This window comes from Labrus bergylta, chromosome 12, assembly GCF_963930695.1.
Source record: "Labrus bergylta chromosome 12, fLabBer1.1, whole genome shotgun sequence".
NCBI lineage: Eukaryota > Metazoa > Chordata > Actinopteri > Labriformes > Labridae > Labrus > Labrus bergylta.
This window is the reverse complement of record NC_089206.1, coordinates 2878769-2950857: the sequence shown is the minus strand read 5'-3', so window position 1 is coordinate 2950857 and position 72089 is coordinate 2878769. Positions and strand designations below refer to the sequence as shown.

The window sequence follows — 72089 nt, the reverse complement described above, 5'->3', positions numbered from 1 at the left end:
GTCTCTGTTGCCTAGCAACGGGAGATATTTCTAACCGCTCGGCGTGGATAAAATGCAGAAAGCTAACGGTATGCTTACAGCTTTTAAAGTCAACAATAACTAACTACAGTTAACAAAAAGTAACTACAAAGTTAAAGTTTGATACACAACATGAATATCTAGCTGAACAGAAATGCCATTGACCCGAAATCAACATTAAGATTTTCAGAAACAAATAAATCATACTTACTGTGGACCGCAGCGTGAGGAAGATTATAAAGTGAACTGGACCTGAGATAACAGCCAGTTGTATCCACAGTATCAACACCGTCAGGGTGTTCTGTCTGTTTTTACAGTCTGTGGTCTGAAGAGAAATTTGACTGTAGGGTTTGACAGCATCTTGTGGTCTTCTGAGGACGAAACACTTTGTGTTCAATCAAGTGTTTCTTCACTTCTCAGTTCCTCTTTGTTCAGCACAGCAGCGTCCGAGTCCTTAAATTGTCAAATACTTCAAACAGGGTAATCAATCAGAAGTAAGGCCCATTGGTAGGATTTGAAACGGTTTCCTAAAAATTATTTTTAGATGATACGTTTGATGTCGTTCTCATGATTACTCTAAAATAGTGATAGGCCTCAATAAAACATATGTTTGGTAGTGATAATTATTGAAACTGATGAGGCATTAAGCTACTTGTTAAAATGTTGTTTTAAATAGGTTACATTATTTACTATGTTAATACACATCTGTATAAGTATCTTTAAAATAATAATAAATAAAAACACCTTAAACTAAAATGAAACAGATGTGATTTCTGCTGGTCTGCTTCTATCCTCTAAATCTTGAATGTATGGATGCTGTATGGTTTTGGGATTTGTCTTTGATGTTGATGATTGTTGATGATTGTTGATGAAAGATGATTGTTATGGATGTGTTTTACAGTGCTACGTTTTGTATGTTTGACCTCTCCTGTCATCATAGTGCAAATCTATATATTTGGGCTTTGCCCTCCCCATGTTTCAAAAAATGATCACCTGAAGACCTCTGGACATGGATGTGGTGTTAGAGCAAGTGTGTGGGCATGTCTTCTTCTCTCTCTATCGCCCTGCACCTAGGCTACGTGATGTGCCTAGAACAAGCCCTTCACCACTACAATTTGGTGCAACATATTTTCCTCAGATATTAAAACTATTTCATTTTTTTAAATTTGTTCGGTACATGTTAAAACACACAACAGAAAAAAAAAACCGATTGTTTATCCCAATTAAACAATCGTTTTATCCCAATTCATCCCATTCCATGTACGGAAAGGAGCAGCGAGAAGAATACATCTTACAAAATTATAGCCTTTTCTTAAAATCCCCTCCAATCACAGACTATTCTATTTTTTCTTACCACTGGTTACATCATTTAAAGTTTTACGTCAGATCACATGTTGTGTCTTTTTGTTTATAATCCATACAGTTGTGAAAAAGGATCTAAAGGTTGGCACACATGATCTTCCTAAAGGATATGTAACTGGTCCCTACCAAGCTGAAGGTGATGTGAAAAATGAAAATGGACAGGAGGATACGTTGGTGCAGGAATGTTCCAGGTGAGAAGAGGCGATGCAGAGTTAAGAGGGCACAATGTCGGAATTGGAGCCGAAGTGTCCGAGGATAATGTCAGAGCCATGGCCAAAGCAGAAGTGATCAGTGTCTCAGCCTCTTCTGGTGATGGTGCTGCCACAGCTACACTCGGCCTGTCAGCAGACACTGGAGTTGGAATAGGAAAGTCGGGTGTAGAAGCAAAGTTCTTTGGAACTGGCTTCTCCATTGGGCGTAAAACAGGCTTTTCTCTGTTTGGTTCTGGGTTTGAATTGGATTTTTCAAAATGGTAGCTCTTAGCTAAACCCAGCTCACTGTGATTGTTCCATTTGTCTTACAAGTAAATCTGTTGAATCTATTCAAGAGGATTTTCTTCCAAATGTAAACAGCTGAGATTTCTTTTCTTGATTATGTATCCTCCTACTTTTGATGGAGTCTTGATCGGTCACTTTGTAGTTTGTAACATCACAACTTCTCCATCATCCCAAACAAACACGCTGAGAACCGGCTCCTCCATCGCTCGTAAAACAGGTTTCCTCTGTTTGGTTCTGTGTTTGAAATGGATTTTGAAAAAAGTTGACTTTGTGACAAATACAGCTTTTTGTGATCTTTCCTTTTGTTTCAACAAAAAAATATGAGTCATGTATTCAAAGATTCATTCTTAATACAACTGTATCTCAGTTATTAAATACATTTAAACCTTTGATGCATTCAGATCCTTCTTTTGATATCTTAAATCTTATATCTTGGTGTTCTTTTTTAAGTTTTCTCTCTGTCATAGTTTATCTCTTTCTGCCATGTGGTGGCTGTGGTTCAACTTTCAAAGAAATAAATCAAGAAAAACCAAAGTGGATCATGAAACCCATCTGATGTTTATTATAATCAGGTTTAGTTACAAAACAACCAAAGTGGAGTGCAGACAGTCCTGCAATGCTCTGAATGATATACAGTCTCATTTGTACACAATCTCAGTCACATTCTTACACAAACTTTGTCAAATGTTTGTTGATCTATTACAGTGTTTATTTACTGTAAACAGCCTTAACAACCAGACACACACACACACACACACACACACACACACACACACACACACACACACACACACACACACACACGCAGCATCTGTCTCAGGGCTGCATGCGAATGGCTCCGTCCAGTCTGATGACCTCTCCGTTAATCATGGGGTTTTCAGCCAGTGACGTCACCAGGTGAGCAAACTCAGCGGGGTCTCCCAGGCGCGAGGGGAAGGGCACCTGTCGGGCGAGAAAGGAGCGGACCTTCTCTGGAAGACCGGCCAGGAGGGGGGTGGAGAACAGACCTGGAGGGAGAGAGAGACAGTCATTTAAACACAGAGCAGGCCACAGGTGATCACAGCTGGAGCCGAGGACAGTTTTGTTCCAGATGTGTCGTTTTAACTTCCTGTGACCGATCATTGAAAAGCCTGAAAATTAACTACTGTTCATCCACAGTGAGGAAACTGTAAAGAATGACAAAGCATCATGAACTAAAAGCCTTCATCCTTCATCTGCAGCTAGTGTTAAATAACAACAGTGACACCAAGTGGTGAGATTGTCAATTACAGCACAAGACATTTAAATAGCACTCTCTTAAAGATGGACGGATGAAACGATCTCAGCTGATGGAAAAACAAAAGCAGGAGTTTAACTCAAAGTCATCATACATTTCTAAGAGACGTGATCGATCACGCAGAGAACACACTCCAGACGCCAAACAGCCGGTGAAACCCTCCGCCCCTCCTCATCCTCCGAGCTATCCCGTCTTTCAAAACGAAACCATGACAACTGTATTTAACGGAGGACTTTACACCTCTTAGGGGCCAGAGACAATCCTCCTGTAAAAATCTGGACTTTCAGCACGTAGACTAACCAGGTGCTATGGTGACGACCCTGATGCCCATGGGTGCCAGATCTCGAGCGATGGGAAGAGTCATTCCAACGATGCCGCCTTTAGAAGCTGAATACGCCGCCTGGCCGACCTGGAGAGCAAACAAAGAAAAAGAATAGTTGATGAACAGCATGAAAACACATTTCTTTTGATGTGTGTGTGTTTTTATTTTATGACCTGTCCGTCAAAAGCTGCCACGCTGGCCGTGTTGATGATGCAAATCTGTGCAGCTCAAGGTGTCTGCCTCAATTGATTGGTGGGTTTTATTTTATTATCTTTATTTCTATCGGTGCAACGGAATCAAGTGCAACTCCAAATGAGCACTGATGACAAAATGATCGAGCTGAAAGGGACTTAAGTTAGCATCAAAGTTTTCTGTTGTTATTTTTTTCTTGCTTTATTTGCCAGTGACAGGTGCAGTATACATGGAGAACTGAACAACTACTTTCCAATGCACTGCACCACAGCATTTATAGCTCATGCTAATTTCCAATGCCTGTCCCTGAAGAGGCTTTCAATATAAAACACATAACATGCATGATATATCTAAACACCCCCTCCCCTCCCACTAACACAACCCCTACACATGACTACATGGCTGGTTATTTTTCAGGAATTCTTTCATTGACATTCAGTGACATGTGTCCAAAACAACAGGAGTTTTAACATTGTGCACTACAAGATCCTCTTATTACACAAAACATAAACACATGATCTTACTGAATAAAACAAAACATTCAGCTGAGGGTCTTCCTCTTCAAAAGATCAAAGTTTGTGGTTTAAAGGCAGAATGTGCAAACATTTTACACATAAATATAGCAGAAAGTATATCCTGTATAAATGTCTTTCTGAGTCATGACTGTCTACAATGAGTGAGAAGCTCGAGTCCCGCTGTCTGTGTTGTTGTCTGAGCCGTGTTTACATGGACGGGACGGCCGGCTCCTCCCCTTGTGTATAAAAGTTGTTTGTGTGAGGGACTAGAGAGAAGAAGAAGAACATACTGTACTCTCTGCTTATTTGAATGTTACCTAAGCGTTTTAAGATCACAGTCATTCAGTATTAGTTTAGTCTATTGTGTGGAAATGGCTACTTTCGCTCTTGGAACTTTTTGCGCTGTTTTTCTGTTACTTTGGACATTCTTTGTAACGGAGAGCAACGCACAGCTGAGTGAGGGCATTGTTTACACACGCGATCAGCTGATGGCGCTCTCCAAGGTGCTACTGCCCGGAGCTGTAATTCCAGAGGAGCTGAGGAGGCGACGCCGGGGTTGCAGAGCTGGAGCTAAGAGGAGAGCTAAGAAGAGAAAACATAAGCCTTCTGTACCAGCGGTGATTATGGGGAACGTGAGGTCTTTGGGCAATAAGACGGACGAACTCGACGCGCTTGTCCGGCACCAGTGGGAATACCGCCAGTGCAGTATTATGTGCTTCACGGAAACATGGCTGCACTCGGACATCCCGGACCACAGCGTGGCGGTACCCGGCTTCAGGACTTTTCGGGCTGACAGGGACGTTATTAAGAGCGGTAAGAAGAAAGGTGGAGGGATGGCACTGTATGTGAGTGAGAGATGGTGTAATCCTGGCCATGTTAGTGTGAAGGAACGTCTCTGCAGCCCGGACATTGAACTGTTAGCTGTTGGAATGCGCCCATATTACCTGCCCAGGGAATTCACGTGCGCCATTGTTATAGCTGTTTACATCCCACCGTCAGCTGATGCCGAGTCTGCGAGTGATGCACTTCACTCTACTGTTTCACAGCCTCAAACTAAGCATCCAAATGCTTTTGTAGCCATTACCGGGGACTTTAATCATGTAAAAATGGACAAAACACTTTTCATCAATATGTTAACTGTCCAACTAGAGAAAATAAAACACTGGACCTTCTGTATGTTAACATTAAGGAAGCATACAGTACCACTGCCCTTCCCCCCCTGGGCAGATCAGACCACAACCTGGTCCTACTGACACCAGAGTATATCCCCCTGGTCCAAAGGCAGCCTGTGACCACAAGGACTGTTAGGAGGTGGACACAGGAGAGCAATGAGGCACTGCAGGACTGCTTTGAGTCCACAGACTGGGATGTACTCTGCGAGCCACATGGAGAGGACATTAACAGCATGACTGACTGCATCACAGAATACATTAAATTCTGTGTAAACACTGCTTCACCGGCCCGGACTGTACGCTGTTTTCCTAACAACAAACCCTGGATCACCAGTGACCTGAAAGCCCTTCTCAACAAAAAGAAACAAGCCTTCAGGTCTGGAAACAGGGAGGAGCTGAAAAGGATACAGCACGATCTGAGGGAAAAGCTGAGGGAGTGTAAGGACTCATACAGGAGAAAGCTTCCATCAGAACAACATGAGGGATGTGTGGACTGGAATGAGGGAAATCACTGGTTTCAAGGGGAGATAAAAACAACATTCTGGCAGCCTGGAGAATGAGCTAAACCTGTTCTTCAACCGGTTTAGTTCACAGCCTTCATCTGCCTCTCCCACCTCAAACAACACCCCTGTCCTTCACACCTTCCAGCCTCCCTTTGTATTTTCTTCCTTTCCCCCCCAACCCCCCATAGTGAACTCTTTGGCCTCTGGCCCACACCACAGGAGTGCACTTCCCGCTCAGAGGTGAATTGCTCCATTCCCCCCCCCGACTCTAACAACTGGCCAGGTTAAGAGACAGCTGGAGAAACTACACATTAGCAAGGCTCCAGGCCCAGACGGCATCAGCCCAAGGGTTCAGACAGCTGTCTGAGATTCTGCAACACCTCTTCAACCTGAGTCTGAGCCAGGAGAGGATACCGGTGCTGTGGAAAACGACCTGCTTGGTCCCGGTCCCAAAGAAGACGACACCATCTGATCTCAAGGACTATCAACCAGTGGCTCTCACATCTCATGTGATGAAAGTGTTGGAGAGGCTCGTCTTGACCCACCTCAGGCCGCAGGTGAAACCATCCCTTGACCCTCTACAATTTGCCTACCAGCCACACCTGGGAGTGGACGATGCCATCATCTACCTGCTGCAGCGTGCTTACTCACATCTGGAGGAAAAAGGCTACACTGTGAGAATCATCTTTTTTGATTTCTCCAGTGCATTCAACACCATCCAGCCACAACTGCTGGAAGAGAAGCTGCAGTTGATGGGTGTGGACTCGTCCATCATCTCCTGGATTACTGACTACCTGACAGAAAGACCACAGTTTGTCTGACTTGGCAGTGTTCAGTCTGGAATGGTGGAGAGCGGTACAGGAGTTCCACAGGGGACTGTGCTGTCTCCTTTCCTTTTCACCTTGTACACCTCTGTTGGGCCACGCAGGCTTAGGACAGTCAAACAATGGACTTGGGCCTGCACCTCTGTAAAAGCCTCATTTGAGTTATTCACTGAGATCACAAAGAGGCCTAAAAGGACTCTTAATCCCAGAATCCCCTGCGGTACTTCACACCTACGCGTGAAGTAAAGGGGGGACCGGAACCTCTCTCTCCTCATTGGAGGGGACCTCAGGTAGACCCCCATGGAGCAGGCCAGGCTACAAAACTCCAAGACTTCCATTGCTCGATCTCTTTCACGCGCTGACTTCTGGTGCTCGGAGATCCAAGCTTATCTCCTGTTTCCTGCAACAATCTTCCTTTGTTTTAAGTTTTTGGCGCGCAGGTAATGCGGCCGGCAGTGTTCTAAATTCCGAGCTCGGATTGTCCAGTGAACGCATCTCAGTTTCTCGGAGAGCGTCAGACTATAACAGATTATCAGAAAGATAACGGTCTTATTCCGTCCTGCAACGAAGGACATCAAAAGGACATCTTTCCACTCGACGGAGAACCAACGAAGCCGCTCTCGCCATAAGGGACCCTCGCCGCCATCAGACACCTCTGCACCAGGACGGACAGAAGATCTGCTCCATCGCCGGACTCTTTTCCTTTCACCAATCGCGGACAAAGCGATTCACAAGTGAGGCTTAATTAGGTCTGGGCAGAATTAGCTTTAGAGAGTGTTTTTAACAATTGTTGATCGAAGCAGAAACTGTAATTTTTATCTTTGTTGGACCTGCGTCCTGAGTTTTAACTGTTTAAAACTCTTGTTGTTGTTTCGGACCGCTGCGTCCTATATGTGTTTAGCGTAACAGCGTTATAACCGGGTATTACTCTTCTGATCAGAAAGGCCAGTGTAAGCCATATTAACCTGAATTCGGCTATTGGTTTGTTTCTGTGAATGAAGGGAATTACTCCGAGTTGTGGCGCGGGAGTCGGACTGTGATCCGGCCTCTTCAGGCACGCATTTCTCTTTTATTCTCTTTTATTTCCCCTTCTACGAACGCACATACACACATATTCCTGTGTAAACGTACATCTGGAGACCAACTCCACCACCGCGCCATAACGCACAGAGATCTATACACTCGCGGCTATCCAGACGCCTCAGAGACACAGATCATGTAGGGCCGAACTCAGTCTCTTTTAGACCTTAAGGCCACATTTAGGCCTTTGTGAGGTGTGTGCCATCGAAAGGGCGACCACGTGGGACGAAGTAATCTCCCCCCCCTTCTCTCTCCCTTTCATCCACACGCGCACGCACCCAGGTCTTTGTTAGGTTTGCGCCATCGTGAACGACCACGTGGGTACGAAGCCATCTCCCCCCCTTTCTTCTTCCCTCTCTCTCTCTCTCTCTCTCTCACACACTCACACACACACACACACACACACACACACACACACACACACACACACACACACACAACACACACACACCTACATTCACACCCCTTTCACAAGCCTTTGCTTGATAAGGTTTGTTGCTTAGATTAGTTTATAATAGTTATTTGTTTAATTAAGTTCATTGATTTTGGATTGATGTTGCTTTGTTTAAATAAATTCTGTTATAATTTAAGAGAGCAGTTGTTTGTGGTTACTGGTGTATTTGCATTGTGATATAAGCTGGGTGCGAAGGCTTTGTGTACGGATTTCACGCCTTCAATTTATTAAATATAGTTATTCACTATCAATAATATTAGTAATTAAACAACTAATTTGAGACTGATTTGAGTGATATTTTGGTTATATTTACCTGATTACAGGTTGGTGCCCCAAAACGAGATTAAACATAGTTTAATGATATTTTATTTATATTATTAATAATTAAGTATAATTATTAAAGAATATAACCAAAGTTGACTTGATACAACCCCAACAAATGGTGCCCCGTGTGAGGCCTTCAATAAACCAGCTTTATTGCACTGTTGATGCACAGCAATCCAAACTTAAATCCTAAAAAGGATCCTTCTGAAGAAAATGATATTTTCTTTAAATTTTTGTGGTTTAAGCAAAGCAGACATCAATCCCCTCTCCTATCTTCCAGGATAGACTGCAGTGATCAGTTGGGAAACTTAGACAAGATTTGCGCTTGTGTACCAAGACCCTAGGTGAGTCGGGAGCTGAGACTCCTTTTGGATCAGACGACACAGCACTGCAAGAAACTGCTGCCGGTCTGACGAACCTCTCCTTAGAGGAGAGTGTCAACCTATATAGCTAGTCAATTAGCATTAGTGATAAGAAGTTATAAGAGCTAGTTGATCTTGTCAACCACAGAGCCAGGCTCACCCCTAATAAAGACAGAATGTATGCAGAAGACATACATCAACTATGGACCAAAGCTCACTATGGATCAGATGATCCACACCTTCAAGAAATAGTTGCTAATCTTATCCACCTCCCTATAGAGGAGCTCGACAGCCTGAACTCCTACACCATCAGCACATGTGAAAAGAAACTAAAGGGCTTGGTTGAATATGCAAATCAACCAACTGGGAAGCCAACACGTACAGTTTCAGATGTTCTAGGCGAAATTCTCCTCCTTTATCAGCGCAAATCAAATGTGCAGAATGAGATACACCGGGAACAGCTAGCCCGGGTACTAGAAGAAGGACAGATCCTGTGGGATGACTTCGAAAGAATGCAGGATAAACTAAAGACCTTGCAGGAAAATTGCAAGGCCCTGCAGGAGGACAATAAAACACTGCATGAAAGCAGCAAACTGGCCGAACAGAAGAAACGAAGTGACACGGTACCCAGATTTCAGGATAGGCAGATAAGTACTGCAGCCCCCAGATCAGCTGAGGAAACCTCAGACGAAGGATGGGAGACTGAAACAAGCCCCTGGAGGAGGGAGATAGACATGTTGCAGAATCTGGAGGAGAGGGGAAGGCACCGCCGGGTCGACCCAGGCACAAAAGCGCCCACGTCCTCAGACCACCCGGTAAAGAGCTGGATGATTAAAGATGAAGGGCCCCCGCGTTCCGCAATACGCTTTGAGCGAAGAGAACCCTCACCCCGCAGGAGGAGAGGCTTTACTCCCCCTAGAGACAGGGAGGAGACACGGGCCCAATTGGGCACCGAACGCTACCTGTCCCACGATAGACGGCCACGTCTGAGCCGAACACAAACCCCGCCACGGTTACAACCCTACTACCGTGACAACCACAGGGCTTACGATTCGTCAGACGAATCGGACGACCCTTGCCAGCCTTCGGGTCAGGGCCTGCGAACCAGGCAGATAGAACCTCAGGCCAAAGATCTGAAGCGTTTTGACCCAGATAGCCCAGATTCAAGTATTAACGACTACCTTAGAGAAGTTGACCATTGTCTCCTTGACCTGCCTCATGCGTCCTCACATGAAAAACTGAAACGGATCTGGAAGACTACGGCTAGGAGTGTCCGTGATTTCATGGGGACACTCCCACCAAAGGTCCGATCCTTGCAGAAAGGAAACAAATCTGTGAGTCAGCACTTACAAACTGCCAAGCAGAAAGTGTTGGACATGTTTGAATTAATTCAGGGAGCACAGGTAAGCATGGAGCAAGACATATCGTCAGGATATGACTCTGATCCTGGACCAAGCCCCTTAAGAGATCAAACAACCCTGCTGAAAAAGCTCAGTAAAGAACCGAGCAGCCAGGATAACCCAAGGACTGAGGAAATAAGTCTAGTTTTCCCTGATTTTGACTGTGGAGGGGAAACGCCCCAGTTCTCTGACAACTGTGACACACTTTCACACCTTCACAGGTTTGAATCACCACATAGGAAGGGGGGTGACTTCTCAGCCCCCAGAGGCAGAGATAACACCAGGCCCCCTCCTGCTACCTGTAGGTTCCCATTGCAGGATTCATGGCTGAGGAATATCCAAACCTCAGATGACTGGGATGGCTCCCTTCTACCCAGAGATCAAAGACTGCGCATAAGGCTCATTGAATCTATGGCACAGGATGTAGAGCGGTTTGATCCAGATAACTCAGACCTCTGCATCGATGATTACCTCAGAGAGATTAACCTGTGTCTCAGTGAGGTACCTGATGCATCCACAAGAGGAAAACTCAGGCTGATCTGGAAGACAACTTCCAAGAGTGTCCGTAACTTCACGACTACCCTTCAGCCTGAGATCAGATACCAGTACTCTGCGCTCTGCAATGCTTTGCGCCAGGAATACTCCACCTACATTGACCCTGCATCTGCCCTTCTTAGTGCTTTCAGTGTCTTGCACCAGAAGCACGAGGCCCCCAAAGATTATTACTGGCGACTAAGATCTGCATATTTCCAGGGACGTGAGGCTCCAGGTTTGGAAGAGAACCCAACTTTCAAGTCCATCTTCATGCACAATCTGCATGGCTGCGTGCGTTCAGATGTCACCCTGCATAGTCGTACACATCAGCTTAGTATGAAAGAGATCAAGAGATTCGCACACGCTTACGTCACGTGTCACGTGAGGGCAACAAGTTGCCTCGTGCTAGGAATAAGAGACCATATCACCGGCAGAATAGAGAACAGAGCCAGGGGGGTGAAGGTGGGACTCAACCACAGAGTAGGTTCCAGCCTGGAGAACTGATCGCTACCAGATCCGAACGGAACTCTCGGGATGGCCGTAGTCTGAGACAGAAGGGTAGGTATAATCGGAGTTCCTACGAGCTCCCTAAGGACTCCCTCGCTTACAGAGAACCCGATTCTGACTCCACATAGGAGTGGGGGTGTAGCCTCCATTCTAGAAACACAACAATGTCACTCTACCGACATGAATGTTTCCTAGTCCCTGTTTTGTGTTTTGACATTGGTAGGGAGACACATAATGTACATGTACATTTACACACCTACATGCCACAAACACCTTCCCACAGGCTTACTCCTGCCCAGGCTAGGAGTTAGCCCACAAACCTACACCTTATACTCTTCTCTTTCTCCCCTCCTTTTGTCTGTTTGTTTCATTTGTTTTGTTAAAGAATGCACCTTGAGTAACAAAGCTTTGCTAATGCCTGGTTATGTTTTATGCCTAGCTTTAGACATAGTTAGACAGTCTGCCCAGACTTTGCCTCAGTGTCTGCCCAGACCGAATGCCTCTCAAAATGTATAGACTTTTGCTCACTAACTATTTGAACATTTGTCTCCTAACACATGGACTGTTGGCCCTATTTGCCCTAAAGACCACGACCCGCAATCCCATTCTTCAGGACAAAGGGGGGATGTTGGGCCACGCAGGCTTAGGACAGTCAAACAATGGAATTGGGCCTGCACCTCTGTAAAAGCCTCATTTGAGTTATTCACTGAGATCACAAAGAGGCCTAAAAGGACTCTTAATCCCAGAATCCCCTGCGGTACTTCACACCTACGCGTGAAGTAAAGGGGGGGACCGGAACCTCTCTCTCCTCATTGGAGGGGACCTGAGGTAGACCCCCATGGAGCAGGCCAGGCTACAAAACTCCAAGACTTCCATTGCTCGATCACACACACCCCTTTCACAAGCCTTTGCTTGATAAGGTTTGTTGCTTAGATTAGTTTATAATAGTTATTTGTTTAATTAAGTTCATTGATTTTGGATTGATGTTGCTTTGTTTAAATAAATTCTGTTATAATTTAAGAGAGCAGTTGTTTGTGGTTACTGGTGTATTTGCATTGTGATATAAGCTGGGTGCGAAGGCTTTGTGTACGGATTTCACGCCTTCAATTTATTAAATATAGTTATTCATTATCAATAATATTAGTAATTAAACAACTAATTTGAGACTGATTTGAGTGATATTTTGGTTATATTTACCTGATTACAGGTTGGTGCCCCAAAACGAGATTAAACATAGTTTAATGATATTTTATTTATATTATTAATAATTAAGTATAATTATTAAAGAATATAACCAAAGTTGACTTGATACAACCCCAACACCTCTGACTTTCAGTACAACTCCAGGTCATGCCACTTGCATGTTTAAAGACTGCTACAATTATACCAGTGCCTAAAAAATCCACAATCTCCTCGCTCAATGATTACCGCCCTGTAGCACTAACCCCCATCATGATGAAGTGCTTTGAGAGGCTGGTAAAGGACCACATTGTCTCCAGACTTCCCCCCACATTCGACCCGTACCAGCTTGCTTACCGCCCAAACCGCTCCACAGAGGATGCCATCTCCTCTGCACTCCACCTGGGCTTACAACATCTGGAAGAGAAGGACACACATGTGCGGATGTTGTTTCTGGACTTCAGCTCAGCATTCAATACAATCATCCCGCAGCATCTGGTGAGCAAACTGGCCCCCCTTGGTTTCAGCACCCCCCTATGTAACTGGCTGCTTAACTTCCTCACAAACAGACCCCAGTCTGTGCGGGTGGGCAACAACACCTCCAGTGTCATCTCCCTGAGTACCGGCTCCCCTCAGGGCTGCGTCCTGAGTCCGCTGCTGTTCACCCTGATGACCCATGACTGCTGCGCCAGGTCCACTACTAACCACATCGTGAAGTTTGCAGACGACACAACAGTAGTGGGCCTCATCCGTGACAACAACGACATGGACTACAGAGAGGAGGTGAAACATCTGGTTGACTGGTGCAGAACCAACAACCTGGCCCTGAACGTCGATAAAACCAAAGAGATCATCGTCGACTTCAGGAGGCGCCAGCCCAGCCACACACCACTCCTCATCAGCGGCACAGCAGTGGAGAGAGTTAGCAGCACAAAGTTCCTGGGGGTGCAGATAACAGACACTCTGACCTGGTCCCTTCACACCGGCGCTCTTGTGAAAAAAGCGCAGCAGCGCATGCACTTTCTGCGTCGGATGAAGAGAGCACACCTCCCTCCTCCTATTCTCACCACCTTCTACAGAGGCACTATAGAGAGCATCATAACAAACTGCATCTCTGTCTGGTCCGGAGCCTGCAGTGCCTCCGACTGGAAGTCCCTGCAGAGAGTGGTGAGGACGGCGGAAAAGATCATTAAGACTCCACTTCCTCCCATCCAGGAGATCGCAAAGATCCGCTGTCTGACCAGGGCTCAGAAAATCAGCAGAGACACCTCCCACCCCCACCAAGGACTGTTTTCGCTGCTGGACTCTGGAAAGAGGTTCCGCAGCCTCCAAAGCAGAACTTCCAGGTTCTGTAACAGCTTCTTCCCACAGGCCATAAGACTTTTGAACAGGAAAAAATAATCCCTCCATTCCCCCTCTAAACCCCCACACAGGACTACCTCATTGGACTGTAAAACACTATATAACGTGCAATATATTTATCTGTATAGTATTTTTACTCATAGTTTTTCTTTTTATATCTATTTATATCTGCACCTTATTTTTATATGTAAATACTTGCTGCTGTTTTTTATCCTGCACTACAACGAGCCAAATGCAACAAAATTTTGTTCTTATCTGCACTGTAAAGTACAAGTTTGAATGATAATAAAGAAAGTCTAAGTCTAAGTCTAAGTCTAAGATGTTTTCTGATGACTCTGCGGTGGTGGGGTGTATAAGTGATGGGCAAGAGGGGGAGTACAGAGAGCTGGTGGATAACTTTGTGGAGTGGACAGGAAAAAATCACTTGATTCTGAACGTGGATAAGACCAGGGAGATGGTGATTGACTTCAGAAGGAAGAGGACAGAGCCACCACCACTGTGCATCCTGGGAGAGGATGTGTCTGTGGTGGAGGAGTACAAGCTGGGTGTCAACATAGACAACAAACTGAACTGGAAGGCCAACACTCAGGCTGTGTACAAGAAGGGGATGAGCCGACTCTACTTTCTGAGGAAGCTGAGATCCTTCAACGTGTGCAGCAAGATGTTGGAGATCTTCTATCAGTCTGTTGTGGCCAGTGCACTGTTCTCTGCTGTGGTCTGCTGGGGGAGCAGCATTGGAGCTGGTGACACTAAGAGACTGGACAAACTCATTAAGAAGGCCTGCTTTGTGACAAGCTGCAAGCTGGACTCTTTTGTAGTGGTGACAGAGAGGAGGACTCTTAACAAACTGTTATCCATTATGGATAATCCTGATCACCCTTTGCACACCCTACTGGACAAACAGCGGAGCAGCTTCTCCAACAGACTGATACAACTCCGCTGTCACAAGGACAGACACAAGAAATCTTTCTTACCGAAGGCCATAACTCTGTACAACAGCTCACCTCATGCGAGCAGAGAACTGTCATCATGATAATATCTGTCTCTCCATACTGTCATCTGTTCTGCACATGTTAAATTTACAAATGATCCCTGCACTCATGTTCACTTCATTTGGCTGTTTACTCCCTCTTATATTGTATAGTTTCTGTTTATAATATGTCTACACTCATGCACTTTAACTTATGTCAATACTGTCCATTTACGACTCTGTTTTTGCACATTCACATTTAATCTTCCTATTTAAGACTAGTAATGCTTAGTTAAATCCTGGTTGTATATAGTCACATTCTTAGTTTTGATATTTTTAGTGCTTATTTACTTTGTATTTAATATTATATTATGTTTAGATTTGCTAACATTGTGTTTTTTTTACTCATATTGGCCCTCACTTATCAATCTGGTGTAGAGACCAGCGCAGATTTGGGTGTAGAAATCACCATACGACAGAGTCCACGTGGGACCTATGAAACGTGACCGGGTGTTGATAAGTGTGGCGGCTGGAAACGATCGTCATTTAAATACCACGCCCCTATTTATTCACGGTTCAGCTGTCCCCAGAGTTTACGGCATGGATATACTTAATACGGCAAAGAAGAGAAACGAGATATGACCTGAGTGACACCATAACAGAGAAAAGTAAAGAGGAATAACATTATGTTGTTTGGCAGTCTGAAATGTAGGATTAGCGAGCTTCAGAAGAAATGCGCCTGCATGGAAATCTCAACAGGGATGGTTTTAAATATTAAAAATATTTAATTAAAATATTAAAAACTCAGCTGGAGTTTTTAATATTTAATTTAACATCCGTGATATGTAACGTACATAATATAGGCTATAATATATTTTTTTTTTTATACTTTTAGTTTAAAAAACCTGGTCAGACCAAACGATCTCTACAATGTATCCTAGTGTTGCGGGTCTTAAAAGAAGCAGCTCCCGGAGCAGACCGGAGGACGCCAGCCGGACCCCACCTGAAATTATCCCAGATCGTGGAGCGAGTGGCTTCCTTCATCGGTTCAGCCTCAATATCAGGCACAAGTGGTGCAGGCGAACCTGCATCTGTGTCGGATAACGTCGGCTGCACTGGCAGCTCGCCATTAATGAGACTTTAAAAGAGAAGAGAAACCTGAAACGTCCTGCATCACATGAATAAAGTGTTTGATCAAACGCTGTGCAATGTGCACTTCTCATCCGATTAGCCTTCTTTCCAAACATAAGAATTTGACACTTACATAAAAGAAGGTCCTGACTCCGTCTTACAGCCCCCGGATTTCTTTATTGGTTATTAAGTCACATGTAGTCTGGCCTCAGGGCGTCTGCTGTGCGCAATTATGCATGTGGCACATCAGCGTATTTATTATTTGAATCTCCGGACATACCGATTAATTATGATCTAATGTTGATGTTCTGTATTCTTAAATATTTTATATTTCAGAGGCTAAAAGTTGTATTTAGTATCTCTGGAAGTTTTTATGTCCTTTTAAAGTAAATGTTTTTAGTTTTTAAGTTTTAATTTGTCTCAGTATTTTCTGCAGCGATATCTGCAGCATGAACATGTAACATGTAATTACCGAAAGCAGCCTCTCTAATCTTTAATCTTTAAAGTAAATCGATTAAACAAACAAATATTCATCAAATAAAACACACAATTAAAGAAATCACCTGACAGCTCGCGCTGCTCAACATTATTTAAAAAGCAATGTAGCCTACAGAGATCGTTTGAGGTGAAGCGTAATATAAAATACATTTGAGATATCTTATCTAACAGTAAATCTGTGAACCTCTAGCTATCCGTCTGAACAAGCACTGTTGTGTGATCTAATTATTCTCCGACACAGACAGATTCGTTGCACCGCAAGTCCACACTGAGTTGAAAATGTGTGTACACGAACTGAGACCTGGCGTGGGATTTAAGCGTACCCTCCGCTCACGTCCAGATTGATAAGTGCTGAACTTTGCGTGGAAATGACCGTACACCCATTTTTCTGCCGTACGTACGTTTGATAAGTGAGGGCCATTGTGTGTTGGATAACCTGCTGCTGTAACTCCACAATTTCCCAGTTTGGGATCAATAAAGTAATTCTATTCTATTCTATTCTATAACATGTAAGTAGTTTCTCAGTTTCACAGCTTGAAGAGGTGGACATCATTTATGTTGTGGAATATAAGTATATACTTCATACTGCAGTCCATGTTAGTTCACAGAAATAATAAAAACCCATCTCAGGGTCCTGGAGTCTTATCATTCAGAGAGAGAAATCATTTAATTTTGCCTGCAGACTTTTTTAATTAATTTACCAGTAACATTAAAACTGATAACTATCTGCACAAATAGAGGTGATGGAAAATGCAATAAGTTTGAATAAACAGTAAAACTGGTCGTCCCTCCATCATTAACATTAAACCAAACGTGAACATTTAACCCTCCATTTCAGAAACGTGTTTGTCACCTGCTGAACACTTTACTGCACATTACTGTAATTTGTTTGAGCAAAGTTCTCAATGAAAATCCTTGATGACAAAGTCTCTGTTAACCCAAAATTAGCCCCTCAATAACTGAACTGTAACGTATAACTTGTGCCTTCAGAAATATAAACATTTAACAAAATCATTTATGCTAAATATCTTGTAAAAACAAAAAAAAACTCAACTTAAATAACCAATAAGTAACTCTGACACCTGGTGTTCAAAATAGGTACTGCAGTCCATCTTACATATTGGACCTTTACTGTTTCCATAGCAATAGTAGCTCTGACTTGAAGCTATTTTTTTATGCAGCTCTGTTAATAAAAATCTTAACCTATCACAGCTTGCCAAAAGAAAAACAGATAATTGTTGAACTGTAACCTGAGAATAAATGCTGCGCTGATAGCATTGAAGCTAAAGCTAATTTAAAGTAACGGTAGAGTACAGAGGAGCCAAAGTGTTCTCTGAGCTAGCTTCTGCCCGGGGCACGGAGTAGATGACATCATCTTTTGCTCCACCAGAGGGGGCGCTGTTACGAGAGGCAGCTTGGCTGTTGGAGAAATCCACCTCAGAGTAGTTGAGTTTACTCGAGTCATCGACGATCTGGAGGGAAAACAAAGGTGAAAATTTATCAGCCAGATGTTTTTTTACTTTATAAAATTTCCTTTGAGACAGACAGGACAGTCGATAGAATCAGAAATCAGAGAGAGAGAGAGAGGGGGGGGGGGGGGGGGATGACATGTATGAACCCGGGCCGCCCGCTTTGAGGACTGTAGCCTCTGTACATGGGGCGTACAAACTAACCACTAAGTCACTGGCGCCTTGATAAGTCACAGTTGAAAGAACTGAATGTTTTTGATTAAATTATTAATATTATTCAGAGCTCTGAAAGAGGAAAGTTTTCTGACTTAAATTATGATTTAGTGACTAAAATCTGGTGCATTTTTTACCGTGTGCTTTTTGTATCCTAAGTTTTGTTTGTTTATTGACAGCACAATACACGACCAGGGTCCAACATGGGCCTCTGTTAGAATTGACATGCTTGTGGGGCCTCTAGTGGCCATTTGTGGAACTGCACTTTGTGACACTTCTGTGTTCATTTTATTGTTTAGAACTCATTGGAAATAGACTTATCTTTGACAAATACTCTCTTAATATATAGATCCATTTCAATCAAGTTTCATGTTAGATCAGAGATGTGCAACCACATCTTTATGACCTATAAGACTTCCTCCACAAAACAACGGAAGTTAGAGATATGAACATTAACTGGCCTGGTTCCTGTTTCTTTAATGGGCAGCAGATCCCTTCCTGGATATTATTTCTTTTTTCAAAAAACCACATGAAGGTGGTGCAGGTTTGACTAACATCTCCTTGTTGATCTGCCACAGAAATAACATTTCCTCTGCTGTGCCTTCAAGTTGTTAATCTGTGTATTTATTTTAGTACATTTAATCTAAAATCTTTCCATCTTTTTTCTTACTTTGTCGTGAGAAGCTGCTGCAGTTAGGAGGCTGTAGTCATCCGTGGTTTCAACCCCGTTCAGTTTGGCAAATTTAGCACAGGTGTTAACTGTTGAAACTTCCACAACAGGAGATCTGTGCCCCTCTCTGATCTCCTCATACACTCGGTTGTTCTGCACGAGGAGAATACAAAGACACTGTTTCAGTACGTTTTTCTCAAACAGTAATAAAAGTTAAAGTCCCTGATTATCTCAGACTCACCTCTTGGATTTCAGCATGCTCTGTTTGAACAGGGGGTCCTGAAAAACACCTCGTTAATAAGTCAACTCAAAATGTTACAGTTATAGTTATTAGTTATAAATGGAGTATAATGTAGATATTTTCTGTTAAAATCGTAAATTAAAGGTGTCGACCACTTCCTGTTCCGTGTGTATGTGTGTTTCCTGTAGCCTCACCTTTGGGTTCTCTGGCCCTCTTCCTGCAGAACATCAGCAGGATGGCTGATAATATGACGATGAGGATGAAAAGACTCAGACCCAAATACAACAGAAGACCTGGGGTTGTTTTGGCACAAAAACAAGTTTGTTTTACACTTCATGATTTGTGAAATATAACTATAAGGGTCAATTCTTTTGTGCACTGGCCCTAAAGCCTGGCTCAGACTACAGGATAATCGAGTCGATTCCCCCTTCCCGACCGTCGGGGGGGGGGGGGGGGGGGGGGGGGTGCCCGACTAGAACTGTTCTGCCCAGATTAGAGTGAGTGGTATTAAGATACAATCAACCATAGCTTCCCTGATCTGCTCAGAGAGCATCGTAACTGCTACAATTTATTTTAAACATGTTTGATATTTAGGATTTCAAATCCTGACGATTACGTAATGAAAGATTCTGGCGGAAGTCACGCGTCACTACAATAACCATGAGAGACGAGGGAGGAGTAGGAATGGCGACTGGCAGCAAGACACAACCTGAACAGGTACGACTGACACCTGGAATGTATCTGACAGTTCAAATCTTACCTCCAGCTTTCGCTGAAGAACAGACAATCCATATTTTCTGAATCTGACATTTCTTCACCAAAAACTCATTTATTATGTTTTTTCCGTCTCTGCTCAAAGCAGTCAAATCTCAAATTTAACCACCAGCTCCATTGTATACGTGAGGTCAAGTGAGGTGGTGGGTTCCACCACCAGGCATGATAACGATTATAAAATCCTGTAGTATGTGAGGTGCCATTATTTTCACATCTTTTTAAAGGTTTTTGAAAGACAAGGAGCCACAGGTCAAATCCGGACCGCCCACTCTGAGGACCACAGCCTCCGTAAATTGGGCGCATCAGCTAGCCACTAGGCTATAGGCGCCCCCATTATTTTCACATTTTGTAATGTTTGTATGCTGAAGATTATAAAGAAGAATATCTGTTAAGATTGTTTTTACGTGTGGGACCAGAACCAGAAGCTGATGAGTGCTGCTCAGATTTCTTTGTTGTCTGAGGCGAGTGTGGTGAAGTCGTGATGTTTCCTGAACTGGAGCTCACAGTCTGCGCTGTGGTCAGTGTGGAGGTCGTGTTTGGTTTAGAGGTCGTTGTAGCTGGAAAAAAACATTTGAAAAAAAGGTATAAAATGTTAAAACATCTATAAAGCTCGAAGCAGCAGTCGATCATCGTGTTTGGTGAAACCATTTTCAATTGTTTGATCTGAGCCGATCTTATAATTTACTGATGAGCTGGAGGTTTTTAAGGTTCATCTTTTGGGGGTTTTTTTTGCCTTCATTTAGAGACAGTGGATAGAGTCAGAAATCAGGGAGAGAGGGGCTGGTATTCTAGTGGTTAGTACGGAGGCTTTTGTCCTCCAAGCGAGCAGCCTGGGTTTGAATCCAGCCTGTGGCTCCTTTGGCTCCTTTCCTGCATGTCATCCACACTCTCTGTCTCTCTCTCTCTCTCTCTCTCTCTCTCTCTCTCTCTCTCTCTCTCTCTCTCTCTCTCTCTCTGTTTTCTGAGTCTATCCAACATCTCAAATAAAGGCATAACAAGCCCAAAAATAAAGCTTAGAGAGAGTTTGGAGTAACTACAGCCTCCCTACATGGGGCGTGCTCTCTATCCACTAGGCTACCAGCGCCCCGAGCTGTTAGTTTTAAAGGAGCAGAGATTGTTAAACTTATTATTGTGTAGCACACGTTGACTTTAAAATGTAGGCTACATTTTAACATAAACATGAAAATATCATTCAGAGTCACAATTAAACACATTTCTATAAATATATATTCTGTGACCTGGGTTAAAACTCCATTATTAGAAACACAGAAAAGATAATACACCTGAAAAGTAAAAACTAACATAAAATACCATCTTCAACTGTGTGCTGAAACTTCTCAAATGAGATCAAATATTACAAATTCTCTAAAAACAGTAAATAACTTTTTCTACTACAGATAAATGTGAAAGTTATTCTGTCCGTCTGTTGCAACAATATTCAAATTAACTTCAACGTGTCGACTAATCTGATCATTTACAGACAAACTGTTGGTTTAAATTAAGAATTTTTAGAGTTCACAATGAAGAAAAGATGCAGCTCTAAACTAAATGTTTACTTACTGAGATATTTCAAAGATGTAAAGAAGTCCATGAAGAGTAAAAACTCACCTTCTTTAACTCTGAGCTCAAACGTATCAGTTGAATCTATAGCCAAGTATCTCTCCAACCAACATTTGTACGATCCAGAGTCAGACTTTCTCAAATTCGTGATGCTCACATAAAAAGCGTTATTTAAACCTGATTCAATGCTGTATCTGCCACACTGAGCACTGACATCTGTGGTTTCACAAAGAATGTCTCCATCTTTACAGTCGTTTCTACAGATGACCTTCCTTCTTCCAGAAAATTTAAAGCTGCATTCAACTGAGAAGTTTTCTCCTTCAGTTCCTTCACGGACACCGATATCTTCATGAAAAGATAATCCATCCGTCAGTTCTATGGAAAAGAGATAAATAATCAGGAGCTATATTCTGTGTTCTTTTAGATCTTTCAGTCTGATTTGTTTCACAGTCGCATAAACAAACAAAACAATAACAGACATCCTACATCTCTATTTACTTTCCTACATTCATTCTCTAAAATTTGCATTTTGCATTTGCATGCCTGAAACTTCATTCAACTTTTTACAAGTTGGTGTCTGCTGAATTCTAAAATACATCCAACTTCTACATTCAGCATGCAGAAAAAGGTGAATTATGAGTGAATACTTGAACAACTTAACTTAAAATGGTAAACTGTGACATCTAGGTTTATTAGTTGTATCTGAGTTTTATCTGGTAAAGTCAGCTTCAAAGTACTCTGTTCAGTTTCCTCAATTCTATTTTAACACTGAACGTCTAGTTTAACCACAGAAACCAACACGTTTGAAAGAGTCCACCCACCACAGACTGCTTCTTATTCTGTCTCCTGTAACTAATAAAGTCAACTATGAAGAAGACAAATGCAGCAGTGAAAAGAGAGGAGTGTAGGAATAGAGAGTACTCACTGAGGAAGAAGAAGCAGATCAAAGTCTGATGGACTCTCATGTTCAACGCTCTGATGGTTTAAGATGCTCTTGTTCCGTCTTCACTGGACAACGAGGAACTTGTTCTCACTTTTCTAAATGACAGAGTCCCTCCTCCAAACACAAAACACACCCCACCCCTCTTCATACGCCCCACTACAGAGACTGTAACCTGCAGCTTTGTGGATGAGTTGATATGAAAACTTGAAGCTGCATCAATGTTTTATTTATTTGATGAGTTTCTGCTCAGTCATGTTTGTTGTACCTTCAAATACACTGAAACATGCAGCACGGGGACTTCTTTGGAGAAAGAACAGACTCACTTAGCTTCATCACTAAACAGCCAAGCCAATTACAAAACTTGTTTTATGTCTTTGTGGGTGTTCATGTGTTTGGGAGACCTGCTCTGGTCCAAACAAATCCAGAGCATTCAGGAGCAGAATCTAAAGTTAGAAGGAGGACATACTGGCTGCTGCATTGTTGTCAGAGAAGCCAGCACTTCAACATAGCATGTTTCCTTAATGTCTGATCATATAGTGAGGTCACTTTATCATCTCATTCAGTAGATATTTTACATACAGCTTAAAGGGATACTTCACCCATTTGCATTAATCTTTGTATCATTAGAAACCTGGTAGTATTTTTGAATGGTCGTGCATCCTGCCCTCATTCCCCCTTGAGATGGGAAATCTTTGTATTTCTGAGTCTGAAAAGGAGCTTCCAGTGACGCAAAATGACGATTTTTGAGTCACAATTATTACACTTAATTATACAATTATACACTTAATTATACAATTATACACTTAATTATACAATTATACACTTAATTATACAATTATACGCCGGGGCACAAAACCGGCCTGTCAGCAGCAACCGTCTCGCTGCTATATTGCTCGCCGCTGCCGGCCGCTGCCAGCTCAGCAGCAGAGACATGAGGCCTGCCTGTCGGCGGCGGTGAGGACGAGGAGCCGGGGCCGGCTCGAGCTGGGGCGGACTGGTAGTGTCGGTGCTCTCACTGTTTGCCTATGGACACAGACATGGAGTCTGTTTTCTGCCAGGAATTTCCAAGATCAATTCTGGAAGAAATCTCTGAATCAGTTGAGGAAATGGTCTTATGTGTTGAAGTAAATATGTCTGTAAATGTTTTTATTTCTATATTTCTACTGCTATATTGTATATTTTGGAGAAACTGTAACGATCAAATTTCCCTCTGGGATTAATAAAGTATTTCTGATTCTGAACCAGAGGACCTTAGTGGGAGTGGCCTGCGGTGCTGTGCATTCTGGGATTTGGTGTCTTTCATCCACATGAGCTAAAAAGACACTTTCTGCTTTTTCTCAGCCAAGAAGGCACCAACTTCATAATGTATTTCACATTTCTACATATATAACCCAAAGTCAATACAGATTCATGTTTCAACAGGTGAAGTATCTCTTTAAAGGTCACATATTCTCCTCCTCTTCAACCAGTTTCTTTTTTTTTTTTAGATTAATCTTTTTTATTGGGGATAAAAAAATAATATGAGCACAGCAGAAAGTTAAAAGAGTTAACTCGCTTTTAATAAACAACGTCTCTGTATTGAAAGAAAGTAATGATTAAATATGAAAGACTTAAAAAGAAAAATGTACATAGTCTGTTGACAAGTAAACAAAAGCAAACTAAGAAGAAATAACTTCATGTTGTTTTAATGTGTTGCATTGAGTTATACTTGAGAACTGAACATAATTATGAAAAGACCCCTGAAACATGAATTGCTGTTACTAAACCATACATGTTTGGTTGGCATGGATTCTTAATTACAATAGCTATAGTTTATCATTGTTATTTTGCTTCTTTACATACTGTACAAATGGCACACCTCAAACACCACATCTTACCTTCCCATTCCAAACTTACATTTTCACTCTACTGGACGGCAGCTTTCTTAGATTTCTGTGTCAAAATGATGTCATAACATCAAACTGAGGTCAGAGTCTGAATCCTCATGGTTGGCTTACACAAAAAAAGTGTCTTCTTACACGATTCTAGGTGCTCAGGTTCAAAAGTTAATTTTCCAACATGGCGCCGGCGGCCATCTTGGATTTGGCACCCTGGCTATATCTCAAATCAATCATCAACACAGTTTAGTCAGACAATGACCACAGAATTGAAATTCTGGCCCCAAATATTTATTATCTTTATTTCTATCGGGGCAACAGAATCAAGTGCAGCTCCAAATGAGCACTGATGACAAAATGATCAATCTGTACGGGACTTAAGTTAGCATCAACGTTTTCTGTTTCATTGAGATTCAGTGACATGTGTCCAAAACTTCAGGAATTGAACAGTGTGCACTTCAAGATCCTCTTATTACACAAAACATAAAAACATGATCTTACTGAATAAAACAAAATATTCAGCTGAGGGTCTTCTTCATCAAAAGGTCAAAGTTTGTGGTTTAAAGTCCAGATACACACTTTTTACAGACATGAGCACAACATCGCCTGTTTCCTGTTTTCATCACACAGGTTTCCGAGAACTTTAAAATAAACTTAAAGATGAGGAAACAACTTCTTCTTTTAGATTGTCAACCACATTTGCACGATCTTATCTCTGCTCTGCAATGAAGATGTTATCTTTCAACCAAAATGTGTTTAAAAAAATAGTTCTGCTCTGGACTCGCTGCAACATGAATTTTAAAGTGTAGATGTTTCCACAGGAGGAAGTCCACTCTGTCTGTCCTCCTCTCCGATCTCGTCATGCTCTTGATCGTCCTGCAGAAGAAGAAGAAAGAAGGGTTTAGTTTGTATTGATGTCTGATGTTTTTACCATCTTTAATGAAGTTCACTATCCAACAATCTTCTCAGACACTCACATGGTTGATATTTACGTAGTCTAGTTCCACATGGGATTCTGAAAAACATAATTCAGAAGATCAGGACCACTTGTTGCATTTTGTGGAGCCTCTTTCCTTCAGAGAGCTGAGTTGTGTTTTTCTCCATCAGACCAGGATGCTGGCTACTTTGTGAGTGTGGTGAGTTTTAGATGATGTTAACATCTCACCTTCAGGTGTTGTGGTCCTCCTCCTGCAGACTATCAGCACAGCTGCTGATGATACAATAAATATGAAGACCAGGATCAGACGCACAAGCAGCTTAAAGCCTGAGGGACATGATTGTTTTTTTAATTTCCTGCTTCATTTTAAAAGATATTCCAAGTCAAGTCCAACAATGAATGTAAGTTTGACATGTGTATGTACTTACATTAGCACAGTATGAGCATGTGCAGACTATAAACAACTACACAAGAAATCTGCAGGGAGAAGAAAAATACTTAAAGTCTGAGAATAACTTAAAAATGTCCACTAATCTGATCATTTACAGATAAGATGGTGGTATAAATTGAGAATTTTGATAGTTCACAATGAAGAAATGATGCAGCTCTAAACTATATTTTTACTTATCATTTTTTTAATGTACCTGAACCAGAAGCTGATGTGCCCTGTTCATATTTCTCAGTTGTCTCAGATGAGTGTGGTGAAGTCGTGATGTTTCCTGAACTGGAGCTCACAGTCTGTGAAAAATTCAAAAATTGAAAATGGTATTGATAAAAACTTTGCATAATTGTAACTAATAACTATCCGTGAACATCCTGTCCAAATTTGGTGAATTTCTGATTCTGATTCCCAGAGATACATGTGATAAGGCTAGAGCTGTCCCTTTTGGAGAAGCCCTAATTTGACCTATTTTCGTTCTTTGGTAAGATGCATAAAACATCCAAAAAAAGTTATTTTTCAGTAAAATATTTGTATACAACAATCCGTTTCATGAACTAGACATGTTCAAGTTATGAAAAGATATGGTTGTGTTTTGTTCTACCTCGGGTAGGGGTCTCTCACAGAGAACACGACAGCTACTTTGTGTCTTATATTGAGTCATGTTAGTCAGATACAGACATGAAACTCTGGATTTCTCCATAATGAAGGCTGTCAGCGTTGTGTACCCGCGTGCTTGTGCTCGTGCATGAAGTGTACCGTGCCGAAGCACACCTCTCCCAAGTGTGCCAAAGTGCCTGAGCACGATACGGAGCGTCACACTGGTCAAACGAACTGGACTTTAGCTTTGAAGCGTGCTTGGGCACGGTACGGATGGCCAGTGAGACCGCGCCCTAACGCAGAAATCCTTTGTCTCTTGTCCTTTTAAAAAATGTAATACTCATCATGGTAGTTGTTTTATCATAGCCTTGTTATAGGCCTATACAGGTATTTGTTTTTACAAATTCTATGGCAAGTTTTCTGTGTTACTTATACAGCCTACTTTAGAAAGCACAATTGTATCTGTCTGACAACTTGGAGTGGCGGCAGTGATGCGGAGGAATCTTTCTGAAAAGCGGCCGCACCCTCCATTGGTTGTATAGCGCGATTGAAGTCCACTTTGCTTTTCTTTTTTCATGGTTAACCGTGTACACGGAAAAAATGACGTCGTGTAACCTTTTACAATTTTTTGTAACTGTTCACACCCCTAATTCTAACACAACTCCAGCTCTACTTTACTACCACTGCAGCAAGAGAGAAAAAAAAAGGGGTTTGCTTTCACATTTTGTTTCCTGTAACTGGGGGGATTTCTGTAAATGCCCAGCTGATAAACATCATGCAAAGTTTGTCATAAGGATGCAGATAAAGATGGTTGACATGGTTACGGCCCTGGACTCCTGATAAACAAGATTGACTTTTACTACATTTTTCTAGAATCAAACTTCTGAAAGGGTCATTTTAAAGATGTGTGAGCACATGAAAATCTTGGACACGAATAAACGATTACAAAAAAGAAAACTAGAATAGATAAATAGACAGAATGAGATCAGAATAGAATCTACCACAAACACCTCCCTTCCTATTGACTGTTGTCACTGAGCTGTGGTTGATGTTAGTTTCATGTTTTCACTTTGGTTTTTACTCACTGCTTCTTACTATTTAAACCGATAAATGAAAGCAGTCCAGCAGTTGAGCTGAGAGCAAGCAGCGCAAGATATCTCCTGTGGATCAAGAAACTACATTCAGGTATGAAATTCAGCATGTGAGGTTTTAAACAGAAATGTAAAGATGTGTGGTAAAGGTGCAGGGTGTTTCAGTGCTATTAGAAATTCTTGTGAATTTCTCTGACATCCTAATGATTAATATAATATGTTTTAATTTTATGTGCCTACATTATATGATATTATCTGATACTTCTCTGTCAGTTTGACACAATAACCACTGCAAGACTATTATTCAACTTGAGTTCTACTTAATCTCATACCCCCTCTTTTTATTTCTGACTTTTTTAGATCTGAAGATGTCAGGTGAGTAAACATCACTCAAGTTCATACTCATACATTAAAAATCTACAAAAAGTTATTCTCTAACTTCAGTGACCCATGAGGTGAAACTTACAGCTGTGTGAAGTTTATGTTTACTTGTGTATAATAAAATTAAAATGTCACATTTATAATTTTATTGTTTTAACAATGAATGGAGGAATTGTGCATTTTATGGGCTTTAAAAGAATAAATACTTTCCCTAAATGAGCAAATAATAAAGTGTACCTTTTCTTTCTTGCAGGCTATGACAATGAGAGTAAGTATCCGAAATCAACTTTCATCTTTTCTTTCACATTGTGTGTTGAGTTGATAAAATCATGTTTGTTGACCTCTCGAAAAGCATGAAGTAATAAAAACTAATAAATCGAATATCTAGCTGAACAGAAATGCCATTGACCCGAAATCAACATTAAGATTTTCAGAAACATATTAATCATACTTACTGTGGACCGCAGTGTGAGGAAGATTATAAAGTGAACTTGACCTGAGATAACAGCCAGTTGTATCCACAGTATCAACACCGTCAGGTTGTACTGTCTGTTTTTACAGTCTGTGGTCTGAAGAGAAATTTGACCATAGGGTTTGACAGCATCTTGTGATCTTCTGAGGACGAAACACTTTGTGTTCAATCAAGTGTTTCTTCACTTCTCAGTTCCTCTTTGTTCAGCACAGCAGCGTCCGAGTCCTTAAATTGTCAAATACTTCAAACAGGGTAATCAATCAGAAGTAAGGCCCATTGGTAGGATTTGAAACGGTTTCCTAAAAATAATTTTTAGATGATACGTTTGATGTCGTTCTCATGATTACTCTAAAATAGTGATAGGCCTAAATAAAACATACGTATTATTGAAACTGATGAAGCATTAAGCTACTTGTTAAAATGTTGTTTTAAATAGGTTACATTATTTACTATGTTAATACACATCTGTATAAATATCTTTAAAATAATAATAAATAAAAACACCTTAAACTGAAATGAAACAGATGTGATTTCTGCTGGTCTGCTTCTATCCTCTAAATCTTGAATGTATGGATGCTGTATGGTTTTGGGATTTGTCTTTGATGTTGATGATTGTTGATGATTGTTGATGAAAGATGATTGTTATGGATGTGTTTTACAGTGCTACGTTTTGTATGTTTGACCTCTCCTGTCATCATAGTGCAAATCTATATATTTGGGCTTTGCCCTCCCCATGTTTCAAAAAATGATCACCTGAAGACCTCTGGACATGGATGTGGTGTTAGAGCAAGTGTGTGGGCATGTCTTCTTCTCTCTCTATCGCCCTGCACCTAGGCTACGTGATGTGCCTAGAACAAGCCCTTCACCACTACAATTTGGTGCAACATATTTTCCTCAGATATTAAAACTATTTCATTTTTTTAAATTTGTTCGGTACATGTTAAAACACACAACAGAAAAAAAAAAACGATTGTTTATCCCAATTAAACAATCGTTTTATCCCATTCCATGTACGGAAAGGAGCAGCGAGAAGAATACATCTTACAAAATTATAGCCTTTTCTTAAAATCCCCTCCACTCACAGACTATTCTATTTTTTCTTACCACTGGTTACATCATTTAAAGTTTTACGTCAGATCACATGTTGTGTCTTTTTGTTTATAATCCATACAGTTGTGAAAAAGGATCTAAAGGTTGGCACACATGATCTTCCTAAAGGATATGTAACTGGTCCCTACCAAGCTGAAGGCGATGTGACAAATGAAAATGGCGTCGTGACAGGAAAATACATTGGTGGAGGAATGTTCCAGGTGAGAGAAGGCGATACAGAGTTAAGAGGGCACAATGTCGGAATTGGAGCCGAAGTGTCCGAGGATAATGTCAGAGCCGTGGCCAAAGCAGAAGTGATCAGTGTCTCAGCCTCTTCTGGTGATGGTGCTGCCACAGCTACACTCGGCCTGTCAGCAGACACTGGAGTTGGAATAGGAAAGTCGGGTGTAGAAGCAAAGTTCTTGGGAACTGGCTTCTCCTTTGGGCGTAAAACAGGCTTTTCTCTGTTTGGTTCTGGGTTTGAAATGGATTTTTCAAAACAGTAGCTCTGAGCCAAACACAGCTCACTGTGATTGTTCCATTTGTCTTACAAGTAAATCTGTTGAATCTATTGAAGAGGATTTTCTTCCAAATGTAAACAGCTGAGATTTCTTTTCTTGATTATGTATCCTCCTACTTTTGATGGAGTCTTGATCGGTCACTTTGTAGTTTGTAACATCACAACTTCTCCATCATCCCAAACAAACACGCTGAGAACCGGCTCCTCCATCGCTCGTAAAACAGGTTTCCTCTGTTTGGTTCTGTGTTTGAAATGGATTTTGAAAAAAGTTGACTTTGTGACAAATACAGCTTTTTGTGATCTTTCCTTTTGTTTCAAGAAAAAAATATGAGTCATGTATTCAAAGATTCATTCTTAATACAACTGTATCTCAGTTATTAAATACATTTAAACCTTTGATGCATTCAGATCCTTCTTTTGATATCTTAAATCTTATATCTTGGTGTTCTTTTTTAAGTTTTCTCTCTGTCATAGTTTATCTCTTTCTGCCATGTGGTGGCTGTGGTTCAACTTTCAAAGAAATAAATCAAGAAAAACCAAAGTGGATCATGAAACCCATCTGAGGTTTATTATAATCAGGTTTAGTTACAAAACAACCAAAGTGGAGTGCAGACAGTCCTGCAATGCTGTGAATGATATACAGTCTCATTTGTACACAATCTCAGTCACATTCTTACACAAACTTTATCAAATGTTTGTTGATCTATTACAGTGTTTATTTACTGGAAACAGCCCACACACACACACACACAGTTTTGTTCCAGATGTGTCGTTTTAACTTCCTGTGACCGATCATTGAAAAGCCTGAAAATTAACTACTGTTCATCCACAGTGAGGAAACTGTAAAGAATGACAAAGCATCATGAACTAAAAGCCTTCATCCTTCATCTGCAGCTAGTGTTAAATAACAACAGTGACACCAAGTGGTGAGATTGTCAATTACAGCACAAGACATTTAAACAGCACTCTCTTAAAGATGGACGGATGAAACGATCTCAGCTGATGGAAAAACAAAAGCAGGAGTTTAACTCAAAGTCATCATACATTTCTAAGAGACGTGATCGATCAAGCAGAGAACACACTCCAGACGCCAAACAGCCGGTGAAACCCTCCGCCCCTCCTCATCCTCCGAGCTATCCCGCCTTTCAAAACGAAACCATGACAACTGTATTTAACGGAGGACTTTACACCTCTTAGGGGCCAGAGACAATCCGCCTGTAAAAATCTGGACTTTCAGCACGTAGACTAACCAGGTGCTATGGTGACGACCCTGATGCCCATGGGTGCCAGATCTCGAGCGATGGGGAGAGTCATTCCAACGATGCCGCCTTTAGAAGCTGAATACGCCGCCTGGCCGACCTGGAGAGCAAACAAAGAAAAAGAATAGTTGATGAACAGCATGAAAACACATTTCTTTTGATGTGTGTGTGTTTTTATTTTATGACCTGTCCGTCAAAAGCTGCCACGCTGGCCGTGTTGATGATGCAGCCCCTGTGTCCGTCCGCGTCAGGCTCGTTCTTTCCCATCTCCCCCACCGCCAGGCGGATCACGTTGAAGGTTCCTGCGATGTTCACCTGAAGGTAGGGAGCACACAGAGAGTCACACATCCGCGGGCGTCCCTTCATGCTGCACGTCTCTGCATCCGTGTGTCTGTCTTACATTGATAACGCGCTGGAAGTCCTCCAGGCTGTGAGGTAAGTCCTTCTTGAAGTTGTAGGTTTTAAAGGCGACAGCGATGCCGGCACAGTTCACCGCGAGGTCCAGCTTTCCAAACTTCTCTCTGGCCAGGGACACCGCCGACTGCACGTCTGCCTCTGATGTCACCTGGGGAAACGCCAACAGGACACTTAGGAAGTTGACTTGATTCTTGTGTCCCTGCTCTCGCCGGCCTCCATCCTCCTTCTTTCTTGTGCTAAAATGCAATTAGCGCTCAGGCAGGAGGAGGTGATATAACTGTCACACCTGACAGGACACATGTTTGATGTGCAGTTTTCCCTTTTGAGCTAAAGCATTTAAGATAAAAGTAAACGAGTAAAGCTGTCTGAACTGAGCAGGATGTATCTTCTTCTGTACATGGCAGTGACGGCAGGTTTTCTACAGACATCACATAAACCGCTAAGATGTTAGATCGATAGGACCAAGAATATGTGTATAAATAAAGGATACACTTTTGTGTGTTTTGCATGCAGGCGAAGAACCAGAGAAAGTTTAGTATTGAATACTGATTGAAGGTCACATGAAGAACTTGACGTGCTAAAGTCAGCAGTGATAGTGTTGGATGACGTGATGGATGCCGCCTACTAATCAAACGCCTGAAAAGGTGAGATGCATCATGTTTGAATGCAGATCGCGCAATTTTCCATCCCTCGACTTTATCTGGAGTTATTTCAGCGAGCCACCTTCGTTTTTTATTTTTTTGCAAAAAGTGGAGTAGAGCCGTGGAGTAGTGCCTCCCACCCACACTGGACCCATTCCAGTTTTCCTACCGCAGCAATAGGAGTACAGAGGATGCAGTCTCCACTGCGCTGCACTCTGTGCTCACTCATCTGGACAATAACAACACATACGCACGAATGCTGTTTGTTGATTTTAGCTCAGCATTCAACTCTGTCATCCCCTCCAAGTTAAACACTAAACTCAGAGACCTGGGCTTCAACACCTCCCTCCGTCACTGGATAATGGACTTTCTGACCAACAGACCCCAGCATGTTAGGTCAGGACTCACCTGCTCCACCACCATCACACTCAACACAGGCGTACCACAGGGCTGTGTGCTGAGCCCATTCCTCTACTCCCTCTTCACCCACGACTGCAGACATGTACATGGATCCAACACCATCATCAAGTTTGCGGACGATACAGCGGTGATTGGCCTCATCAGCAACAACGATGACACGGCCTACAGGGAGGAGGTACAGCATCTGGCCGCCTGGTGTGCTGACAACAACCTGCTCCTCAACACCAGCAAGACGAAGGAGATCATCGTGGACTTCAGGAGAGAAAGAGGAAGCACGCACAACCCCATTCACATCAACGGGATGGCTGTTGAACGTGTCTCCAGCTTCAAGTTCCTGGGGACCCACATCACAGAGGACCTCTCCTGGTCCACTAACACCTCCAGTCTGGTTAAGAAGGCTCATCAACGCCTCTTTTTCCTGAGGACACTGAAGAGACACCACCTGTCTTCAGCTGTACTGAGGAACTTCTACCGCTGTGTGATCGAGAGCATCCTGACCAGCAGTGTCTCAGTCTGGTACGGAAACTGCTCTGTCACAGACCGTAAGGCGCTACAGCGGGTGGTAAAAACCGCCCAGCGCATCACAAGGTGTCCACTTCCTGCCATTGAGGATGTCCAAAGAAAACGCTGTCTGCGGCGAGCTCACGGCATCCTTAAAGACTCCTCCCACCCTGCCCACAGACTGTTTACCCTCCTGCCCTCCGGTAGGCGCTTCAGAAGCCTCCGGACCAGAACCAGCAGACTGAGGAACAGCTTTTTCCCCAGAGCTGTTTCTCTACTGAACTCTACCCCCCGAACTCTGAACTCTGAACTCTGTCTCTCTCTCTCTGCACCCTGCTGACCCCCCCTTTCCCCTGCATATCACCTCACACCCATCATCCCCCCACCACTCCTCCTGGTCACACACACACATCTCTCATCCACCTGTATTATTGTATTATAGTCTGTTCATATTATGTACATATTCTTTATATTATCTGTAAACTAGTATAGCATGCTCACTGCACCTTAATCTGTATATTATAATCCTAAGAATACACTTATATTTATAGCATTTATTTATATTTATAGCATCCCATTAATCCAGCCATCCAGATATACCTAATAATTCACTTTTTTGTCTACATCTGTAAATTTTGTAATTACTGTACATAGCACAGACTCTTGCACTTTCTGCTTATTTGCACTTCTGGTGAGATGCCAAACCTCATTTCGTTACTCTGTACTTGTATATGTGTAATGACAATAAAGTTGAATCTCATCTCATCTCATCTCATAAGTGAATGCAGCAGGTGATATTTTCAGGAACATTTACTCCGAGCGGGAGAGCGGGGACGATGACGCTTGTGTCAAGTGACTCACGTCTGCAGGAGCGAAGGCACAGCGCTCCCCCAGTTTCTCAGCCAGAGCCGCTCCATCAGAGGAGGGCAGGTCCAGGATCACAGCCGACGCTCCGTTCTGCACCAGACGTTCAACGGTGGCACAACCCAGACCTGACGAACCGCCCGTCACCAGGCCTACCATACCCTACCCCACAGAAGGAGAGGGGGGGGGGCATAAAAGCCCCAAAATATACCTTAAAAAACAGAGAGAGAGAGAGAGAGAGAGAGAGAGAAGGGACTGACATGCAGGAAAGGAGCCACGGGTCGGATTCAAACCTGGACTGGCCTCTTGGATGACTACAGCCTCCCTACATGGGGCGCACGCAATAACCACTGAGCCGTTAGTTTTAATGGAACAGAGATTGTTAAACTTATTATTGTGTAGCACACGTTTACTTTAAAATATACATTTTAGCATAAACATGAAAATATCATTCAGAGTCACAATTATACACACAAGAGCTTTCTTCTTCCATAAATATTAAACATGCATTCAACTGAGATGTTTCCTCCTTCAGTTCCTTCATGGACACCGATATCTTCATGAAAAGGGTTTCCATCTGTCAGTTCTGTGGAAAAGAGATAAATAATCAGGAGCTATATTCTGTGTTTTTTTTAGATCTTTCAGTCTGATTTGTTTCACATTATCCAAAACAAAACAATAACAGACATCCTACATCTCTATATACTTTCCTACATTCATTCTCTAAAATTTGTATTTTGCATTTGCATGACTGAAACGTCATTCAACTTTTTACAAGTTGGTGTCTGCTGAATTCTAAAATACATCCAACTTCTACATTCAGCATGCAGAAAAAGGTGAATTATGAGTCAATACTTAACTTAAAATGGTAAACTGTGACATCTAGGTTTATTAGTTGTATCTTAGTTTTATCTGATAAAGTCAGTTTCAAAGTACTCTGTTCAGTTTCCTCAATTCTATTTTAACACTGAACGTCTAGTTTAACCACAGAAACCAACATGTTTGAAAGAGTCCACCCACCACAGACTGCTTCTTATTCTGTCTCCTGTAACTAATAAAGTCAACTATGAAGAAGACAAATGCAGCAGTGAAAAGAGAGGAGTGTAGGAATAGAGAGTACTCACTGAGGAAGAAGAAGCAGATCAAAGTCTGATGGACTCTCATGTTCAACGCTCTGATGGTTTAAGATGCTCTTGTTCCGTCTTCACTGGTCAATGATGGAGTCCCTCCTCCAAACACAAAACACACCCCTCCCCTCTTCATACGCCCCACTACAGAGACTGTAACCTAACTTCACAGTCACTTAAAGCTTCATCAATGGCATATGTCTTTGTTTAGTTTCTCCTCAGCCATCTTTGTTGTACCTTCAAATACACTGAAACATGCAGCACTGGTACAAGACAGCAAGGCAAAGACAGAAAACAGAGGGACGGACAGGAAGTCTTGAAGCTTAAATGGACCGCTCAATTTGGGAGGATGTGTGTGAGTGGAGATTGTAAGAATAACGCCTGTTGGTGTCAAATCTGTGCAGCTCAAGGTGTCTGCCTCAATTGATTGGTGGGTTTTATTTTATTATCTTTATTTCTATCGGTGCAACGGAATCAAGTGCAACTCCAAATGAGCACTGATGACAAAATGATCGAGCTGAAAGGGACTTAAGTTAGCATCAAAGTTTTCTGTTGTTATTTTTTTCTTGCTTTATTTGGCAGTGACAGGTGCAGTATACATGGAGAACTGAACAACTACTTTCCAATGCACTGCACCACAGCATTTATAGCTCATGCTAATTTCCAATGCCTGTCCCTGAAGAGGCTTTCAATATAAAACACATAACATGCATGATATATCTAAACACCCCCTCCCCTCCCACTAACACAACCCCTACACATGACTACATGGCTGGTTATTTTTCAAGAATTCTTTCATTGACATTCAGTGACATGTGTCCAAAACAACAGGAGTTTTAACATTGTGCACTACAAGATCCTCTTATTACACAAAACATAAACACATGATCTTACTGAATAAAACAAAACATTCAGCTGAGGGTCTTCCTCATCAAAAGATCAAAGTTTGTGGTTTAAAGGCAGAATGTGCAAACATTTTACACATAAATATAGCAGAAAGTATATCCTGTATAAATGTGTCTCTGAGTCATGACTGTCTACAATGAGGGAGAAGCTCGAGTCCCGCTGTCTGTGTTGTTGTCTGAGCCGTGTTTACATGGACGGGACGGCCGGCTCCTCCCCTTGTGTATAAAAGTTGTTTGTGTGAGGGACTAGAGAGAAGAAGAAGAACATACTGTACTCTCTGCTTATTTGAATGTTACCTAAGCGTTTTAAGATCACAGTCATTCAGTATTAGTTTAATCTATTGTGTGGAAATGGCTACTTTCGCTCTTGGAACTTTTTGCGCTGTTTTTCTGTTACTTTGGACATTCTTTGTAACGGAGAGCAACGCACAGCTGAGTGAGAGCATTGTTTACACACGCGATCAGCTGATGGCGCTCTCCAAGGTGCTACTGCCCGGAGCTGTAATTCCGGAGGAGCTGAGGAGGCGACGCCGGGGTTGCAGAGCTGGAGCTAAGAGGAGAGCTAAGAAGAGAAAACATAAGCCTTCTGTACCAGCGGTGATTATGGGGAACGTGAGGTCTTTGGGCAATAAGACGGACGAACTCGACGCGCTTGTCCGGCACCAGTGGGAATACCGCCAGTGCAGTATTATGTGCTTCACGGAAACATGGCTGCACTCGGACATCCCGGACCACAGCGTGGCGGTACCCGGCTTCAGGACTTTTCGGGCTGACAGGGACGTTATTAAGAGCGGTAAGAAGAAAGGTGGAGGGATGGCACTGTATGTGAGTGAGAGATGGTGTAATCCTGGCCATGTTAGTGTGAAGGAACGTCTCTGCAGCCCGGACATTGAACTGTTAGCTGTTGGAATGCGCCCATATTACCTGCCCAGGGAATTCACGTGCGCCATTGTTATAGCTGTTTACATCCCACCGTCAGCTGATGCCGAGTCTGCGAGTGATGCACTTCACTCTACTGTTTCACAGCCTCAAACTAAGCATCCAAATGCTTTTGTAGCCATTACCGGGGACTTTAATCATGTAAAAATGGACAAAACACTTTTCATCAATATGTTAACTGTCCAACTAGAGAAAATAAAACACTAGACCTTCTGTATGCTAACGTTAAGGAAGCATACAGTACCACTGCCCTTCCCCCCCTGGGCAGATCAGACCACAACCTGGTCCTACTGACACCAGAGTATATCCCCCTGGTCCAAAGGCAGCCTGTGACCACAAGGACTGTTAGGAGGTGGACACAGGAGAGCAATGAGGCACTGCAGGACTGCTTTGAGTCAACAGACTGGGATGTACTCTGCGAGCCACATGGAGAGGACATTAACAGCATGACTGACTGCATCACAGAATACATTAAATTCTGTGAAAACACTGCTTCACCGGCCCGGACTGTACGCTGTTTTCCTAACAACAAACCCTGGAATCACCAGTGACCTGAAAGCCCTTCTCAACAAAAAGAAACAAGCCTTCAGGTCTGGAAACAGGGAGGAGCTGAAAAGGATACAGCACAATACAGCGCAACCATCTGATCTCAAGGACTATCAACCAGTGGCTCTCACATCTCATGTGATGAAAGTGTTGGAGAGGCTCGTCTTGACCCACCTCAGGCCGCAGGTGAAACCATCCCTTGACCCTCTACAATTTGCCTACCAGCCACACCTGGGAGTGGACGATGCCATCATCTACCTGCTGCAGCGTGCTCACTCACATCTGGAGGGAAACGGCTGCACTGTGAGAATCACCTTTTTTGATTTCTCCAGTGCATTCAACACCATCCAGCCACAACTGCTGGAAGAGAAGCTGCAGTTGATGGGTGTGGACTCGTCCATCATCTCCTGGATTACTGACTACCTGACAGAAAGACCACAGTTTGTCCGACTTGGCAGTGTTCAGTCTGGAATGCTGGAGAGTGGTACAGGAGTTCCACAGGGGACTGTGCTGTCTCCTTTTCGTTTCACCTTGTACACCTCTGACTTTAAGTACAACTCCAGGTCATGCCACTTGCAGATGTTTTCTGATGACTCTGCGGTGGTGGGGTGTATAAATGATGGGCAAGAGGGGGAGTACAGAGAGCTGGTGGATAACTTTGTGGAGTGGACAGGAAGAAATCACCTGATTCTGAACGTGGATAAGACCAGGGAGATGGTGATCGACTTCAGAAGGAAGAGGACAGAGCCACCACCGCAGTGCATCCTGGGAGAGGATGTGTCTGTGGTGGAGGAGTACAAGTACCTGGGTGTCAACATAGACAACAAACTGAACTGGAAGGCCAACACTCAGGCTGTGTACAAGAAGGGGATGAGCCGACTCTACTTTCTGAGGAAGCTGAGATCCTTCAACGTGTGCAGCAAGATGTTGGAGATCTTCTATCAGTCTGTTGTGGCCAGTGCACTGTTCTCTGCTGTGGTCTGCTGGGGGAGCAGCATTGGAGCTGGTGACACTAAGAGACTGGACAAACTCATTAAGAAGGCCTGCTCTGTGACAAGCTGCAAGCTGGACTCTTTTGTAGTGGTGACAGAGAGGAGGACTCTTAACAAACTGTTATCCATTATGGATAATCCTGATCACCCTTTGCACACCCTACTGGACAAACAGCGGAGCAGCTTCTCCAACAGACTGATACAACTCTGCTGTCACAAGGACAGACACAAGAAATCTTTCTTACTGAAGGCCATAACTCTGTTCAACAGCTCACCTCATGCGAGCAGAGAACTGTCATCATGATAATATCTGTCTCTCCATACTGTCATCTGTTCTGCACATGTTAAATTTACAAATGATCCCTGCACTCATGTTCACTTCATTTGGCTGTCTACTCCCTGTTATATTGTATAGTTTCTGCTTATAATATGTCTACACTCATGCACTTTAACTTATGTCAATACTGTCCATTTACAACTCTGTTTTTGCACATTCACATTTAATCTTTTATGTTTAATTTACAACCATTTATGACTCTGTTCTTGCACATTTACATTTAATCTTCCTATTTAAGACTAGTAATGCTTAGTTAAATCCTGGTTGTATATAGTCACATTCTTCGTTTTGATATTTTTAGTGCTTATTTACTTTGTATTTAATATTATATTATGTTTAGATTTGCTAACATTGTGTTTTTTTTACTCATATTGGCCCTCACTTATCAATCTGGTGTAGAGACCAGCGCAGATTTGGGTGTAGAAATCACCATGCGACAGAGTCCACGTGGGACCTATGAAACGTGACCGGGTGTTGAAGTGTGGCGGCTGGAAACGATCGTCATTTAAATACCACGCCCCTATTTATTCACGGATCAGCTGTCCTCGCCCCCAGAGTTTACGGCATGGATATACTTAATACGGCAAAGAAGAGAAACGAGATATGACCTGAGTGACACCATAACAGAGAAAAGTAAAGAGGAATAACATGTTGTTTGGCAGTCTGAAATGTAGGATTAGCGAGCTTCAGAAGAAATGCGCCTGCATGGAAATCTCAACAGGGATGGTTTTAAATATTAAAAATATTTAATTAAACTATTAAAAACTCAGCTGGAGTTTTTAATATTTAATTTAACATCCGTGATATGTAACGTACATAATATAGGCTATAATATATATATTTTTTTATACTTTTAGTTTAAAAAACCTGGTCAGACCAAACGATCTCTACAATGTATCCTAGTGTTGTGGGTCTTAAAAGAAGCAGCTCCCGGAGCAGACCGGAGGACGCCAGCCGGACCCCACCTGAAATTATCCCAGATCGTGGAGCGAGTGGCTTCTTTCATCGGTTCAGCCTCAGTCATATTTATGTTACTTTGTTGCCGCCTGGTGGTCTAATAGCGCAACTGTAGGGCTCCTAGCTGGCCACCGTACGTACCTCAGCAAAGGAATCTCTCCTGAGCTGAAGGTGGGTGTGTGTGTTAAGTGCTGCGACCAACATATCTCTGTTTAATGGTTTAAAACTGTTCCAAAAACTTTAGGTAACATGTATTTTGTCCATGAACCCGTTTAGAATGTACTGTTAGAGTTTCGGACATTTATGTGTAGAAATGTTTATTTTATTTTACGAGTTTCAGTTTGTTTACATACCGAGCTAATGCTAGTTAGCTTACCAGTTAGTTGCTTCCTCGTGGCCGTGATGCTCACGTTAATGCTCTTGTGTGCGTGTTTTTGTGTTATACAGATGTGAGTCCTTGCAGTTGCATATCAATGCTGATTGTGTGCTTTTGTATTATACACCAGGTAGGCATGGTTAAATTAGTTTTACATAAAATGTGAACTGTAAATTCATGTTGTTTGTGTTAATTGTAAAAAGCTATAAAATGCACTTCATTGATGGTTACGTGTTAAAATGATTTTGGTATGTTTATATACAGATAAAAATTGAAAATGCTCTTATTTGGTACTCAAAGACAAAGTAAAATTCCACTATGTGATCACTTGTGCTAAAAATGTATTTAATTGATATGATTTCAGGATGTTATGTAAAAATACTCTTAAAAAGAAAAAGGAATCTCTCCTGAGCTGAAGAATAAAAAAAAAAAAGGAAAGAGATCCAGAGTGAGAGCAACTCCGGCTGTTGTGGCGTTCTTCCTGCACCATAAACATCTGAGGCAGACACACACCCTCCATAGTCCAGCAGAGCCTCTCTAATCTTTAATCTTTAAAGTAAATCGATTAAACAAACAAAAATTCATCAAATAAAACACACAATTAAAGAAATCACCTGACAGCTCGCGCTGCTCAACATTATTTAAAAGGCAATGTAGCCTACAGAGATCGTTTGAGGTGAAGCGTAATATAAAATACATTTGAGATATCTTATCTAACAGTAAATCTGTGAACCTCTAGCTATCCGTCTGAACAAGCACTGTTATAGTGTGATCTAATTATTCTCCGACACAGACAGATTTGTTGCACCGCAAGTCCACACTGAGTTGAAAACGTGCATACACGAACTGAGACCTGGCGTGGGATTTAAGTGTACCCTCCGCTCACGTCCAGATTGATAAGTGCTGAACTTTGCGTGGAAATGACCGTACACCCATTTTTCTGCCGTACGTACGTTTGATAAGTGAGGGCCATTGTGTGTTGGATAACCTGCTGCTGTAACTCCACAATTTCCCAGTTTGGGATCAATAAAGTAATTCTATTCTATTCTATTCTATAACATGTAAGTAGTTTCTCAGTTTCACAGCTTGAAGAGGTGGACATCATTTATGTTGTGGAATATAAGTATATACTTCATACTGCAGTCCATGTTAGTTCACAGAAATAATAAAAACCCATCTCAGGGTCCTGGAGTCTTATCATTCAGAGAGAGAAATCATTTAATTTTGCCTGCAGACTTTTTTATTTATTTACCAGTAACATTAAAACTGATAACTATCTGCACAAATAGAGGTGATGGAAAATGCAATAAGTTTGAATAAACAGTAAAACTGGTCGTCCCTCCATCATTAACATTAAACCAAACGTGAACATTTAACCCTCCATTTCAGAAACGTGTTTGTCACCTGCTGAACACTTTACTGCACATTACCGTAATTTGTTTGAGCAAAGTTCTCAATGAAAATCCTTGATGACAAAGTCTCTGTTAACCCAAAATTAGCCCCTCAATAACTGAACTGTAACGTATAACTTGTGCCTTCAGAAATATCAACATTTAACAAAATCATTTATGCTAAATATCTTGTAAAAACAAAAAAAAACTCAACTTAAATAACCAATATGTAACTCTGACACCTGGTGTTCAAAATGGGTACTGCAGTCCATCTTACATATTGGACCTTTACTGTTTCCATAGCAATAGTAGCTCTGACTTGAAGCTATTTTTTTATGCCGCTCTGTTAATAAAAATCTTAACCTATCACAGCTTGCCAAAAGAAAAACAGATAATTGTTGAACTGTAACCTGAGAATAAATGTTGCGCTGATAGCATTGAAGCTAAAGCTAATTTAAAGTAACGGTAGAGTACAGAAGAGCCAAAGTGTTCTCTGAGCTAGCTTCTGCCCGGGGCACGGAGTAGATGACATCATCTTTTGCTCCACCAGAGGGGGCGCTGTTACGAGAGGCAGCTTGGCTGTTGGAGAAATCCACCTCAGAGTAGTTGAGTTTACTCGAGTCATCGACGATCTGGAAGGAAAACAAAGGTGAAAATTTATCAGCCAGATGTTTTTTTCCTGATAAAATATCCTTTGAGAGAGACAGGACAGTCGATAGAATCAGAAATCAGAGAGAGAGAGAGAGAGAGAGAGAGAGAGGGGGGGTGACATGTATGAACCCGGGCCTCCCGCTTTGAGGACTGTAGCCTCTGTACATGGGGCGTACAAACTAACCACTAAGTCACTGGCGCCTTGATAAGTCACAGTTGAAAGAACTGAATGTTTTTGATTAAATTATTAATATTATTCAGAGCTCTGAAAGAGGAAAGTTTTCTGACTTAAATTATGATTTAGTGACTAAAATCTGGTGCATTTTTTTCCGTGTGCTTTTGATTTTGTTCATGACATCAACAAGATCTTTTCAAATTTTGTATCCTAAAGTTTTGTTTGTTTATTGACAGCACAATACACGACCAGGGTCCAACATGGGTCTCTGTTAGAATTGACATGCTTGTGGGGCCTCTAGTGGCCATTTGTGGAACTGCAGTTTGTGACACTTCTGTGTTCATTTTATTGTTTAGCACTCATTGGAAATAGACTTATCTTTGACAAATACTCTCTTAATATATAGATCCATTTCAATCAAGTTTCATGTTAGATCAGAGATGTGCAACCACATCTTTATGACCTATAAGACTTCCTCCACAAAACAACGGAAGTTAGAGATATGAACATTAACTGGCCTGGTTCCTGTTTCTTTAATTGGCAGCAGATCACTTCCTGGATATTATTTCTTTTTTCAAAAAAGCACATGAAGGTGGTGCAGGTTTGACTAACATCTCCTTGTTGATCTGCCACAGAAATAACATTTCCTCTGCTGTGCCTTCAAGTTGTTAATCTGTGAATTTATTTTAGTACATTTAATCTAAAATCTTTCCACTGTTTTTTCTTACTTTGTCGTGAGAAGCTGCTGCAGTTAGGAGGCTGTAGTCATCCGTGGTTTCAACCCCGTTCAGTTTGGGAAATTTAGCACAGGTGTTAACTGTTGAAACTTCCACAACAGGAGATCTGTGCCCCTCTCTGATCTCCTCATACACTCGGTTGTTCTGCACGAGGAGAATACAAAGACACTGTTTCAGTATGTTTTTCTCAAACAGTAATAAAAGTTAAAGTCCCTGATTAGCTCAGACTCACCTCTTGGATTTCAGCATGCTCTGTTTGAACAGGGGGTCCTGAAAAACACCTGGTTAATAAGTCAACTCAAAATGTTACAGTTATAGTTATTAGTTATAAATGGAGTATAATGTAGATATTTTCTGTTAAAATCCCGACTAGAATTGTTCTGCCCAGATTAGAGTGAGTGGTATTAAGATCCAATCAACCATAGCTTCCCTGATCTGCTCAGAGAGCATCGTAACTGCTACAATTTATTTTAAACATGTTTGATATTTAGGATTTCAAATCTTGACGATTATATCATGAAAGTGTCCGTACATGGGGCGGGGCCAACCAGCCACTAGGCTACAGACGCCACCATTTTTTTCATATCTTGTAGTGTTTGCATGCTGAAGATTATAAAGAAGAATATCTGTTAAGATTGTCCTTACATACGAGATGCTGTCCGATTTAGGTAGTATTTTAAAATTCCTGTAGTCTGAGCCGAGCTTTAGTTAGAAGGTTTAAACATTTTAATATAAACCTGAAAACAGAAAAATAATCCAACAATGAATAAACATACTACACATACAATGATACACATCCATATACTTGCATAAATACAGTATGTCTATAAATATACTTATAATTATGTAAATGTACCTGAACCAGAAGCTGATGAGAGCTGCTCAGTCGTGGTTGTGTTAGGTGAGTGTGATGAAGTCGTGGTTGTGTTAGGTGAGTGTGATGAAGTCGTGGTTGTGTTAGGTGAGTGTGATGAAGTCGTGGTGCTTCCTGAACTGGAGCTCACAGTCTGCGCTGTCTCTCTCTCTGTCTCTCTCTCTCTCTGTCTCTTTCTCTCTCTCTCTCTCTCTCTCTCTCTCTCTCTCTCTGTCTCTCTCTGTCTCTCTCTCTCTCTCTCTTTCTCTGTCTGTCTCTCTTTCTCTCTCTCTCTCTCTCTCTCTGTCTCTTTCTCTCTGTCTCTCTTTCTCTCTCTCTCTCTCTCTCTCTCTCTGTCTCTCTCTCTGTCTCTCTCTCTCTCTCTCTCTCTCTCTGTCTCTCTCTCTGTCTCTCTCTCTCTCTCTCTCTCTCTCTCTCTCTCTGTCTCTCTCTCTCTCTCTGTCTCTCTCTCTCTCTCTCTCCCTCTGTCTCTCTTTCTCTCTCTGTCTCTCTTTCTCTCTCTCTCTCTCTCTGTCTCTCTCTCTGTCTCTCTCTCTCTCTCTGTCTCTCTCTCTCTCTCTCTGTCTCTCTCTCTCTCTCTGTCTCTCTCTCTCTCTCTCTCTCTCTCTGTTTTCTGAGTCTATCCAACATCTCAAATAAAGGCATAAAAAGCCCAAAAATAAAGCTTAGAGAGAGTTTGGAGTAACTACAGCCTCCCTACATGGGGCGTGCTCTCTATCCACTAGGCTACCAGCGCCCCGAGCTGTTAGTTTTAAAGGAGCAGAGATTGTTAAACTTATTATTGTGTAGCACACGTTGACTTTAAAATGTAGGCTACATTTTAACATAAACATGAAAATATCATTCAGAGTCACAATTAAACACATTTCTATAAATATATATTATGTGATCTGGGTTATAACTGCATAACAACAAAAGATTAAAAAATTATTAAAAAAAAAAAAAATGAAATAAAAAAAAATAAAGAAAGAAAAGGTCTTCAACTGTGTGCTAAAACTTCTCAAATGAGCTCAAATATTACAAATTCATTAAAACAGTAAATAGCTTTTTCTACTACAGATAAATGTGAAAGTTATTCTGTCTGTCTGTTGCAACAATATTCAAATTAACTTCAACGTGTTGACTAATCTGATCATTTACAGATAAGGTGTGAATTTTTAATTGTGCAGTTCTACACAATATTTTTTACTTAAACTTAAATATTGGGATAGTTTAACGAAGTAAAGAAGTCCATGAAGAGTAAAAACTCACCGTCTTTAACTTTGAGCTCAAACGTCTCACTTGAATCTTGAGGCCAGTATCTCTCCAACAAACATGTGTATGATCCAGAGTCAGACTTTCTCAAATTTGTGATTTTCACATAAAAAACTGTGGAGAATAGTTCATTTCTTATTATTTCAATGCTGTATCTGCCACACTGAGCACTGACATCTGTGGTTTGACAAAGAATGTCTCCATCTTTACAGTCGTTTCTGCAGAAGACCTTCCTTCTTCCAGAAAATGTAAAGCTGCATCCAACTTCAATGTTTCCTCCTTCAGTTCCTTCATGGACACCGATATCTTCATGAAAAGATAATCCATCCGTCAGTTCTGTGGAAAAGAGATAAATAATCAGGAGCTATATTCTGTTTTTTTTTTTTTAGATCTTTCAGTCTGATTTGTTTCACATTATCCAAAACAAAACAATAACAGACATCCTTTTTACTTCCCTACATTTATTCTCTAAAATTTGCATTTTGCATTTGCATGACTGAAACGTCATTCAACTTTTTACAAGTTGGTGTCTGCTGAATTCTAAAATACATCCAACTTCTACATTCAGCATGCAGAAAAAGGTGAATTATGAGTGAATACTTGAACAACTTAACTTAAAATGGTAAACTGTGACATCTAGGTTTATTAGTTGTATCTGAGTTTTATCTGGTAAAGTCAGCTTCAAAGTACTCTGTTCAGTTTCCTCAATTCTATTTTAACACTGAACGTCTAGTTTAACCACAGAAACCAACATGTTTGAAAGAGTCCACCCACCACAGACTGCTTCTTATTCTGTCTCCTGTACCTAATAAAGTCAACTATGAAGAAGACAAATGCAGCAGTGAAAAGAGAGGAGTGTAGGAATAGAGAGTACTCATTGAGGAAGAAGAAGCAGATCAAAGTCTGATGGACTCTCATGTTCAACGCTCTGATGGTTTAAGATGCTCTTGTTCCGTCTTCACTGGACGAGGAACTTGTTCTCACTTTTCTAAATGACAGAGTCCCTCCTCCAAACACAAAACACACCCCTCCCCTCTTCATACGCCCCACTACAGAGACTGTAACCTGCAGCTTTGTGGATGAGTTGATATGAAAACTTGAAGCTGCATCAATGTTTTATTTATTTGATGAGTTTCTGCTCAGTCATGTTTGTTGTACCTTCAAATACACTGAAACATGCAGCACGGGGACTTCTTTGGAGAAAGAACAGACTCACTTAGCTTCATCACTAAACAGCCAAGCCAATTACAAAACTTGTTTTATGTCTTTGTGGGTGTTCATGTGTTTGGGAGACCTGCTCTGGTCCAAACAAATCCAGAGCATTCAGGAGCAGAATCTAAAGTTAGAAGGAGGACATACTGGCTGCTGCATTGTTGTCAGAGAAGCCAGCACTTCAACATAGCATGTTTCCTTAATGTCTGATTATATAGTGAGGTCACTTTATCATCTCATTCAGTAGATATCTTACATTCATGGAAAATGCAATAAGTTTGAATAAACAGTAAAACTGGTCGTCCCTCCATCATTAACATTAAACCAAACGTGAACATTTAACCCTCCATTTCAGAAACGTGTTTGTCACCTGCTGAACACTTTACTGCACATTACCGTAATTTGTTTGAGCAAAGTTCTCAATGAAAATCCTTGATGACAAAGTCTCTGTTAACCCAAAATTAGCCCCTCAATAACTGAACTGTAACGTATAACTTGTGCCTTCAGAAATATCAACATTTAACAAAATCATTTATGCTAAATATCTTGTAAAAACAAAAAAAAACTCAACTTAAATAACCAATATGTAACTCTGACACCTGGTGTTCAAAATGGGTACTGCAGTCCATCTTACATATTGGACCTTTACTGTTTCCATAGCAATAGTAGCTCTGACTTGAAGCTATTTTTTTATGCAGCTCTGTTAATAAAAATCTTAACCTATCACAGCTTGCCAAAAGAAAAACAGATAATTGTTGAACTGTAACCTGAGAATAAATGTTGCGCTGATAGCATTGAAGCTAAAGCTAATTTAAAGTAACGGTAGAGTACAGAGGAGCCAAAGTGTTCTCTGAGCTAGCTTCTGCCCGGGGCACGGAGTAGATGACATCATCTTTTGCTCCACCAGAGGGGGCGCTGTTACGAGAGGCAGCTTGGCTGTTGGAGAAATCCACCTCAGAGTAGTTGAGTTTACTCGAGTCATCGACGATCTGGAAGGAAAACAAAGGTGAAAATTTATCAGCCAGATGTTTTTTTCCTGATAAAATATCCTTTGAGAGAGACAGGACAGTCGATAGAATCAGAAATCAGAGAGAGAGAGAAAGAGAGAGAGAGAGGGGGGTTGACATGTATGAACCCGGGCCTCCCGCTTTGAGGACTGTAGCCTCTGTACATGGGGCGTACAAACTAACCACTAAGTCACTAGCTTAAAGGGATACTTCACCCATTTGCATTAATCTTTGTATCATTAGAAACCTGGTAGTATTTTTGAATGGTCGTGCATCCTGCCCTCATTCCCCCCTGAGATGGGAAATCTTTGTATTTCTGAGTCTGAAAAGGAGATTCCAGTGACGCAAAATGACGATTTTTGAGTCACAATTATACACTTAATTATACAATTATACACTTAATTATACAATTATACGCCACCGGGGCACAAGACCGGCCTGTCAGCAGCAACCGTCTCGCTGCTATATTGCTCGCCGCTGCCGGCCGCTGCCAGCTCAGCAGCAGAGACATGAGGCCTGCCTGTCGGCGGCAGTGAGGACGAGGATCCGGGGCCGGCTCGAGCTGGGGCGGACTGGTAGTGTCGGTGCTCTCACTGTTTGCCTATGGACACAGACATAGAGTCTGTTTTCTGCCAGGAATTTCCAAGATCAATTCTGGAAGAAATCTCTGAATCAGTTGAGGAAATGGTCTTATGTGTTGAAGTAAATATGTCTGTAAATGTTTTTATTTCTATATTTCTACTGCTATATTGTATATTTTGAAGAAACTGTAACGATCGAATTTCCCTCTGGGATTAATAAAGTATTTCTGATTCTGAACCAGAGGACCTTAGTGGGAGTGGCCTGCGGTGCTGTGCATTCTGGGATTTGGTGTCTTTCATCCACATGAGCTAAAAAGACACTTTCTGCCTTTTCTCGGCCAAGAAGGCACCAACTTCAAAATGTATTTCACATTTCTACATATATAACCCAACGTCAATACAGACTCATGTTTCAACGGGTGAAGTATCTCTTTAAAGGTCACATATTCTCCTCCTCTTCAACCAGTTTCTTTTTTTTTTTTTAGATTAATCTTTTTTATTGGGGATAAAAAAATAATATGAGCACAGCAGAAAGTTAAAAGAGTTACCTCGCTTTTAATAAACAAAGAAAGTAATGATTAAATATAAAAGACTTAAAAAGAAAAATGTACATAGTCTGTTGACAAGTAAACAAAAGCAAACTAAGAAGAAATAACTTCATGTTGTTTTAATGTGTTGCATTGAGTTATACTTGAGAACTGAACATAATTATGAAAAGACCCCTGAAACATGAATTGCTGTTACTAAACCATACATGTTTGGTTGGCATGGATTCTTAATTACAATAGCTATAGTTTATCATTGTTATTTTGCTTCTTTACATACTGTACAAATGGCACACCTCAAACACCACATCTTACCTTCCCATTCCAAACTTACATTTTCACTCTACTGGACGGCAGCTTTCTTAGATTTCTGTGTCAAAATGATGTCATAACATCAAACTGAGGTCAGAGTCTGAATCCTCATGGTTGGCTTACACAAAAAAAAGTGTCTTCTTACACGATTCTAGGTGCTCAGGTTCAAAAGTTAATTTTCCAACATGGCGCCGGCAGCCATCTTGGATTTGGCACTCTGGCTATATCTCAAATCAATCATCAACACATTTTAGTCAGACAATGACCACAGAATTGAAATTCTGGCCCCAAATATTTATTATCTTTATTTCTATCGGGGCAACAGAATCAAGTGCAGCTCCAAATGAGCACTGATGACAAAATGATCAATCTGTACGGGACTTAAGTTAGCATCAACGTTTTCTGTTTCATTGAGATTCAGTGACATGTGTCCAAAACTTCAAGAATTCAACAGTGTGCACTTCAAGATCCTCTTATTACACAAAACATAAAAACATGATCTTAGTGAATAAAACAAAATATTCAGCTGAGGGTCTTCTTCATCAAAAGGTCAAAGTTTGTGGTTTAAAGTCCAGATACACACTTTTTACAGACATGAGCACAACATCGCCTGTTTCCTGTTTTCATCACACAGGTTTCTGAGAACTTTAAGTTAAACTTAAAGAAGAGGAAACAACTTCTTCTTTTTTAGATTGTTAAACACATTTGCACGATCTTATCTCTGCTCTGCAATGAAGATGTTATCTTTCAACCAAAATGTGTTAAAAAAAATAGTTCTGCTCTGGACTCGCTGCAACATGAATTTTAAAGTGTAGATGTTTCCACAGGAGGAAGTCCACTCTGTCTGTCCTCCTCTCCGATCTCGTCATGCTCTTGATCGTCCTGCAGAAGAAGAAGAAAGAAGGGTTTAGTTTGTATTGATGTCTGATGTTTTTTCCATCTGTAATGAAGTTCACTATCCAACAATCTTCTCAGACACTCACATGGTTGATATTTACGTAGTCTAGTTCCACATGGGATTCTGAAAAACATAATTCAGAAGATCAGGACCACTTGTTGCATTTTGTGGAGCCTCTTTCCTTCAGAGAGCTGAGTTGTGTTTTTCTCCATCAGACCAGGATGCTGGCTACTTTGTGAGTGTGGTGAGTTTTAGATGATGTTAACATCTCACCTTCAGGTGTTGTGGTCCTCCTCCTGCAGACTATCAGCACAGCTGCTGATGATACAATAAATATGAAGAGCAGGATCAGACGCACAAGCAGCTTAAAGCCTGAGGAACATGATTGTTTTTTTTTTAATTTCCTGCTTCATTTTAAAAGATATTCCAAGTCAAGTCCAACAATGAATGTAAGTTTGACATGTGTATGTACTTACATTAGCACAGTATGAGCATGTGCAGACTAAAAACAACTTACATAAACAACTACACAAGAAATCTGCAGGGAGAAGAAAAATACTTAAAGTCTGAGAATAACTTCAAAATGTCCACTAATCTGATCATTTACAGATAAGATGGTGGTATAAATTGAGAATTTTGATAGTTCACAATGAAGAAATGATGCAGCTCTAAACTATGTTTTAACTTATCATTTTTTTAATGTACCTGAACCAGAAGCTGATGTGCCCTGTTCATATTTCTTTGTTGTCTGAGGCGAGTGTCATGAAGCCGTGGTGCTTCCTGATCTGATGCTCACAGTCTGCGCTTTGGTCATCAGATTCACAATTATACACATTGCTATAAATATATATTCTGTGATCTGGGTTAAAACTGTATAACAAGAAAAGATAAAAAAACTATTAAAAAAAAAAAAAACATCTTAAAATCTGTGCTAAAACTTCTCAAATAAGCTCAAATATTACAAATTTATTAAAACAGTAAATAACTTTTTCTATGACGGATAAATGTGAAAGTTATTCTGTTGCAACAATATTCAAATTAACTTCAACGTGTCGACTAATTTGATCATTTACAGACAAACTGAATCTTTAGAGTTCACAATGAAGAAAAGATGCAGCTCTGAAATATTTTTTTTTACTTCAACTTAAATTTTGAGATATTTCAAAGATGTAAAGAAGTCCATGAAGAGTAAAAACTCACCGTCTTTAACTCTGAGCTCAAACGTATTACTTGAATCTAGAGACAAGTATCTATCCAACCAACATTTGTACGATCCAGAGTCAGACTTTCTCAAATTTGTGATGCTCACATAAAGAACTGTATTTCTTAATTTGATGCTGTATCTGCCACACTGAGCACTGACATCTGTGGTTTCACAAAGAATGTCAACCATAGCTTCCCTGATCTGCTCAGAGAGCATCGTAACTGCCACAATTTATTTCAAAGATATTTGATATTTAGGATTTCAAATCTTGACGATTATATCATGAAAGTGTCCATACATGGGGCGGGGCCAACCAGCCACTAGGCTACAGACGCCACCATTTTTTTCATATCTTGTAGTGTTTACATGCTGAAGATTATAAAGAAGAATATCTGTTAAGATTGTCCTTACATACGAGATGCTGCCCGATTTAGGTAGTATTTTAAAATTCCTGTAGTCTGAGCCGAGCTTTAGTTAGAAGGTTTAAACATTTTAATATAAACCTGAAAACAGAAAAAGAATCCAACAATGAATAAACATACTACACATACAATGATACACATTCATATACTTGCATAAATACAGTATGTCTATAAATATACTTATAATTATGTAAATGTACCTGAACCAGAAGCTGATGAGAGCTGCTCAGTCGTGGTTGTGTTAGGTGAGTGTGATGAAGTCGTGGTTGTGTTAGTTGAGTGTGATGAAGTCGTGGTTGTGTTAGGTGAGTGTGATGAAGTCGTGGTGTTTCCTGAACTGGAGCTCACAGTCTGCGCTGTGGTCAGTGTGGAGGTCGAGCGGGTCGATGATGGTTTAGGAGTCGTGTTTGGTTTAGAGGTCGTTATAGCTGGAAAATACAATTTAAAAATAAAGGTACAAATTAAATCTGACACCAATAAAGCTCAAAGCAGCAGTCGATCATCGTGTTTGGTGAAAACATTTTCAATTGTTTGATCTGAGCCGATCTTATAATTTACAGATGAGCTGGAGGTTTTTAAGGTTTATCTTTTGGGTTTTTATTCCTCTATTTAGAGACAGTGGATAGAGTCAGAAATCAGGGAGAGAGGGGCTGGTATTCTAGTGGTTAGTATGGAGGCTTTTGTCCTCCAAACGAGCAGCCTGGGTTTGAATCCTGCCTGTGGCTCCTTTCCTGCATGTCATCCACACACTCTCTCTCTCTCTCTCTCTCTCTCTCTCTCTCTCTGTCTCTCTCTGTCTCTCTCTCTCTCTCTTTCTCTGTCTGTCTCTCTTTCTCTCTCTCTCTCTCTCTCTCTGTCTCTTTCTCTCTGTCTCTCTTTCTCTCTCTCTCTCTCTCTCTCTCTCTCTGTCTCTCTCTCTCTCTCTCTCTCTCTCTCTCTCTCTCTGTCTCTCTCTCTGTCTCTCTCTCTCTCTCTCTCTCTCTCTCTCTCTCTCTGTCTCTCTCTCTCTCTCTCCCTCTGTCTCTCTTTCTCTCTCTGTCTCTCTTTCTCTCTCTCTCTCTCTCTCTGTCTCTCTCTCTGTCTCTCTCTCTCTCTGTCTCTCTCTCTCTCTCTCTGTCTCTCTCTCTCTCTCTGTCTCTCTCTCTCTCTCTCTCTCTCTCTCTGTTTTCTGAGTCTATCCAACATCTCAAATAAAGGCATAAAAAGCCCAAAAATAAAGCTTAGAGAGAGTTTGGAGTAACTACAGCCTCCCTACATGGGGCGTGCTCTCTATCCACTAGGCTACCAGCGCCCCGAGCTGTTAGTTTTAAAGGAGCAGAGATTGTTAAACTTATTATTGTGTAGCACACGTTGACTTTAAAATGTAGGCTACATTTTAACATAAACATGAAAATATCATTCAGAGTCACAATTAAACACATTTCTATAAATATATATTCTGTGACCTGGGGTACAACTTCATAACAAGAAAAGATTAAAAACTATTTAAACAAATGAAATGAAATAAAAAAAAGGTCTTCAACTGTGTGCTGAAACTTCTCAAATAAGCTCAAATATTACAAATTCTCTAAAAACAGTAAATAACTTTTTCTACTACAGATAAATGTGAAAGTTATTCTGTCCGTCTGTTGCAACAATATTCAAATTAACTTCAACGTGTCGACTAATCTGATCATTTACAGACAAACTGTTGGTTTAAATTAAGAATTTTTAGAGTTCACAATGAAGAAAAGATGCAGCTCTAAACTAAATGTTTACTTACTGAGATATTTCAAAGATGTAAGAGTAAAAACTCACCTTCTTTAACTCTGAGCTCAAACGTCTCAGTTGAATCTAGAGCCCAGTATCTATCCAACCAACATTTGTACGATCCAGAGTCAGACTTTCTCAAATTTGTGATGCTCACATAAAGAACTGTATTTCTTAATTCAATGCTGTATCTGCCACACTGAGCACTGACATCTGTGGTTTCACAAAGAATGTCTCCATCTTTACAGTCGTTTCTGCAGAAGACCTTCCTGTTTCCAGAAAATATAAAGCTGCATCCAACTGAGATGTTTCCTCCTTCAGTTCCTTCACGGACAAGGTTTCCATCTGTCAGTTCTGTGGAAGACAGAATAATAATCAGGAGCTATATTCTGTATTTTTTTTTAGATCTTTCAGTCTGATTTGTTTCACATTCGCATAAACAAAACAATAACAGACATCCTACATCTCTATATACTTTCCTACATTCATTCTCTAAAATTTTCATTTTGCATTTGCATGACTGAAACGTCATTCAACTTTTTACAAGTTGGTGTCTGCTGAATTCTAAAATACATCCAACTTCTACATTCAGCATGCAGAAAAAGGTGAATTATGAGTGAATACTTGAACAACTTAACTTAAAATGGTAAACTGTGACATCTAGGTTTATTAGTTGTATCTTAGTTTTATCTGGTAAAGTCAGCTTCAAAGTACTCTGTTCAGTTTCCTCAATTCTATTTTAACACTGAACGTCTAGTTTAACCACAGAAACCAACATGTTTGAAAGAGTCCACCCACCACAGACTGCTTCTTATTCTGTCTCCTGTACCTAATAAAGTCAACTATGAAGAAGACAAATGCAGCAGTGAAAAGAGAGGAGTGTAGGAATAGAGAGTACTCACTGAGGAAGAAGAAGCAGATCAAAGTCTGATGGACTCTCATGTTCAACGCTCTGATGGTTTAAGATGCTCTTGTTCCGTCTTCACTGGACAACAAGGAACTTGTTCTCACTTTTCTAAATGACAGAGTCCCTCCTCCAAACACAAAACACACCCCTCCCCTCTTCATACGCCCCACTACAGAGACTGTAACCTGCAGCTTTGTGGATGAGTTGATATGAAAACTTGAAGCTGCATCAATGTTTTATTTATTTGATGAGTTTCTGCTCAGTCATGTTTGTTGTACCTTCAAATACACTGAAACATGCAGCACGGGGACTTCTTTGGAGAAAGAACAGACTCACTTAGCTTCATCACTAAACAGCCAAGACAATTACAAAACTTGTTTTATGTCTTTGTGGGTGTTCATGTGTTTGGGAGACCTGCTCTGGTCCAAACAAATCCAGAGCATCCAGGACCAGAATTGTGAAAAATTCAAAAATTGAAAATGGTATTGATAAAAACTTTGCATAATTGTAATTAATAACTATCCGTGAACATCCTGTCCAAATTTGGTGAATTTCTGATTCTGATTCCCAGAGATACATGTGATAAGGCTAGAGCTGTCCCTTTTGGAGAAGCCCTAATTTGACCTATTTTCGTTCTTTGGTAAGATGCATAAAACATCCAAAAAAAGTTATTTTTCAGTAAAATATTTGTATACAACAATCCGTTTCATGAACTAGACATGTTCAAGTTATGAAAAGATATGGTTGTGTTTTGTTCTACCTCGGGTAGGGGTCTCTCACAGAGAACACGACAGCTACTTTGTGTCTTATATTGAGTCATGTTAGTCAGATACAGACATGAAACTCTGGATTTCTCCATAATGAAGGCTGTCAGCGTTGTGTACCCGCGTGCTTGTGCTCGTGCATGAAGTGTACCGTGCCGAAGCACACCTCTCCCAAGTGTGCCAAAGTGCCTGAGCACGATACGGAGTGTCACACTGGTCAAACGAACTGGACTTTAGCTTTGAAGCGTGCTTGGGCACGGTACGGATGGCCAGTGAGACCGCGCCCTAACGCAGAAATCCTTTGTCTCTTGTCCTTTTAAAAAATGTAATACTCATCATGGTAGTTGTTTTATCATAGCCTTGTTATAGGCCTATACAGGTATTTGTTTTTACAAATTCTATGGCAAGTTTTCTGTGTTACTTATACAGCCTACTTTAGAAAGCACAATTGTATCTGTCTGACAACTTGGAGTGGCGGCAGTGATGCGGAGGAATCTTTCTGAAAAGCGGCCGCACCCTCCATTGGTTGTATAGCGCGATTGAAGTCCACTTTGCTTTTCTTTTTTCATGGTTAACCGTGTACACGGAAAAAATGACGTCGTGTAACCTTTTACAATTTTTTGTAACTGTTCACACCCCTAATTCTAACACAACTCCAGCTCTACTTTACTACCACTGCAGCAAGAGAAGAAAAAAAGGGGTTTGCTTTCACATTTTGTTTCCTGTAACTGGGGGGATTTCTGTAAATGCCCAGCTGATAAACATCATGCAAAGTTTGTCATAAGGATGCAGATAAAGATGGTTGACATGGTTACGGCCCTGGACTCCTGATAAACAAGATTGACTTTTACTACATTTTTCTCGAATCAAACTTCTGAAAGGGTCATTTTAAACATGTGTGAGCACATGAAGATCTTGGACACGAATAAACGATTACTAAAAAAGAAAACTAGAATAGATAAATAGACAGAATGAGATCAGATTTAAAGCTGAATGTAAAAGGTAGAATGATTTAGAGTACCGGTACTTCATAGAATCTACCACAAACACCTCCCTTCCTGTTGACCGTTGTAACTGAGCTGTGGTTGATGTTAGTTTCATGTTTTCACTTTGGTTTTTAGTCACTGCTTCTTACTATTTAAACCGATAAATGAAAGCAGTCCAGCAGTTGAGCTGAGAGCAAGCAGCGCAAGATATCTCCTGTGGATCAAGAAACTACATTCAGGTATGAAATTCAGCATGTGAGGTTTTAAACAGAAATGTAAAGATGTGTGGTAAAGGTGCAGGGTGTTTCAGTGCTATTAGAAATTCTTGTGAATTTCTCTGACATCCTAATGATTAATATAATATGTTTTAATTTGATGTGCCTACATTATATGATATTATCTGATACTTCTCTGTCAGTTTGACACAATAACCACTGCAAGACTATTATTCAACTTGAGTTCTACTTAATCTCATACCCCCTCTTTTTATTTCTGACTTCTTTATATCTGAAGATGTCAGGTGAGTAAACATCACTCAAGTTCATACTCATACATTAAAAATCTACAAAAAGTTATTCTCTAACTTCAGTGACCTATGAGGTGAAACTTACAGCTGTGTGAAGTTTATGTTTACTTGTGTATAATAAAATTAAAATGTCACATTTATAATTTTATTGTTTTAACAATGAATGGAGGAATTGTGCATTTTATGGGCTTTAAAAGAATAAATACTTTCCCTAAATGAGCAAATAATAAAGTGTACCTTTTCTTTCTTGCAGACTCTGACGATGAGAGTAAGTATCCTAAATCAACTTTCATCTTTTCTTTCACATTGTGTGTCGAGTTGATAAATTCATGTTTGTTGACCTCTCGAAAAGCATGAAGTAATAAAATCTAATAAGTGCTTCAAATATCTATGAGAATGATACGTTTACCTGTTAGTGCCTGAAGGTCAGACTAATACCTGGACACATCACTACCACTCGGTTCTACTAACGGTCTCTGTTGCCTAGCAACGGGAGATATTTCTAACCACTCGGCGTGGATAAAATGCAGAAAGCTAACGGTATGCTCACAGCTTTTAAAGTCAACAATAACTAACTACAGTTAACAAAAAGTAACTACAAAGTTAAAGTTTGATACACAACATGAATATCTAGCTGAACAGAAATGCCATCGACCCGAAATCAACATTAAGATTTTCAGAAACAAATAAATCATACTTACTGTGGACCGCAGCGTGAGGAAGATTATAAAGTGAACTGGACCTGAGATAACAGCCAGTTGTATCCACAGTATCAATACCGTCAGGGTGTACTGTCTGTTTTTGGGATTTGTCTCTGATGTTTTTTTAATAACATGGTCTTATGTTTTCAACCAATGCAGTTGTTAAAAAGGGCCTTGAGTTTGGTACCGGGAAACCAACCAACACCACTGACCGGCCTGGTAAAGCTTCTGCCAAAAACAGCTATGCTGCTGCGGTGGACAGGACAGACGATGGAGTGATGTACGCCGGTGCAGGATGGGGCCATGCTCGTGCTGAATGGAGAATGTTCGATGCTGAGGCCAAAGGACCCAATGCCAGCGTAGGGGCTGAACTCACTGACGAGTCTTTCAAAGCCATGGCCAAAGCAGAAGTGGCCAGTGCTTCAGCCTCTGCTGGTATTGTCAAAGCTACACTCGGCCTGTCAGCAGACACTGGAGTTGGAATAGGAAAGTCGGGTGTAGAAGCAAAGTTCTTGGGAACTGGCTTCTCCATTGGGCGTAAAACAGGCGTTTATCTGTTTGGTTCTGGGTTTGAATTGGATTTTTCAAAATGGTAGCTTTGAGCCAAACACAGCTCACTGTGATTGTTCCATTTGTCTTACAAGTAAATCTGTTGAATCTATTACAGTGTTTATTTACTGTAAACAGCCTTAACAACCAGAAAGACACACACACACAAGTGTTCTTGTGATTGATTCAGTTTATGATCAACACTTTTTGTTACTGTGGCAAAAACACACACACGCACACGCGAGGGGAAGGGCACCTGTCGGCGAGAAAGGAGCGGACCTTCTCTGGAAGACCGGCCAGGAGGGGGGTGGAGAACAGACCTGGAGGGAGAAAGAGACAGTCATTTAAACACAGAGCAGGCCACAGGTGATCACAGCTGGAGCCGAGGACAGTTTTGTTCCAGATGTGTCGTTTTAACTTCCTGTGACCGATCATTGAAAAGCCTGAAAATTAACTACTGTTCATCCACAGTGAGGAAACTGTAAAGAATGACAAAGCATCATGAACTAAAAGCCTTCATCCTTCATCTGCAGCTAGTGTTAAATAACAACAGTGACACCAAGTGGTGAGATTGTCAATTACAGCACAAGACATTTAAACAGCACTCTCTTAAAGATGGACGGATGAAACGATCTCAGCTGATGGAAAAACAAAAGCAGGAGTTTAACTCAAAGTCATCATACATTTCTAAGAGACGTGATCGATCACGCAGAGAACACACTCCAGACGCCAAACAGCCGGTGAAACCCTCCGCCCCTCCTCATCCTCCGAGCTATCCCGCCTTTCAAAACGAAACCATGACAACTGTATTTAACGGAGGACTTTACACCTCTTAGGGGCCAGAGACAATCCTCCTGTAAAAATCTGGACTTTCAGCACGTAGACTAACCAGGTGCTATGGTGACGACCCTGATGCCCATGGGTGCCAGATCTCGAGCGATGGGGAGAGTCATTCCAACGATGCCGCCTTTAGAAGCTGAATACGCCGCCTGGCCGACCTGGAGAGCAAACAAAGAAAAAGAATAGTTGATGAACAGCATGAAAACACATTTCTTTTGATGTGTGTGTGTTTTTATTTTATGACCTGTCCGTCAAAAGCTGCCACGCTGGCCGTGTTGATGATGCAAATCTGTGCAGCTCAAGGTGTCTGCCTCAATTGATTGGTGGGTTTTATTTTATTATCTTTATTTCTATCGGTGCAACGGAATCAAGTGCAACTCCAAATGAGCACTGATGACAAAATGATCGAGCTGAAAGGGACTTAAGTTAGCATCAAAGTTTTCTGTTGTTATTTTTTTCTTGCTTTATTTGCCAGTGACAGGTGCAGTATACATGGAGAACTGAACAACTACTTTCCAATGCACTGCACCACAGCATTTATAGCTCATGCTAATTTCCAATGCCTGTCCCTGAAGAGGCTTTCAATATAAAACACATAACATGCATGATATATCTAAACACCCCCTCCCCTCCCACTAACACAACCCCTACACATGACTACATGGCTGGTTATTTTTCAGGAATTCTTTCATTGACATTCAGTGACATGTGTCCAAAACAACAGGAGTTTTAACATTGTGCACTACAAGATCCTCTTATTACACAAAACATAAACACATGATCTTACTGAATAAAACAAAACATTCAGCTGAGGGTCTTCCTCATCAAAAGATCAAAGTTTGTGGTTTAAAGGCAGAATGTGCAAACATTTTACACATAAATATAGCAGAAAGTATATCCTGTATAAATGTGTCTCTGAGTCATGACTGTCTACAATGAGTGAGAAGCTCGAGTCCCGCTGTCTGTGTTGTTGTCTGAGCAACTTTTCGGGCTGACAGGGACGTTATTAAGAGCGGTAAGAAGAAAGGTGGAGGGATGGCACTGTATGTGAGTGAGAGATGGTGTAATCCTGGCCATGTTAGTGTGAAGGAACGTCTCTGCAGCCCGGACATTGAACTGTTAGCTGTTGGAATGCGCCCATATTACCTGCCCAGGGAATTCACGTGCGCCATTGTTATAGCTGTTTACATCCCACCGTCAGCTGATGCCGAGTCTGCGAGTGATGCACTTCACTCTACTGTTTCACAGCCTCAAACTAAGCATCCAAATGCTTTTGTAGCCATTACCGGGGACTTTAATCATGTAAAAATGGACAAAACACTTTTCATCAATATGTTAACTGTCCAACTAGAGAAAATAAAACACTGGACCTTCTGTATGCTAACGAACTCTGTTCTTGCACATTCACATTTAATCTTTCATATTTAATTTACTACCATTTATGACTCTGTTCTTGCACATTTACATTTAATCTTCTTATTTAAGACTAGTAATGCTTAGTTAAATCCTGGTTGTATATAGTCACATTCTTCGTTTTGATATTTTTAGTGCTTATTTACTTTGTATTTAATATTATATTATGTTTAGATTTGCTAACATTGTGTTTTTTTTACTCATATTGGCCCTCACTTGTGTTGATAAGTGTGGCGGCTGGAAACGATCGTCATTTAAATACCACGCCCCTATTTATTCACGGATCAGCTGTCCCCCAGAGTTTACGGCATGGATATACTTAATACGGCAAAGAAGAGAAACGAGATATGACCTGAGTGACACCATAACAGAGAAAAGTAAAGAGGAATAACATTATGTTGTTTGGCAGTCTGAAATGTAGGATTAGCGAGCTTCAGAAGAAATGCGCCTGCATGGAAATCTCAACAGGGATGGTTTTAAATATTAAAAATATTTAATTAAAATATTAAAAACTCAGCTGGAGTTTTTAATATTTAATTTAACATCCGTGATATGTAACGTACATAATACAGGCTATAATATATATATTTTTTTATACTTTTAGTTTAAAAAACCTGGTCAGACCAAACGATCTCTACAATGTATCCTAGTGTTGCGGGTCTTAAAAGAAGCAGCTCCCGGAGCAGACCGGAGGACGCCAGCCGGACCCTACCTGAAATTATCCCAGATCGTGGAGCGAGTGGCTTCTTTCATCGGTTCAGCCTCAATATCAGGCACAAGTGGTGCAGGCGAACCTGCATCTGTGTCGGATAACGTCGGCTGCACTGGCAGCTCGCCATTAATGAGACTTTAAAAGAGAAGAGAAACCTGAAACGTCCTGCATCACATGAATAAAGTGTTTGATCAAACGCTGTGCAATGTGCACTTCTCATCCGATTAGCCTTCTTTCCAAACATAAGAATTTAACACTTACATAAAAGAAGGTCCTGACTCCGTCTTACAGCCCCCGGATTTCTTTATTGGTTATTAAGTCACATGTAGTCTGGCCTCAGGGCGTCTGCTGTGCGCAATTACGCATGTGGCACATCAGCGTATTTATTATTTGAATCTCCGGACATACCGATTAATTATGATCTAATGTTGATGTTCTGTATTCTTAAATATTTCATATTTCAGAGGCTAAAAGTTGTATTTAGTATCTCTGGAAGTTTGTCTGTCCTTTTAAAGTAAATGTTTTTAGTTTTTATGTTTTAATTTGTCTCAGTATTTTCTGCAGCGATATCTGCAGCATGAACATTTAACATGTAATTACCGAAAGCAGCCTCTCTAATCTTTAATCTTTAAAGTAAATCGATTAAACAAAAAAAAAATTCATCAAATAAAACACACAATTAAAGAAATCACCTGACAGCTCGCGCTGCTCAACATTATTTAAAAAGCAATGTAGCCTACAGAGATCGTTTGAGGTGAAGCGTAATATAAAATACATTTGAGATATCTTATCTAACAGTAAATCTGTGAACCTCTAGCTATCCGTCTGAACAAGCACTGTTATAGTGTGATCTAATTATTCTCCGACACAGACAGATTCGTTGCACCGCAAGTCTACACTGAGTTGAAAACGTGCGTACACGAACTGAGACCTGGCGTGGGATTTAAGCGTACCCTCCGCTCACGTCCAGATTGATAAGTGCTGAACTTTGCGTGGAAATGACCGTACACCCATTTTTCTGCCGTACGTACGTTTGATAAGTGAGGGCCATTGTGTGTTGGATAACCTGCTGCTGTAACTCCACAATTTCCCAGTTTGGGATCAATAAAGTAATTCTATTCTATTCTATTCTATAACATGTAAGTAGTTTCTCAGTTTCACAGCTTGAAGAGGTGGACATCATTTATGTTGTGGAATATAAGTATATACTTCATACTGCAGTCCATGTTAGTTCACAGAAATAATAAAAACCCATCTCAGGGTCCTGGAGTCTTATCATTCAGAGAGAGAAATCATTTAATTTGGCCTGCAGACTTTTTTATTTATTTACCAGTAACATTAAAACTGATAACTATCTGCACAAATAGAGGTGATGGAAAATGCACTAAGTTTGAATAAACAGTAAAACTGGTCGTCCCTCCATCATTAACATTAAACCAAACGTGAACATTTAACCCTCCATTTCAGAAACGTGTTTGTCACCTGCTGAACACTTTACTGCACATTACTGTAATTTGTTTGAGCAAAGTTCTCAATGAAAATCCTTGATGACAAAGTCTCTGTTAACCCAAAATTAGCCCCTCAATAACTGAACTGTAACGTATAACTTGTGCCTTCAGAAATATAAACATTTAACAAAATCATTTATGCTAAATATCTTGTAAAAACAAAAAAAAACTCAACTTAAATAACCAATATGTAACTCTGACACCTGGTGTTTAAAATGGGTACTGCAGTCCATCTTACATATTGGACCTTTACTGTTTCCATAGCAATAGTAGCTCTGACTTGAAGCTATTTTTTTATGCAGCTCTGTTAATAAAAATCTTAACCTATCACAGCTTGCCAAAAGAAAAACAGATAATTGTTGAACTGTAACCTGAGAATAAATGCTGCGCTGATAGCATTGAAGCTAAAGCTAATTTAAAGTAACGGTAGAGTACAGAGGAGCCAAAGTGTTCTCTGAGCTAGCTTCTGCCCGGGGCACGGAGTAGATGACATCATCTTTTGCTCCACCAGAGGGGGCGCTGTTACGAGAGGCAGCTTGCCTGTTGGAGAAATCCACCTCAGAGTAGTTGAGTTTACTCGAGTCATCGACGATCTGGAGGGAAAACAAAGGGGAAAATTTATCAGCCAGATGTTTTTTTCCTGATAAAATATCCTTTGAGAGAGACAGGACAGTCGATAGAATCAGAAATCAGAGAGAGAGAGAAAGAGAGAGAGAGAGGGGGGTTGACATGTATGAACCCGGGCCTCCCGCTTTGAGGACTGTAGCCTCTGTACATGGGGCGTACAAACTAACCACTAAGTCACTGGCGCCTTGATAAGTCACAGTTGAAAGAACTGAATGTTTTTGATTAAATTATTAATATTATTCAGAGCTCTGAAAGAGGAAAGTTTTCTGACTTAAATTATGATTTAGTGACTAAAATCTGGTGCATTTTTTACCGTGTGCTTTTGATTTTGTTCATGACATCAACAAGATCTTTTCAAATTTTGTATCCTAAAGTTTTGTTTGTTTGCTTGATGACAGCACAATACACGACCAGGGTCCAACATGGGTCTCTGTTAGAATTGACATGCTTGTGGGGCCTCTAGTGGCCATTTGTGGAACTGCAGTTTGTGACACTTCTGTGTTCATTTTATTGTTTAGCACTCATTGGAAATAGACTTATCTTTGACAAATACTCTCTTAATATATAGATCCATTTCAATCAAGTTTCATGTTAGATCAGAGATGTGCAACCACATCTTTATGACCTATAAGACTTCCTCCACAAAACAACGGAAGTTAGAGATATGAACATTAACTGGCCTGGTTCCTGTTTCTTTAATTGGCAGCAGATCACTTCCTGGATATTATTTCTTTTTTCAAAAAACCACATGAAGGTGGTGCAGGTTTGACTAACATCTCCTTGTTGATCTGCCACAGAAATAACATTTCCTCTGCTGTGCCTTCAAGTTGTTAATCTGTGAATTTATTTTAGTACATTTAATCTAAAATCTTTCCACTGTTTTTTCTTACTTTGTTGTGAGAAGCTGCTGCAGTTAGGAGGCTGTAGTCATCCGTGGTTTCAACCCCGTTCAGTTTGGCAAATTTAGCACAGGTGTTAACTGTTGAAACTTCCACAACAGGAGATCTGTGCCCCTCTCTGATCTCCTCATACACTCGGTTGTTCTGCACGAGGAGAATACAAAGACACTGTTTCAGTACGTTTTTCTCAAACAGTAATAAAAGTTAAAGTCCCTGATTATCTCAGACTCACCTCTTGGATTTCAGCATGCTCTGTTTGAACAGGGGGTCCTGAAAAACACCTCGTTAATAAGTCAACTCAAAATGTTACAGTTATAGTTATTAGTTATAAATGGAGTATAATGTAGATATTTTCTGTTAAAATCGTAAATTAAAGGTGTCGACCACTTCCTGTTCCGTGTGTATGTGTGTTTCCTGTAGCCTCACCTTTGGGTTCTCTGGCCCTCTTCCTGCAGAACATCAGCAGGATGGCTGATAATATGACGATGAGGATGAAAAGACTCAGACCCAAATACAACAGAAGACCTGGGGTTGTTTTGGCACAAAAACAAGTTTGTTTTACACTTCATGATTTGTGAAATATAACTATAAGGGTCAATTCTTTTGTGCACTGGCCCTAAAGCCTGGCTCAGACTACAGGATAATCGAGTCGATTCCCCCTTCCCGACCGTCGGGGGGGGGGGGGGGGGTGCCCGACTAGAACTGTTCTGCCCAGATTAGAGTGAGTGGTATTAAGATACAATCAACCATAGCTTCCCTGATCTGCTCAGAGAGCATCGTAACTGCTACAATTTATTTTAAACATGTTTGATATTTAGGATTTCAAATCCTGACGATTACGTAATGAAAGATTCTGGCGGAAGTCACGCGTCACTACAATAACCATGAGAGACGAGGGAGGAGTAGGAATGGCGACTGGCAGCAAGACACAACCTGAACAGGTATGACTGACACCTGGAATGTATCTGACAGTTCAAATCTTACCTCCAGCTTTCGCTGAAGAACAGACAATCCATATTTTCTGAATCTGACATTTCTTCACCAAAAACTCATTTATTATGTTTTTTCCGTCTCTGCTCAAAGCATTCAAATCGCAAATTTGACCACCAGCTCCATTGTATACGTGAGGTCAAGTGAGGTGGTGGGTTCCACCACCAGGCATGATAACGATTATAAAATCCTGTAGTATGTGAGGTGCCATTATTTTCACATCTTTTTAAAGGTTTTTTAAAGACAAGGAGCCACAGGTCAAATCCGGACCGCCCACTCTGAGGACCAAAGCCTCCGTAAATTGGGCGCATCAGCTAGCCACTAGGCTATAGGCGCCCCCATTATTTTCACATTTTGTAATGTTTGTATGCTGAAGATTATAAAGAAGACTATCTGTTAAGATTGTTTTTACGTGTGGGACCAGAACCAGAAGCTGATGAGTGCTGCTCAGATTTCTTTGTTGTCTGAGTTGAGTGTGGTGAAGTCGTGATGTTTCCTGAACTGGAGCTCACAGTCTGCGCTGTGGTCAGTGTGGAGGTCGTGTTTGGTTTAGAGGTCGTTGTAGCTGGAAAAAAACATTTGAAAAAAAGGTATAAAATGTTAAAACATCTATAAAGCTCGAAGCAGCAGTCGATCATCGTGTTTTGTGAAACCATTTTCAATTGTTTGATCTGAGCCGATCTTATAATTTACAGATGAGCTGGAGGTTTTTAAGGTTTATCTTTTGGGGGGTTTTTTTGCCTTCATTTAGAGACAGTGGATAGAGTCAGAAATCAGGGAGAGAGGGGCTGGTATTCTAGTGGTTAGTACGGAGGCTTTTGTCCTCCAAGCGAGCAGCCTGGGTTTGAATCCAGCCTGTGGCTCCTTTCCTGCATGTCATCCACACTCTCTGTCTCTCTCTCTTTCTCTCTCGCTCTCTCTCTCTCTCTCTCTCTCTCTCTCTGTCTCTCTGTTTTCTGAGTCTATCCAACATCTCAAATAAAGGCATAAAAAGCCCAAAAATAAACCTTAGACAGAGTTTGGAGTAACTACAGCCTCCCTACATGGGGCGTGCTCTCTATCCACTAGGCTACCAGCGCCCCGAGCTATTAGTTTTAAAGGAGCAGAGATTGTTAAACTTATTATTGTGTAGCACACGTTGACTTTAAAATGTAGGCTACATTTTAACATAAACATGAAAATATCATTCAGAGTCACAATTAAACACATTTCTATAAATATATATTCTGTGACCTGGGTTAAAACTCCATTATTAGAAACACAGAAAAGATAAAACACCTGAAAAGTAAAAACTAACATAAAATACCATCTTCAACTGTGTGTTGAAACTTCTCAAATGAGCTCAAATATTACAAATTCTCTAAAAACAGTAAATAACTTTTTCTACTACAGATAAATGTTAAAGTTATTCTGTCCGTCTGTTGCAACAATATTCAAATTAACATCAACGTGTCGACTAATCTGATCATTTACAGACAAACTGTTGGTTTAAATTAAGAATTTTTAGAGTTCACAATGAAGAAAAGATGCAGCTCTAAACTAAATGTTTACTTACTGAGATATTTCAAAGATGTAAGAGTAAAAACTCACCTTCTTTAACTCTGAGCTCAAACGTATCAGTTGAATCTATAGCCAAGTATCTCTCCAACCAACATTTGTACGATCCAGAGTCAGACTTTCCCAAATTCGTGATGCTCACATAAAAAGCGTTATTTAAACCTGATTCAATGCTGTATCTGCCACACTGAGCACTGACATCTGTGGTTTCACAAAGAATGTCTCCATCTTTACAGTCGTTTCTGCAGAAGACCTTCCTTCTTCCAGAAAATTTAAAGCTGCATTCAACTGAGAAGTTTCCTCCTTCAGTTCCTTCACGGACACCGATATCTTCATGAAAAGATAATCCATCCGTCAGTTCTGTGGAAAAGAGATAAATAATCAGGAGCTATATTCTGTGTTCTTTTAGCTCTTTCAGTCTGATTTGTTTCACAGTCGCATAAACAAACAAAACAATAACAGACATCCTACATCTCTATTTACTTTCCTCCATTCATTCTCTAAAATTTGCATTTTGCAAAGCAAAAAAAAAAATGCCTGAAACGTCATTCAACTTTTTACAAGTTGGTGTCTGCTGAATTCTAAAATACATCCAACTTCTACATTCAGCATGCAGAAAAAGGTGAATTATGAGTGAATACTTGAACAACTTAACTTAAAATGGTAATCTGTGACATCTAGGTTTATTAGTTGTATCTTAGTTTTATCTGGTAAAGTCAGCTTCAAAGTACTCTGTTCAGTTTCCTCAATTCTATTTTAACACTGAACGTCTAGTTTAACCACAGAAACCAACACGTTTGAAAGAGTCCACCCACCACAGACTGCTTCTTATTCTGTCTCCTGTAACTAATAAAGTTAACTATGAAGAAGACAAATGCAGCAGTGAAAAGAGAGGAGTGTAGGAATAGAGAGTACTCACTGAGGAAGAAGAAGCAGATCAAAGTCTGATGGACTCTCATGTTCAACGCTCTGATGGTTTAAGATGCTCTTGTTCCGTCTTCACTGGACAACGAGGAACTTGTTCTCACTTTTCTAAATGACAGAGTCCCTCCTCCAAACACAAAACACACCCCACCCCTCTTCATACGCCCCACTACAGAGACTGTAACCTGCAGCTTTGTGGATGAGTTGATATGAAAACTTGAAGCTGCATCAATGTTTTATTTATTTGATGAGTTTCTGCTCAGTCATGTTTGTTGTACCTTCAAATACACTGAAACATGCAGCACGGGGACTTCTTTGGAGAAAGAACAGACTCACTTAGCTTCATCACTAAACAGCCAAGCCAATTACAAAACTTGTTTTATGTCTTTGTGGGTGTTCATGTGTTTGGGAGACCTGCTCTGGTCCAAACAAATCCAGAGCATTCAGGAGCAGAATCTAAAGTTAGAAGGAGGACATACTGGTTGCTGCATTGTTGTCAGAGAAGCCAGCACTTCAACATAGCATGTTTCCTTAATGTCTGATCATATAGTGAGGTCACTTTATCATCTCATTCAGTAGATATTTTACATACAGCTTAAAGGGATACTTCACCCATTTGCATTAATCTTTGTATCATTAGAAACCTGGTAGTATTTTTGAATGGTCGTGCATCCCGCCCTCATTTTCCCCTGAGATGGGAAATCTTTGTATTTCTGAGTCTGAAAAGGAGCTTCCAGTGACACAAAATGACGATTTTTGAGTCACAATTATTACACTTAATTATACAATTATACACTTAATTATACAATTATACGCCGGGGCACAAAACCGGCCTGTCAGCAGCAACCGTCTCGCTGCTATATTGCTCGCCGCTGCCGGCCGCTGCCAGCTCAGCAGCAGAGACATGAGGCCTGCCTGTCGGCGGCGGTGAGGACGAGGAGCCCGAGCCGGCTCGAGCTGGGGCGGACTGGTAGTGTCGGTGCTCTCACTGTTTGCCTATGGACACAGACATGGAGTCTGTTTTCTGCCAGGAATTTCCAAGATCAATTCTGGAAGAAATCTCTGAATCAGTTGAGGAAATGGTCTTATGTGTTGAAGTAAATATGTCTGTAAATGTTTTTATTTCTATATTTCTACTGCTATATTGTATATTTTGGAGAAACTGTAACGATCAAATTTCCCTCTGGGATTAATAAAGTATTTCTGATTCTGAACCAGAGGACCTTAGTGGGAGTGGCCTGCGGTGCTGTGCATTCTGGGATTTGGTGTCTTTCATCCACATGAGCTAAAAAGACACTTTCTGCCTTTTCTCGGCCAAGAAGGCACCAACTTCAAAATGTATTTCACATTTCTACATATATAACCCAATGTCAATACAGATTCATGTTTCAACAGGTGAAGTATCTCTTTAAAGGTCACATATTCTCCTCCTCTTCAACCAGTTTCTTTTTTTTTTTTAGATTAATCTTTTTTATTGGGGATAAAAAAATAATATGAGCACAGCAGAAAGTTAAAAGAGTTACCTCGCTTTTAATAAACAACGTCTCTGTATTGAAAGAAAGTAATGATTAAATATAAAAGACTTAAAAAGAAAAATGTACATAGTCTGTTGACAAGTAAACAAAAGCAAACTAAGAAGAAATAACTTCATGTTGTTTTAATGTGTTGCATTGAGTTATACTTGAGAACTGAACATAATTATGAAAAGACCCCTGAAACATGAATTGCTGTTACTAAACCATACATGTTTGGTTGGCATGGATTCTTAATTACAATAGCTATAGTTTATCATTGTTATTTTGCTTCTTTACATACTGTACAAATGGCACACCTCAAACACCACATCTTACCTTTCCATTCCAAACTTACATTTTCACTCTACTGGACGGCAGCTTTCTTAGATTTCTGTGTCAAAATGATGTCATAACATCAAACTGAGGTCAGAGTCTGAATCCTCATGGTTGGCTTACACAAAAAAAGTGTCTTCTTACACGATTCTAGGTGCTCAGGTTCAAAAGTTAATTTTCCAACATGGCGCCGGTGGCCATCTTGGATTTGGCACCCTGGCTATATCTCAAATCAATCATCAACACATTTTAGTCAGACAATGACCACAGAATTGAAATTCTGGCCCCAAATATTTATTATCTTTATTTCTATCGGGGCAACAGAATCAAGTGCAGCTCCAAATGAGCACTGATGACAAAATGATCAATCTGTACGGGACTTAAGTTAGCATCAACGTTTTCTGTTTCATTGAGATTCAGTGACATGTGTCCAAAACGTCAGGAATTCAACAGTGTGCACTTCAAGATCCTCTTATTACACAAAACATAAAAACATGATCTTACTGAATAAAACAAAATATTCAGCTGAGGGTCTTCTTCATCAAAAGGTCAAAGTTTGTGGTTTAAAGTCCAGATACACACTTTTTACAGACATGAGCACAACATCGCCTGTTTCCTGTTTTCATCACACAGGTTTCCGAGAACTTTAAGTTAAACTTAAAGATGAGGAAACAACTTCTTCTTTTTTAGATTGTCAACCACATTTGCACGATCTTATCTCTGCTCTGCAATGAAGATGTTATCTTTCAACCAAAATGTGTTAAAAAAAAACAGTTCTGCTCTGGACTCGCTGCAACATGAATTTTAAAGTGTAGATGTTTCCACAGGAGGAAGTCCACTCTGTCTGTCCTCCTCTCCGATCTCGTCATGCTCTTGATCGTCCTGCAGAAGAAGAAGAAAGAAGGGTTTAGTTTGTATTGATGTCTGATGTTTTTACCATCTTTAATGAAGTTCACTATCCAACAATCTTCTCAGACACTCACATGGTTGATATTTACGTAGTCTAGTTCCACATGGGATTCTGAAAAACATAATTCAGAAGATCAGGACCACTTGTTGCATTTTGTGGAGCCTCTTTCCTTCAGAGAGCTGAGTTGTGTTTTTCTCCATCAGACCAGGATGCTGGCTACTTTGTGAGTGTGGTGAGTTTTAGATGATGTTAACATCTCACCTTCAGGTGTTGTGGTCCTCCTCCTGCAGACTATCAGCACAGCTGCTGATGATACAATAAATATGAAGACCAGGATCAGACGCACAAGCAGCGTAAGGCCTGAGGAACATGATTGTTTTTTTTTTTAATTTCCTGCTTCATTTTAAAAGATATTCCAAGTCAAGTCCAACAATGAATGTAAGTTTGACATGTGTATGTACTTACATTAGCACAGTATGAGCATGTGCAGACTATAAACAACTACACAAGAAATCTGCAGGGAGAAGAAAAATACTTAAAGTCTGAGAATAACTTCAAAATGTCCACTAATCTGATCATTTACAGATAAGATGGTGGTATAAATTGAGAATTTTGATAGTTCACAATGAAGAAATTATGGAGCTCTAAACTATATTTTTACTTATCATTTTTTTAATGTACCTGAACCAGAAGCTGATGTGCCCTGTTCATATTTCTCGGTTGTCTCAGATGAGTGTGGTGAAGTCGTGATGTTTCCTGAACTGGAGCTCACAGTCTGTGAAAAATTCAAAAATTGAAAATGGTATTGATAAAAACTTTGCATAATTGTAACTAATAACTATCCGTGAACATCCTGTCCAAATTTGGTGAATTTTTGATTCTGATTCCCAGAGATACATGTGATAAGGCTAGAGCTGTCCCTTTTGGAGAAGCCCTAATTTGACCTATTTTCGTTCTTTGGTAAGATGCATAAAACATCCAAAAAAAGTTATTTTTCAGTAAAATATTTGTATACAACAATCCGTTTCATGAACTAGACATGTTCAAGTTATGAAAAGATATGGTTGTGTTTTGTTCTACCTCGGGTAGGGGTCTCTCACAGAGAACACGACAGCTACTTTGTGTCTTATATTGAGTCATGTTAGTCAGATACAGACATGAAACTCTGGATTTCTCCATAATGAAGGCTGTCAGCGTTGTGTACCCGCGTGCTTGTGCTCGTGCATGAAGTGTACCGTGCCGAAGCACACCTCTCCCAAGTGTGCCAAAGTGCCTGAGCACGATACGGAGCGTCACACTGGTCAAACGAACTGGACTTTAGCTTTGAAGCGTGCTTGGGCACGGTACGGATGGCCAGTGAGACCGCGCCCTAACGCAGAAATCCTTTGTCTCTTGTCCTTTTAAAAAATGTAATACTCATCATGGTAGTTGTTTTATCATAGCCTTGTTATAGGCCTATACAGGTATTTGTTTTTACAAATTCTATGGCAAGTTTTCTGTGTTACTTATACAGCCTACTTTAGAAAGCACAATTGTATCTGTCTGACAACTTGGAGTGGCGGCAGTGATGCGGAGGAATCTTTCTGAAAAGCGGCCGCACCCTCCATTGGTTGTATAGCGCGATTGAAGTCCACTTTGCTTTTCTTTTTTCATGGTTAACCATGTACACGGAAAAAATGACGTCGTGTAACCTTTTACAATTTTTTGAAACTGTTCACACCCCTAATTCTAACACAACTCCAGCTCTACTTTACTACCACTGCAGCAAGAGAGAAAAAAAAGGGGTTTGCGTTCACATTTTGTTTCCTGTAACTGGGGGGATTTCTGTAAATGCCCAGCTGATAAACATCATGCAAAGTTTGTCATAAGGATGCAGATGAAGATGGTTGACATGGTTACGGCCCTGGACTCCTGAAAAAGAAGATTGACTTTTACTACATTTTTCTAGAATCAAACTTCTGAAAGGGTCATTTTAAAGATGTGTGAGCACATGAAAATCTTGGACGCGAATAAACGATTACTAAAAAAGAAAAAGAAAAAAAAAGAAAAGAAAAATGATTTAGAGTACCGGTACTTCATAGGATCTACCACAAACACCTCCCTTCCTGTTGACCGTTGTCACTGAGCTGTGGTTGATGTTAGTTTCATGTTTTCACTTTGGTTTTTAGTCACTGCTTCTTACTATTTAAACCGATAAATGAAAGCAGTCCAGCAGTTGAGCTGAGAGCAAGCAGCGCAAGATATCTCCTGTGGATCAAGAAATTACATTCAGGTATGAAATTCAGCATGTGAGGTTTTAAACAGAAATGTAAAGATGTGTGGTAAAGGTGCAGGGTGTTTCAGTGCTGTTAGAAATTCTTGTGAATTTCTCTGACATC

At 40.8% G+C, this 72089-nt stretch overlaps 1 protein-coding gene across 1 annotated transcript; it reads right to left on the bottom strand.

The window, feature by feature from the left end:
- Nucleotides 1–31174: 31174 nt before the first annotated feature.
- On the bottom strand, nt 31175–34022 carry LOC109976175 (3-hydroxyacyl-CoA dehydrogenase type-2-like). The gene is made up of 3 exons (XM_020626345.2): nt 33858–34022; nt 31418–31582; nt 31175–31332 (listed from the first exon to the last, which is right to left on the bottom strand). The coding sequence occupies exons 1-3, from the start codon at nt 34017–34019 to the stop codon at nt 31192–31194; spliced, it is 468 nt and encodes a 155-aa protein (XP_020482001.2). The 5' UTR covers nt 34020–34022; the 3' UTR covers nt 31175–31191.
- Nucleotides 34023–72089: the final 38067 nt, after the last annotated feature.

Bases quoted from the DNA above. Each gene is read 5' to 3' on its own strand.
- LOC109976175 (XM_020626345.2), bottom strand. From the start codon at position 34,019: ATGGTAGGCCTGGTGACGGGCGGTTCGTCAGGTCTGGGTTGTGCCACC. The intron at 31,583-33,857 runs GTGAGTCACTTG...GCGTTTCCCCAG, and splicing joins GTGCCTTCGCTCCTGCAGAC to GTGACATCAGAGGCAGACGT. The intron at 31,333-31,417 runs GTAAGACAGACA...CCCTACCTTCAG, and splicing joins ACTTCCAGCGCGTTATCAAT to GTGAACATCGCAGGAACCTT.